The sequence below is a fragment of the Mesoplodon mirus genome, assembly GCF_964341445.2.
Source record: "Mesoplodon mirus genome assembly, chromosome: 14".
NCBI lineage: Eukaryota > Metazoa > Chordata > Mammalia > Artiodactyla > Ziphiidae > Mesoplodon > Mesoplodon mirus.
In genome coordinates this window covers 14391731-14453142 of record NC_138990.1, presented here as the reverse complement: position 1 = coordinate 14453142, position 61412 = coordinate 14391731, and the positions used below count along the sequence as shown (strand labels likewise).

The 61412-nt window shown below is 43.5% G+C and overlaps 2 protein-coding genes across 6 annotated transcripts; both read left to right on the top strand.

The window, feature by feature from the left end:
* Nucleotides 1–4751: 4751 nt before the first annotated feature.
* On the top strand, nucleotides 4752–20688 carry ZNF514 (zinc finger protein 514). Of its 5 annotated transcripts, none has more exons than XM_082642019.1 (6): nucleotides 4752–5410; nucleotides 7173–7261; nucleotides 11903–12029; nucleotides 12339–12434; nucleotides 12656–12710; nucleotides 14801–16174. In XM_082642019.1, the coding sequence occupies exons 1-6, from the start codon at nucleotides 5392–5394 to the stop codon at nucleotides 14895–14897; spliced, it is 483 nt and encodes a 160-aa protein (XP_082498145.1). In that variant the 5' UTR covers nucleotides 4752–5391; the 3' UTR covers nucleotides 14898–16174. The 5 variants fall into 5 exon arrangements, with proteins under 5 accessions (XP_082498145.1, XP_082498147.1, XP_082498146.1 ...); XM_082642021.1 differs by having other exon boundaries at nucleotides 12656–12744; XM_082642020.1 differs by lacking the exons at nucleotides 12656–12710; nucleotides 14801–16174 and adding an exon at nucleotides 19822–20688.
* Nucleotides 20689–27274: 6586 nt separating this feature from the next.
* Nucleotides 27275–58391, top strand: MRPS5 (mitochondrial ribosomal protein S5). Its single transcript, XM_082642871.1, has 12 exons — nucleotides 27275–27488; nucleotides 30785–30865; nucleotides 33030–33167; nucleotides 36100–36225; nucleotides 38023–38256; nucleotides 40425–40459; nucleotides 42085–42175; nucleotides 44443–44489; nucleotides 44961–45018; nucleotides 45326–45388; nucleotides 48676–48812; nucleotides 51680–58391. The coding sequence occupies exons 1-12, from the start codon at nucleotides 27431–27433 to the stop codon at nucleotides 51902–51904; spliced, it is 1293 nt and encodes a 430-aa protein (XP_082498997.1). The 5' UTR covers nucleotides 27275–27430; the 3' UTR covers nucleotides 51905–58391.
* Nucleotides 58392–61412: the final 3021 nt, after the last annotated feature.

Sequence of the window (61412 nt, the reverse complement as noted above, 5' to 3'; positions counted from 1 at the left end):
GACTCAAGTGTCTTCATCACTTGTGTGTCTGGTACATGGACTGGCATCTGTGGCTGGGCTCACCAGGACTGTGGACCAAAGTCCCTACACGTAGCCCCTCTTTGTACTTGGACCTCCTCACAGCGTGGTGGTCTCAGGGTGGTCAGACTTCTTACATGACAACTCAGGGCTCCAAGAGAGAGAGTCCCAGTGAACAAGACAGAAGCTGCATGGCCTTTTATGACCTAGCCTCGAAAATCAATTGTCACTTCTGCTTTACACTGTTGGCTGAAGCAGTCACAAGCTTGCCCAGATTCAGGGGTAGGGCATTACAGCCCACCTCTCAAAGGGAGGCATGTCAAAGAAACAATGGTCGTTTAAAAAAGAATCTGCCACATAGGATTTCAGCCTTCCCCTTTCATGGGTGTTTCTCTATGAGATAGGTGGGGCGGGGGTGGAGTGTGGCCTTGCAGCGTCCCTATTTCAGTGGACAGTTTTGCTGTGTCTCGTTGTTTTGCTCAGCTGTGTTGCTGACTCCTGAACTGCTGCAGTTTGCTTCTAACAGCAGCCCCTGCTCCTCCCAGGACCCCTCTTGCAATTCTAAGACTCCTCTTCTTGGACACCCTTTGACCTTATTTCTCTGAGCGTCTCTTCTCTTTGCTGCTACTACCTGGTACTCTGTATCCAGATCTACATCTCTCCAAACTCTCTGTCAAGAGAAAACATCATTCTTTTATATCATGTGGGCTTTTAAGAGGTGTTATCTTAGCAGAAGAGCATGGGCCCTTAGTGATAAGTTTTCAGTTTTACCACTCAGTCTATGGGGTAGAGGATGGTTTGTCCCCTAGCAAAGGGATTTGGCTACTTAGCAGTAATATTCTTTATTTTCTACTATCACCTGTCTTTTCCTGGGGTGCATGTGTATCATCAGAAGCTGGGTAGGTGAGGTGGAAGAGAAATATTCAGGCACAATTTTACACTATACCTGAAAAGCATTGCTTCTTCTGATGCCCAGGTCTGATTCCAGGTCAGATTGGTAATTTACTTCTATACCTTTAATATATTTTTTTCAAAATAGATAGCATCGGGTTTTTAGTCCACTCTGAATGATTGTGTATGCCTGAACCCTAATTGTGAACAGGTTCCTGCTTTTACCGTGGGACTCCTTACCCAGGTAAGTCAGATGGTGGTGCTCTAACATCCCACATTAGTTAAGGAGGCTCTGTCTGCCAGAGCACACGCTGGACCTGCAGAAATCTCTGTGCTTCAGTTCTGCCTTTCAAAAGCACCAGCCAGTCTTTCACATTTTTGTTTCTTTTAATTAGTTCTTAAAATTCCTTTAGCTCTTTATTTATTTATTATTATTATTATTATTTTTTGCAGTACGCGGGCCCCTCACTGTTGTGGCCTCTCCCGTTGCAGAGCACAGGCTCCGGACGCGCAGGCTCAGCAGCCATGGCTCACGGGCCTAGCCGCTCCGCGGGATGTGGGATCTTCCCAGACCGGGGCACGAACCCATGTCCCCTGCATCGGCAGGCGGACTCTCAACCACTGCGCCACCAGGGAAGCCCCCTTTAGCTCTTTAAACTAGAGTAAGCCATCTCCTTCAGGCTAATGTGAGTTAGAGAGATGCTCTTGCTCTCTGATTTTCCTCTGGATAAACTACAGTTTATCAATATTGTTCTTAAAATCTGATATTTCCCATTATTTTTCTGTGGTAATAGAATTTTAGCCAGGCACAAGAATAAAGACTACATTTCCTGGTAGCTAGGTGTGGTCATGTGTTCTGGTAAATAGGATGTAAGTGGATGTGTTGTACAGCACCTTCTGACAACCTTCCATAAAGGAGAGCTGGACTCAGAATAAAAAGGAATGAACTACTGATACACATGACAACATGGCTGGATCTCAAGGACTTTATTCTGAGTGAAAGAAGCCACTCTCAGAAGGTTACATACTGTATAATCTTGTTTATAAGGTATTCTGGAAAACTACAGCACAGAATAGAGCAGTGATCACAAAGGGTTGGGATGGGGGAAGGGTTTGAGGACAAAGGAGCAGCAAAAGGGAATGTCAGGGGTAATGGGGAAACCTATCAGGCTGCTGGGGACCAGGGCTCCCCTGACTGCACTTGGCGTCAAATGGCACACCAGAGCACTCTGAGTCGGGGAAGAGACATCACTGTTAAGCTACTGATTAACTCTCCAGGGTAACAGATGAGCATTGTAACAAGGGCCTCTAGCTCAAGGTCTGTCCCAAAGGACGGAACTTAAGAGTGGGAAATGTCAGGCACAGTAGCAGGCCAATGCCTAAAGGAAAAGGTATCGGGGCAGGCAGCACCCCTCAAGTTCATCTGAAGCAGTTCCATTTCTAGTTATGTCAGCCACCAATGAGATGACGCTCCTTTCTCATGTGTCCATACCCTCCCCTTTTTGGTTCCAGAGCACAGAAGAGAACAGAAACTCCTGTGCCAGCCATGGTTCCCAGGCAGCCCCTCCTTTCCACACCTCCTTGGCTTGGGAGAAAGAGGGCTTACTTGCCGGGCAGTTGCTGTACCACCCTGTGCCGCGGACCAGCCGGAGAAAGAGGATTTCACGGCACAGGGTCAGAAGGGAAGGGGTAAGGAACTGAAATAGCACCGACGAATGGGGTCAGAAGGACGAAGACAACTGATGGCTGCAAGGCAAATTTTATTATGCTACAGTTGCAGATTATATGGACTAGAAAAAGGGAGGTTGGTTGCCAGATGGTGGTTTACATCATCTACAGACTGTCTCAGCTTCAAGGTTAACTTCCCTGGGAGGAAACCCATAAGCCCAGAATCATCCAAAATAACCTGCACATGCAGGGGGGAGACAGCTTTGCTTGTCTCATTTTACATTCTTTCTGATCTCTGGGCCCTGGTGATTTATCTCCCATGGAATGAAACAAGGAGGGGAACAAGTAGGCACAGTCCCTTCGAGCAGCGGCGGCATGCCTGGCATGTCCGCAGCTTGCTCTCAAGGCCGACCGTTTCCCACAACCCTGGCCATCTGTGCCACCGGAAGTGCTGGCAGAAAAGTGAAACAGATTGGAAGAACAAGAAAGGAGAATGGGGACTTCCCTGGTGGTGCAGTGGTTAAGAATCCACCTGCCAATGCAGGGGACATGGGTTCTAGCCCTGGTCCGGGAAGATCCCACATGCCGCGGAGCAACTAAGCCCATGCACCAAAACTACTGAGCCTGTGCTCTAGAACCCATGAGCCACAACCACTGAGCCCGCGTGCCACAACTACTGAAGCCCGCACACTCTAGGGCCTGGGCTCTGCAACAAAGAGAAGCCACTGCAATGAGAAGCCCACGCACCACAACAAAGAGTAGCCCCCCTTGCTGCAACTAGAGAAAGCCCACGCACACAGCAACGAAGACCCAACACAGCCAAAAATAAATTTATTTAAAAAAAAAGGAGAGTGGACTTTTTGCCCTGATTTAATAGGTTATTCTTCCTTGAACCCCTAATTAGGGTCTATAAATCAACCTCTCAGTCCTCACAAATCCCCTCTCTGATTGAGGAGTGCCCCCAGAGAACCACTGTTTTAATATCCAGACCGTTTCACCATTTCTTTTAGGTCCTAGATGATACACGTTTCCAGAAGAGGAGGGAGTCCAAAGCCCTCCCTTCTTTGAGTTCACCCTTAGCTGAATCCAAAACCAGGGGGCAGCGGGAGAAAGACAGACAGGCATGTTAACAGCCTGTAGAATAGCAGTTAGTAGCCTGCAATTGATCTCAGGTGGCCTCGGCCTGCAGTGGCTTGAAGCAGGATTTCGGTTTGTAGCCAGAGATTGAAGTCAGGCCGTGGCAGTGAGAGTGCTGAATCCTAGCCTCTAGACCACCAGGGACCAGTGGCCAGTAACAAGGCCCTGGCCCATCAGATGTGTAGGAATGAATTTCCACATAGAGTCAGAAAGTAGTGAAACAAAGTATTTATTAGGAGGAAAAAGGGTACGTGTGGATAGGCACACAGGTGAGCTCATAGAGAGGGTCCTGCCCCTGTGGTAGTTTGAATCACTTTTATGGGGCATTTCTTCCACGTTTCCTTTGGCCAATCATCTTGCTTTGCCTGGTTCTGAGTTCGTATTTGGTATATCTCAGGGTCCTCTCATGTGTGTGCATGCACCTCTTAGCCAAGGTGGATTCTAGCGAAGAGGCCTATGGGTAGGTTGACATCCCCTACTATGTGGTGGCGGCCCCCCCCCCTTTTGACCTTCAAGGAGCCTTTCTGCGCATGTGTAGTCAGGAAGGTCTCCTTGACCTCGAGATGAGAAATAAGCGGTCTCTTATCTGGGCAGGGCTTAGCTTCTCCTCCTTCCTGCTGTTTTGGCCCCTTCCAGCCTGGGATCCATCTATCTCCTGCCTCACCATGGGCCATCAGATCTCCTGGGCACTTTATAAGAAGTACACATGTCTGGAGAGCCTCCTAGAAATTCTTATTTGGCAGATTAAGGGTAGGGCCCAGGCTTTTTAACAAATCTCTAGTGACTTCTGTTGAGCAACCCCAAGCCAGGCTCTCCGGCCCAGGTACTAAAGGCACTCCCAATATGGGGATTGCTTCCGGTTCCCTGCCCGTGGCTGGGAGCAGGGTGAAACCTCCATCCACGTAGCTGATGCCCTCTTTCCCCACCCGCAGCTGCGGGAGCACAGCACCCAAGAGTCCCCAGTTGCCAGGGCGCAGGCGCTGCTGGGTCCCGCCCTGCAGCCCCGCCCCCCCGCGTGGCGGACGGTCTGCGCAGGCTCAGGATGGGTCTCGGGAGGTGGGGCTGGGGCTGGAACCCGGGTGTCCCTTGGATCTTTGTGGGTTTAGCGACTCCTGGCGCGCAGGCCTGACCTGGGCACCGCGCCCCGAGCCTGTGACACAGTGGGGAGTGTCCCTTCGTGTGCCCGCCTGCGAGGGGCTGAGGAAGCCTGGAGCTGGGCGCAGAGTTGCGGGGCCGGTCGTTTCCCTGTGAGGCTCTCCCCAGAATCCCTGCTGCCTCCGGGCAGTGGAGGAGCGGGCACCGAGGTCGCAGGTGTGGCTGTGGCCGTTTTTCCTGGTGCTCTGCCTGAGAGCTGGGTTCCAGAGCCTGGTCCCTAGGAGGAGAGCGGCGGAGCGGAGCCCGTGGGCGGAGGCCGGGCGCATGAGGGGTCTGGGAGTGGGAGCGGGAGAAGAGCATCGCCCCCGCAGCCATGCTGCGCGCCGCTGGGAAGTGGACCCGGGTTTGACAGCCCTGCTCTGGGCGCTGCGGGTTGCCTGGGCGTCGCTGCCGGAGTGGGAATGCCTGGTGTCACCCAGCTTGCTCCCCGCTCCCTGAACCCCGGGAGGACCGCAGGGACCCGGCCGGCCGAAGGACAGAGATTTGGACCTAGTGAAAGGACATCGCTCCTTAGCACCAGCTATGGACTCCACAGCATCAGGTTTGGCTCTCGAGGGTGCTGCGGGCCAGGCCCCTCCTGCGGGGTTAGTGCTGGGTCGAGGAGGAGGGCCCTAGGAAAGGGCCTGGGAATCCCACTGGAGAGGCAGAGCCAGCAACCGCCTTCCCTGTGGCGGTGCCTTCCAGGCTAAGCAGCGTGAAGTCCCAGCATCCAGAGACCATGGAGGGCATGGCCATGGGAGACTTATCCTAAAGGACAGAGGGGAGAGCAGGAGGGGATCTCTTCCTGCTGTGGCAGGGAGACGGCAATAAACCTGTGAGGGAGTGGCCCTTGGCCAGGGATCAGAGGACAGTGGGGCCATTTGGAGCCTTGCCACCCACTTCCTTTATTACTTCATTAAGTAGTAATGTTTTTCCGGAGCAGCTGGGTACCAGGTCAGCAGTGTACACGGTGGGCACCTCCTGTGACCACCGTCCGCCCCAGTGTTGGGGAGAGCGCAGTCCAGGTGATCCAGGAGATTTTAAGCCATTCCTTTCTTAGTTTAGAATCTCCTGTCCTTCACCAAGTGGGCATTTTATTTTATTTTTGCTGCGTTGGGTCTTCGTTGCTGCACGCGGGCTTTCTCTAGTTGCAGCGAGCAGGGGCTACTCTTTGTTGTGGTGCACGGGCTTCTCATTGCGGTGGCTTCTCTTGTTGTGGAGCACGGGCTCTAGTCACACGGGCTTCAGTAGTTGTGGCACGTGGGCTCTAGAGAGCAGGCTCAGTAGTTGCGGTGCATGGGCTTAGTTGCTCCGCGGCATGTGGGATCTTCCCAGACCAGGGCTCGAACCCATGTCCCCTGCATTGCCAAGTGGGTTCTTAACCACTGTGCCACCAGGGAAGTCCCGGGTGGGCATTTTAGTTCTTCAGTGCACATGCTCAGGGTCATAAAACTGGCCAATGACAGAACTGGGCTAAATCTCTGGGACTCTCACCCCCTCCTTTTTCCTGTATGCCTTGTGGTCTATAGACCAGCAGCACAGGCTTCCCCTGCAAGCTCTCTAGAAATGCAGACTCTCACGCCCTACCCCACATGCCCTGAACCAGTCTGTTTAGCAAGATTCTCAGGAATCCATATGCACATTAAAGTTTGAAAAGTGCTGACCTGTGCTATGCCATGCTGCCTGCCTACCTACCTGCTTTTGTTGGTGGTGGCCTTAGCCACTTCTCTGGCATGTTTGGGGTTAGTTTTTTGTTTGTTTGAAGACTTTAAAAAGAGTATGATACAAAGGCCTATAATAGAGGGGCTCTCAAAATACACTCTAGAGACCTAACGGTGCTTAGAACATAGAGGACAGCTTCTCAGGAAGAGCTGGCCTCTGCGTTGCTTCCCAGGGATAAGGGGAGAGGTGTAACTTCTTCCCCAAAGTCCTATATCCCTATGTGGCCTCGTCCTAGGCTTTATTTTGTATTGTTAACCTGTCTTATACCCTCAGGTTACATTAAAATTCCTTGAAGTTCTTATTCACGTTTATATTTTCAAAAGGCCTAGTAAATGACCTGCATATTGGAGGCCCAGGAAATAACTCTCCGATACAGTGGCCAGACTGTGGTCACACTTCAGCTACCTACAGCTTGCTGTGGCCTATGGACAGGTGGGGACCTCACGCAGCTGTGTACAAGGGCAGCCTCTAGCCCGTCCGTCAGCTCCCTTTGGCCCAGCCTTGTCCCCAGAACCATGGAAGTGACACACTGACTTGGGGAGTCTGGGAGCTGTAAATCTCATGAGGGTTAGCCTTCCTTATGGCTCCTTTTACCTTCCTAGTTCTCCCTTCTCAGGACCCTGCTCTTCCTCCAGAGAGATGCCCAGGAGAAAAGGGAACAGCCAGCTTATGCCTGAAAACCAGGCCCCAGGTGAGTTGGGGTTCTCTTAATTTTTCCTCAATTGCCTGAACTATGGATAGTTTTGCCTCCTTTTCTCTGGAGCCTCCTCGTTTACCAGAGGGAACTGACCCCAATTCCTGCTCTGCAGGAGGCCAAGCCCATCAAGGCTTTTGCTGGCCTCCTTGCGCCTTGCCCAGGGCCCTCTTCTCTCTGCTCAGGGTGCACTCACTCAGATCCTTTGGTTTATTTCTGTAACGGGCACTGTGGTGAGTACCAAGAAATGTGAGAGCACCCTGGCCCTGAAGGAGATGTCACAGCCACAGAGGGGAGAGGACCGGGATGCAGCCCCAATCACAGTAAGGATGTGCGTGGTTTGATGGCAGATGGAATGGCACAGACAGGCCTTTCCATCAGAGTTTGGGAAAAGGAGAACCAGCCTGTGCTGGAGAGGTTGGGGAAGGTGCCTGGAGAAGTGGGGACAAGGAGTTTCTGAGGGTTCGGACAGGTGAGGAGGTCATTTGAGGCGGGACCCCTGTGCAAATGTTATCTTCCCGGATTAGTGTGGCAACGCGCTTAACTTCACTGCTTCTGGCTGTGTGACCTTGGATGAATCACCTAAACTCTCAGTGCCCTGGTTTTGCCAACAGTAAAATGAGGATGATAATCATGTTGATGATAATGATGAAAATAATAAAAGCTATTATTTGCTGAAAACCAAATAGGCATCAGGAACTAGTCTACACAATTTATTTATACTAATTGATTTCATCTTTAAAACAATCCCATTTTGCAGAATGGCAACTGAGGCACAGAGAGGTAACCTGAGGAAACCAAGGCACAGAGAGATAAAGTAACATGGTCCTGGTTATCTAGCTAATGATGGGGGGAGCCAGTTTCAGATCTGGGTTGTCTGGCTCCAGACTCAACCACTCAGTAATACATCCACCTCATGCAGTTGTTGGAGTCTTCTGGCAAATGGAGTTGCCTAGTCCTTGTCAGCTTCAGTTGCGATGGGGATGAAGGGGTTAATGGTGACTGACTGTAGAGGTGGATTCAGGTTTGGCTGTAGGAGGCTGGATGTGGAGGGAGAACCAAGTGGAGGGCTGTGAACGCCAGCCTGCATCGTTTCCTATCCATTTCCTAGCATCCAAGATGGTGGTTTAGTGGGATTCTGGCTTGATAATAGACATTTATAATTAGTATTCTAGTCAATGGGGGAAACCCTCACCAATAAGGAATTCTCTCAAGTAATTAGTAGAGTAATAAAGAGCTTAAACCTCTTTGGCCTTGAGGTACACCATTCAGAGCTTCGTCTAGTTGTATTGTGGGAGCAACAGCCCCCAGCTCTCACTGGCCCACAGTAATGAAGTGTGTTTCCTCTGTACGTTACCTGTCAGTAGTGGGCTGGCTGTCACTCTGCTCCATACCCTCTTCACTCTGGGATTCAGGCTGAAGGATCAGCCCTCCTCTGGGGTGTGCCGTTCTTGTGGCTGGGGGAAGGTGCAGTGTGAGGCTCAGGAGACGGCTCTCCAGCCTTCTGCTGAGAACTGGCACGTGCTGCTTCTGCTCACAACCCATTGGCCAGAGCAGGTCATGTGGCCATGCCTAGTGTCCGTGAGGTGGGAAGTATAAGCCTCCCATAGTAAGGGGCCCAGAGGGAGGGGCAGTAAACATTCTGAACAAACAATTACACTGTCTGTTCTCTTGCTCACAGATGTTCACTTCCCTCCCTCCTGCACACAAGATTTCTCCCCAGGGGAGATAACCCAAAAGCCCCATCCAGTCAGAGCATCAGGATTCAAGTCCTGGATGGTGTGATATTTTGGACATCAGGTCTGGATATTTCTCCTCTGGATATGGAGATCTATGAAAAAAGACAGGCTGCCTGAATCCATATATCCCACATACAGTGGAACAATGGGGCTGGATAATCACAATAAACACCCCTGTTCAGAAAGGGGAAAATGGGAGGAGCCCAGTAGTCCCTGGTCTGTAACAGTTATGAAATTCCACTGGGCAGAGCATGCATATGGCTGATTCACTTTGTTGTGCAACAGAAACTAACACAGAATTGTGAAGCAGTTATACTCCAATAAATATCTCTTAAAAAAAAAATTCCACTGGGCAGACTTGGTGAAGACCTTGGCCTTGGGAGTGGGGAAGTCTTTCGGTTAGATGCGGTGGTTCTGCTCCCTGGGTACAGCTCCCCAGTCCAGTGTTCTCCTTGGCTCTTAGCTCTGCCCTCCAGAAGTTCCTTCCTTTTGCAGTATCCCCCTCGGTCACATATGAAGATGATGTTGGAGAATAAACTCTTTGAGGGCTAAGCAGCTTTTTCATTCTGCCTGAGTAGGTTGATGGCCCATGGATTGTTTCAAGTCATGAACATTCAGTGTGACTCTCAAAAACTCGACCAGCTTTTTGTGTACCTCCTTCCATTAGCTCCCTGTGTCAATAGCTGTTCCCACAGTTCTTGTTGAAATATGCCCCTCTCTTTAGACTTAATTGTGGAGCTTTTGGGGTTTCCTTGGGAAAACCATACTTTTAGTCACTCTGAACAGATTGGTCCCACTGAAAGGATTTACTGGGAGCCAGCTGAAATTAATAAGAGGTTTAAACAAAAGGTTTGACAACCACACCCATGATTTGGTCCTTGCCATTAGGCTGAATTTTAATCATCCTTTGTCATGCAAAAGCCATATTTATTTTGTCTTTGACCAGCTGGAAATGAGAATTGGTTAAATCTCCAACCCTGCAAGTCCTGGAATTTCTGGACACTTTCTTTGGGCTTCCATTTTTATTTTGCAAATCAGCAAACTCTTGAGCTCATATTTTTTCTTCCTGTAATACTGTCAAATGACAGTGCCAATGACAACCAACTCATACTACTGATATTATGTTTCCCTCCTCTTTTTTTTTTTCTTTTCTTTTCTTTTTTTTTGTGGTACACGGGCCTCTCACTGCTGTGGCCTCTCCCGTTGCGGAGCACAGGCTCCGGACGCGCAGGCTCAGCGGCCATGGCTCATGGGCCCAGCCGCTCCGCGGCATGTGGGATCTTCCCGGACCGGGGCACGGACCCGCGTCCCCTGCACTGGCAGGTGGCCTCTCAACCACTGCGCCACCAGGGAAGCCCTATGTTTCCCTCCTCTTTTCATAGCATCACAAGCTCATGCTTGCATTGCTCGTCTTTCAAGTTACTGCAGCAACAGCTTTACCCCACAGTTCACCACCAAACTACATGGGTTGCCATCTTGCCAATAAGTTTCTTCACTGCCTGGCCCTGAAGACAGTGTCACGTATTTTAGGCTTTTTGTCATGGCAGAACCCTACTTGGAGTACCAGCTTTTTTAATGAGTCAGTTCAGGCTAGTTATGCTGTGATAACAACAGCAAACCCTGAGAGACTTACACCAGCAATGGTTTATTTCTTGTCCACATTACACACAAGCTGTGGTTTTGCCCCACATCTTCACTCTGGGATCATGTGCTGTTCTCAAAGCAGAGGAAAAAGAAGCAATTGCAGAACCTCCACTGACTCTGAAGGCTTTTGCTCATTAAGAAGCTCATGTCACTTCCTTCACATTCCGTCTGTGAAAGCACATTATTTGGCCACACCTGAGTCAGTGGGGTAGGAAGATCTATTTTGTAGGGAGGGCCAATGAATATTTTGAACAAATAGTATAATCTATCACAAGAGGTTACTAAAGTAGTGAGTTTTCCACATTTGATTATTCTGGACTGCCTTTAACTTAATATAAAATTGTTACTTTGGCTTATTCTATGGAAACCTTAGCGTCCAAATGGGATTTGACTTTTAAACGTTTTGGGGGGAAAGTAACAGTACTACCTTCACTTATCTGCTTTACAGTTCATAGTTGATGGATTATTGTACAGTGTAAGTCCAATGAGAGTGTTGCTGTTATAGTGACAGGATAGTTCTGGTTGGGACCCACAGAATGGTTGTACCTTGTGGGGACCTGAGATCCAGGGTCTCACTCTCAACTTTGCACATTCAGGAACTGAAAAATGATTAGGCTTTGGGGGAGAGGATTTATGTTAATCAAACTCACAGAAGTCTTAACTGATTCACTATAAGGCCACTTGATATACTTTCAGTGAACTGTGTGCTGGCAGGCTGTTTTGGGGATAAGTTATTCTAAGCCCCAAATGATTTTATTTGGCCTTAGCAACAGTTGTCATTGAAATCCTAGGTCACAAGTTTCAAAAATACTTAATTAGAAAACTACTGATACCATTGCATTTCAGAATGCAGAGCATGAGTTTATTACTTCTAATTGATTCTATTTAAATGTCACTAAATTGAGAGTGAAACCTTTTGAAAACTGAGGAAATGGATTGTATTTCTCTCTCCCATATAAGCAGAGTGTCTCTGTAGGCCTGATTCTCCTGAGACCCCGATTACATTTCTGAGCAGCTTGATGTTGACATATGTGGGCACTGGGTGGGATGCCAAGTAGTAAGGATGACACAATCCCTGGAGCAGCTTAAAATATTTTTGAGATGATAAAACCCAGAACGGGGGCATTGCGATAGCTAGGAAGTCTCGGAATCCCTTCCTGTACATCCTGAGGTTCTACTCAGACACCAGTCCACTCTCCTCCCCAGGGCCGTGAGTGTGCTCCCCGAGGGTGCAAGAGTGTCTTCTGTGTTTCAGGACCTGATGACATTTGAGGATGTGGCTGTGGAATTCACCCGGTGGGAGTGGGGGCAGCTGGACCCTACTCAGAAGGACGTGTACCGGGAAGTGATGCTGGAGAATTTCAAGAACCTGGCCTCCCTGGGTGAGCTCAGCTCCTCCAAAGCCCAAAGCCTGCCCATCATGCCATCTTGCTGTTTAAAAGCTAGGGGTGTCTGGGCCTGTTGGCTGATTTTTGCCCTGGGATTCTGGAATTAGACATTTACATTCTCTTTGGGGCCCAGAGATACAGTATTTCTACTCCTTGCTCCTAGGAAAAGTCCCACTCCATCTGAACTCAGAGTAAGAAGTTTCATGACTGCTCCTGATACTTCACAGTGCTTATTCTTTGGAGGCTGTCTACAAGCCTTGACCTCTGGCATACACAGTCCTGATCCTTCTCCTTTCCCACCAGGGTTTCCAATGCCCAAACCGTATGTGATCTGCCGCTTGGAGGACGGGGAAGAGCCCTGTCTGTTGGAGAGAGAAATCTCGACAGGTGCCCCCGCAGGTGAGTGAGTTGGACCAAAGCAGATAATAAGGCCCAACTGAGAGTGGGAGTTTCCCCTGAGCCCTTGGTCAGGGGGCTTTTCTTTGAAAAGGTGAGGTCACTCGCCAGGAACCCTCAACACCAGTATTTTGAATACCTGTAGGCTTTTGTAATGTTTTCTGGTGGGAAACGAAGAGATGTTCCTTTTCTTCTCTAGTGTTTATATTTCCCTTGTTACCTAGGTCTGCCCACCCTTCAGGGTTCTTGGGGCTGTGCATCATCGCTAGATGTCACACGGTCAGTATTAGATGGAATCTAAGGATCAACAGATGTAAGTGCCCAGCAATCCTATATCAGCAGGGCTAAGAGAGTTAGCAAGGGACCAGACTGAACAGTTAAGTAGCCCAGAAATTAAAGGGTTACTGGCAAGGACATCCTGATGGATAAAGTCAGGAAGATCAAGGTGAGGACACTTTACGGCTTGGTTAAGCTAAGCTGCAACACAGGTAATTCCAGGAACAAAGATGACTCCTTACTAGCTGTTGATGGAATCTCTTTGAAACTGTTTATTCCTAGGTGATCTGAGAGTACCCTGTAGGCTCCACCCCTTAGGGTAGAATTCTGGACACAAAGCTCTCCTGACTCCCATGTGTAGCCTAAGCATACTGGAGGTGACAGTCTGTGTCAGTGTCCGTCTCTGAGGCAGAATCAGCCTCAGGCCAGAGCTAACGCTCCTGAAAGCAGGGCTCAAATCCTGACAGCACAGGCTGGGCCACGTCATGGGAACCTAAAAGAGAGGAGAGAGAGGGAGGATGCTGATCTCCTCTATTTAGTACTCTCTTGATCTTGTTTCCTTCCAGAATGAGGGCAAGGGTCTGACATCTGGATCTAGTCTCATCATCAATATCTGTCTGTTTACAATGTTCTGCAAACATGGCTGTGTTTCAGACTCTCTCGGGGAGCCTGATAAACATGCATATCCCCAGGAGCCACACAAGACCTACTGGCTCAGAATCTGGCCTCTGGGAGCCCTGGTTAGGCATTGCCAGTCATTTTACTCTTCAGAAGGGTCACTATTATTGTATTAGCTTTCTGTTGTTGCTGAAACAAACTGTCACAAACTTAGCGGCTTTAAGCAACATGTTTATTATCTCACAGTTCATAGGTCAGAATCAAGCATGGGTCTCACAGTGTTACAACCAAGGTATCAGCAGGGCCAAGTTCCTTTCTGGAGTGTCTAGGGAAGAATCTGTTTCCTGTCCCTTTGGGTTGTTGGCAGTACCAATTCCTTGTAGTTGTAAAACTGAGCTCCTCATTGTCTTACTGGCTGTAAGCTGAGGGGCGTTCCTAGCTTCTAGAGACTGCTACATTCCTTGGCCCCTGGGGCCCTTCCTCCACCTTCAAAGCCAGAAATGGTGGACTGAGTCCTTCTCACACCACATCTCTCTGACTCAGCCAGGAAATGTTCTCTGATTTTGAGAACTCTTGTGATTAGATTGGGCCCACCTGAATGATTCAGGATAATCTTCCTATCTCAAGGTCTGTGCCCTTAATCACATCTGCAAAGTCCCTTTTGCCATGTAAAGTAACATATTTATATGTTCCTGGGATTAGAGCATGGAAATCTTTGGTGGGTAATTATTCTGCCCACCACAATTACATACAGTAATATAATACATGGTATATGTATATTATATAATACATAATAATGTGTGGCGTGGACTGAGGTGTTGAGGGAAGATTTTGCGGAGGGCATCTTCCTAACCCTCCTCTCATCTTTACAATCTTTGGACTTATCTTGTGTCCTGCAGTCCAAACACTGTTCTCTCAGGTTTTCCTAATCTCCAGTCACCTGCTTATCTTATTCTTGACACCTCCAAAACTTTCTTCAGACATACACCATTCTTGGAAGAAACTGTACACCTCTTTTAGATATTATTTTATTTATTAAAAATTTTTTTAAAATTTTATTTTCGGCTGCATTGGGTCTTTGTTGCTGTGTGCGGGCTTTCTCTAGTTGTGGCGAGTGGGGGCTACTCTTTGTTGCGGTGTGCAGGCCTCTCTTGTTGCGGAGCATGGGCTCTAGGTGTGTGGGCTTCAGTAGTTGTAGCACGTGGGCTCAGTAGTTGTGGCTCGCGGGCTCTAGAGCGCAGGCTCAGTACTTGTGGCGCATGGGCTTAGTTGCTCCATGGCATGTGGGATCTTCCCGGACCAGGGATCGAACCTGTGTCCCCTGCATTGGCAGGTGGATTCTTAACCACTGTGCCACCAGGGAAGTCCCGAGATATTATTTTAAAGGTTAATTATCTTACGTCTATTATAGGACTTTACTTCCTCTTGGCACATGGAACAGGTAATAATAGACTGTCTTTCTTTTTTTTCCCCAGACTGGGAGAGAAGGCATCAAGCCAAGGAATCAATGCTAAGTCAGGGAATTTCCAAAGAAGAATTATTCCGGATAGCATCAGTGGAAAAACACATTAGAGATGAACTCTGGTCCTCCAAACTGAAAGCAACTTGTGGTTGTGATGACCAGTTAGAGATGCATCCAAAAAAGCAGGAGAGACATCTGAAAGAAATGTCATTCACTCACAAATCTACTACCACCCTTAGGAGAGATCATGAGTGGAGTGAATTTGGGACAAGTTTAGGTTTAAGATCAGTCCCTGTTAACCAACACAGTGTTCTCATGGGAGAAGGATACTATAAATGTGATACAGATTTCAGAGAGACTTCAGGGAGAAATAACTCTCAGAGAACCCATCCAGGGAAGAAATCTTGTAAATGCAATGAATGTGGGAAGTTGTTCCATTTCCAGTCAGAACTTAGGCGCCATCAGAGATGTCACACTGGAGAAAAGCCCTATGAGTACAGTGAATGTGGAAGAGCCTTTGGTCATATTTCATCCCTTATTAAACATCAGAGAACTCATACTGGAGAAAAGCCCTATGAATGCAGCGAATGTGGGAGAGCCTTTAGCCAGAGTTCATCTCTTGTTCTACATTATAGATTTCATACTGGAGAGAAACCCTACAAATGTAATGAATGTGGAAGGGCCTTTGGTCATACTTCATCCCTTATTAAACATCAGAGAACTCACACTGGAGAAAAGCCCTATGAATGCGGAGAATGTGGGAGAACCTTCAGCCAGAGTTCCTCTCTCATTGTACATTACAGATTTCATACAGGAGAGAAACCCTACAAATGTAATAGATGTGGGAGAGCCTTCAGCCAGAGTTCCTCTCTCACTCAGCATTATAGATTTCACACTGGAGAGAAACCCTACAAATGTAATGAATGTGGAAGAGCCTTTGCTCACACTGCATCCCTTATTAAACATCAGAAAAGTCATGCTGGGAAAAAAACCCTATGAATTCAGACAATGTGGGAATGCTTTCATCTGGAGTACACACACCACTAAACCTCAGATAATTATATATATATATATATATATATAATATGAGTGTAATGTATGTGGGAAGGCTTCTGGTCGGAGGACCTGTCTCGTTAAACATCAGACAGGACATACTAAACTGAAGCTCTGTTAATATCAAGAGGGGGAGTGGGCTTTCGTCACAACTCCTCCCTTATCAAACACCAGAGAATTCAAACTAGTAAGAAACTATGTGAACGTAATGGATTTGGAAAGGCTTTAGTTAGTGGACACACATTATTCAACATCAGACAATTTATACTGAGGAGAAGCCTTATCTGTGTAATGAGTATAGCACAGCCTTCAGTCACATATTATTCCATAAAAACCCCAGGTAACCATACTGGAGAGAAACTCCTCAAGTACGGTAAAAGCTGTCAGTAATACTTCTCTTCTTGCCTTACTAAGCATCAGGAATACATACTAAAGAGAATCGCTGAGAAAGCAGTAAATGTGGGAAGGCCTTCAATCACAGCACATCCCTTATTAAGCATCAGAGAATTCGTTCTTGAGAAAAACCCTGTGGACATGGTGAACGTGGGAGAGCCTTCAGCCAAACCTCCTACCCTTATAAACATCAGCAAGCTCACCCCACTGGTTAGAAACCCTGGGGATGTAATGCATGTGGGAAAGGCTTTGGTGGATGTTCTGCCCTTTTTGCACATCAGAGAATTTGTACTAGAGTGACTCTCTGGATTTTGTGAAACTGGGAAAGCCCACTAGCCAGAAGCCAGAACTACACATATTGTATAGTTCCCTTTATATGAACTCCACTAGTAATAATGTGTGTCCTCTAACTAAAGCCTTTCCAAATCCAAAACCCTCAGCATACATTAAGGCTTCACCCAAAAGGGAAACCCTGGGAGCTTAATGAATGTGAGGAAAGTTGATTCATAAAGCTAGAGCTGAAAGGAAGCTAAGAGACCACCTAGTCTGGTGATTTCCTACCTGCTGGGGGTTGTTTTTATAACCACTTGTGTTGTCTCCCCATCCTGTTACTGATGGGAGAGGGGGTGCTGTGTGGGTGAAGAGTGAAGGCTGAGGAAGGTGGAGGCACCAGTGACCTAGCCCAGCCATATTTTACAGCTAAGGAATCTGAGGTTCGGAGAGTGCCACGCCCTGGTCTATACACCTAACTGCTGGACTTCTTTCCTCCTGGTTCACGGCTATAGTTTGGGGATTGAGAGACTGAAGGCCTTCCCTGCACAAAAGCTCCATGCACTTGTTTCTCTGTAATGTGACTTTTATGAGGCAGTAGAGTACTCTTATTAAAGTTTTTGTGAGCAAAAAGCAATTTTAATAGATCTTGACGCTACTCGATTTGGGATTTTTGAAATAAATAAATTTTAAACATCAATTAAAATATGGGTATTATTAAAATCAAAACCTCAAAAACATTATCCTAAGTGAGAGTAGCCAGATGCCAGGGACCACATAGTGTATGGTTCCCTTTATATGAAATGGCCAGAAAAGGCAAATCTTCAGAGACAAAGTAGATCAGTGGTTGCCTGGGGCTGGGAGTGGCAACTGGGAGTGACTGCCGATATTTCAAGGAATCTCACTGGGGTGGTGGGGCTCTCCTAAAACTGGATTATGGTGATGGCTGAACAACTTGGTAAATTACTAAAACTCACTGAAATGTGCAAATAAAATGTAAATTTTATGGTATGTAAATTATACCTCAACTGTTTTTCAAAAATCAAATATACAGACATACCAACTTGCTAAACCAATTTTCCTATCTCGTCTGTTACTTCAAGCCATCTGTGTGTCTTTGCTATCACTTTCTATTTTCTGTAATGGTTATTCCTAGGCTTACTGGGTCTCAAGTTCATGGCATGTTGTCTCTGCAACCTATGTGGAGGAGTGAAGACCAAGAGCTGTCATAGGCCAGAGGAGTCTTGACTAAAGGAATTAGCTTGCACTAAGGACAGTCGTTCAAACATTTAAAGTCCAGATGAGGCAGCTGAGCCCAGAATTCAGGGAACCAGCTCAAAGTGGGGCCATGCAGACAAGCAGGATCTAGGGGTACAAGAGGTTGGCAGAGGGGAGTAGGCAGGTAGAAGGCACAGGAGGCATCTGGACAGCTAAGATCATGATGCCAGCCTAGGAGCCTGAAAGTCATGGGAAATTCTTCCCAGAGATTCAAAGTTCACAGCAGAAATAGCACATATTTTACATTAGTAGCAGCTTAGTTTGCTCTGTCACACATCTTTTCCCTCCAGTGCCCTTCTCTAGCCCCTGCCCAGGTCACTTTATGTACCTGGATACCTGCAACAACTTTGTAGCTGGTCTTTGCCTAACATTTGTCCCTTCCTCTTGTATCTCGGCCACGTTAACCATTCTCACCAGTGTGCACCCATTCGCACCCCTGAAAGCCTTTGTACTGCCTACAGGATAAATGCTCGCCTCTCAGTTGAGCATTTACTGCCCTCTTCAGTCTGCCCTAATCTCCTGCTGCTCCTGACAAGAACCTCTATTTCAGAAAAACTAGCTTGCCTGCCATACTTAAGACATGCCTCTGCACTTCCCAGCCTGGGCCGTTCTGCTCAAGCCGTTCCACCAGCCTGGAATGCCCCCGCCACTGTCTAAAGCCTAATAATCAGTCAGAACCCTGTTCAAAGGTCCACTCCTTGGGGAATAATTCTCTTGAACACTGATGAGAAGTCAGGTCTTATTCATTTGCAATTGTAAAAGCATTTGTTGTATCCGTAAGTATTTAAAAATGAACAATATATAGATGGGGGTAGTTCTTAGCACTATCTTGATCTATTTAAGTCACGGGTTGTTTATCATCTTGCCACTCTCTTGTCTCCTGAAGCAGATTATCAGCTGCTTCAGGTCATTTCTCATACTTCCTCTCAGAAATGAGCACCCAGTAGGTCCTCACTAACCACGTATTAATTTGAAAAACAACTTGTATTGCCCAAGTTTTCTCAGTGCCCTGACTGCACAGTTTCTACTAGATGAAAATCTTTCCTTCTAGAACACTACCAATCAAAGATTTTCTTAGAAAAATACTACATTGCTCCTGTAATTATTTTTCAGTTCCAAATATAGATTAGCATTGTTCCATCTTTTGGGGTTGTTGTATGCGTATATGAAAACTCACTGCTATTTTATTTTGTAGCACTTCTCATTCCAGCTACCCAGAGGTGGGCCAAACTTCACAGGTTAAGGAAACAGTCACCCACAAGACTGCTCTCACTTCACACACCAGCCATGAATTGGGGGTGGGTCCCTAGGTCACCCTTCTGACTATCTGGCTACAAATTTGGGAGTTCCCACTACTCTTTCAGACTTGGTAATTCTATATAACTACTCTCAGAACTCAAAAAAGTGCTGTATTTATTATGATAATTTTATTATAGCAAAAGGATACAAATCAAAACCAGCCTAAGGAAGAGACACAGAGGGTAAGGTTTGGGAACAGCACAAATGTGAGGCTTCCCCAGGAACACATTACCCTTCTGGCATATTGATGTGTAACAACAATACATAGAGTGCTTCCAGGCCAGGAAACTCACCTGAGCTTTGTTGCCCAGAATTTTATTGGGGTTTCATTACGTTGGCGTGATCAATTGACCACACAGTTGAATTCCATCTCCAGTGCCCTCCACCCCGAGGTTGGGCTGATACCATGTGGCTCAAAGCCCCAACCCTCTAATCACTTGGTTGATCTGTCAGGCATGGCCAGTCCCCATCTTGAGTCATCTCATTTGAGTGAACTAGGGGCCAACCACGAGTCACTTCATTAGCATAAACTATCAGATATGGTCCCTGGGGGGTCACTATGAATAACAAAGATATCCTATCACTCAGGAAGTTCCAAGGATTTAGAGGTTACCTCCTAACACACACTCAAATCAATGTAAAAATGCTTCTTCAATTATTTTTCAAATAAGTCATAAACATAAAGACTGTACTTTAAACATTCCTCATCAAATAATTGCAATATACCACTTCTGCTTGCAGACCACTGGCAAGAACTTGAACATAGGACTATGGCTGATGGCAAGGGAGGCTGGAAATGGAAGTGTTTGTCCTGGGCAGCAATGGGGCCAATGAAAATTGGGGGATTCTATTACTAAGGAAGAAGAGGAGGATGGATATTGACAAATGACCAGGAATCTGTGCCTGAAGACCCCAATACTTCAAAGCCATTTGGGAATGAGATCATATCCATGATCCTCTCTGGGTCTCAGTCTTCTCCTCTGTAAGATGAAGGGCTTTGCACTTGTGGAAATAAATGAAGACTACCCAAATGAGAAGAAACAGGCTGTTTATTCAGAGCTTGCCATAGCAAAGGCTCAGCCACTATCACCTGCACCTGGCAGAGACCCAAAGGCGTGAAGGGATTAAGAAAGCTTTACGATGAGAAGAAAAAAAATGAAAGCTTCAGGTATGCCCTGACTGGAAGTTGTCGGCATGGGAAAACTGGAGGGGGGCTAACTCGGAGCAGGATATCTTATGTGATTGGTTTGGGCAGCATATTTGGTTTTCTATGTTTGGTTCTAAGTTGGAAGTGAGGGCAAAGAATAGGGGGGAAGTAGCAGTCATCTGGCTGTTCTGAGCTGATTGCTGCAGAGGCTGTGGTCTGGCATCCAGGCTGGTTGCTGCAAAGGTGTGGGACAGAGTTCTATTGTCAAATAAGGTGTATCCATTGTCCATTGGTATATTTAGTCCCTCAGTTCTCCCTTTTGGTCACTTTCTGGCTTGAGAGAGGCTGACCAATTCAGAGATGCTGGAGAGCCAGACCTTTACGGAGGATTGTTTGGTTGTCTCCATAGTAAACTTATCATGAGATCTTTTTGATCTTTTTGTTGTTGTATCATCATGGCAATCAGATCTGATGAGAGAGAAGCTGTGCAGAAGCATTGAGCCAAGTAGTGTTTTCTTTAAGGTGATGTACTGCCTGTTCTACCATGCCTGTTTCATTGAGCCAAGTATAGCAATGGCATAGATGCCCCCATGATTAGTCAGTAAGAAGTTTAGTGCAAAGCAATCGCCCATAACTACTTGAGCCAGTGAGCTGAGACAAAACTACAGATCTTCAATCTAGGGAAGAGGTGGTGTCATAACTTCTGGCAGAGTTAGTGAGTCATAGGTCTCTTATAGTCTTTTTTGTCTCCCACCATTGGAAATACTGCTCTGATTGCTCACATAAACAATGGGTCAGCAATTCCCCAAGGCAGAGTGCATGAATAATTAAGGGTGGCCACATTTTGGAGCTCTTGCCTGGGTTGGAATTTCCAGCACTGGTGATTTATAAAGTTAGGATTTCTATATACAGTTTTGGGATGCTATTCCTAAAGCGCATGAAGTTTTAGTCTGAGGAAAACGAGACCTGTTGACCTGGTTACAAAGGAAGTAGAATCCAGTAAGGGCACATAGAGATCCAGGAAAAAAGTCGTTCATGACATGAGATTGGAACCAAAGCCTCACATTAGCTCTGCTATATATTTGGATCCCTTTACTGTCTTCCTGCTGATAAGTAACTGGCCTACTATCCTAATGAAGGTTGTTGAATTCAAATTCAGAATTACCTGGATTCTGATAAAAATTGGCTCTTTTTCTGGGAGAGTGGGACACTGGCAAAGTCACAGGTTGATTTGTTTAAGGTCATTTGTCCCTGTAGGTGCTAATGGAAAAACCACTGGCTTTAATTCTCTCTAGTCTCATTTGGTGAGACCAGAACCGTTCATATATATTTATCATGATGGTCTGCCAATGGATGGCATATCCAGCAGTTGGTGAGACTTAGAGTAGTGGCTACTATTTAGGATAATCTAAGAATGGCATTAGAATGAGTACGCTCTGGGGACTTCCCTGGTGGTCCAGTGGTTAAGACTTTGCCTTCCAGTGCAGGGGGTGCGGGTTCAATCCCTGGTTGGGAAGCTAAGATCCCACATGCCAAAAAACCAAAACATAAAACAGAAGCAATATTGTAACAAATTCAATGAAAGACTTAAAAAAAAAGAATGAGTACGCTGTGACCTAACAGTTATAATGAAGAGGGAAGAAAAGAGAAAACGGGTCATTACGGGTGGATGACAACCAGGAATCAACAGAAATGAGAAGAATAACTATAAGCAAGCAGATGAAAAACAAAACAAGACTTTTTTTGAAGTATAGTTGATACAGTATTGCGTTAGACAAAACAGGGCTTTGACACAGGTCTTGGTCTGACATCTTGGGCAGAAGCTATCTGTCATCTGAAGTCATCTGTTTATTCCAAAGGTCTTTGGTCAGCTGTATACTTCTGAAGACCAGCTGCTTGTAGAGCATCTGGGAGAATCCTCAGTTTGAAGTCCTCTACTGGAATAGGCTTCCAGTTGTGTCATTTCGGAAATTCTTCTTTAGTTGTAAAGTATGTATTGAAGAATTGACCCCCTGGAGTTTCACTGCTGTATTTGTTAACAGTACCCAAGAAGGTTCAAGAACAATTTTCCTCTGATGTCTCAGACAAAAATCTCATGGTTGAAGATCACAAAGAGGCTATTTAGGAAGATGCTGTGGGAAGATGTCCTTAACCTGCTGATGATAGGACTGGGTAGAGTACATGAATCCCTTGTAATATTTTGCCATGTCTGCATGCAGCAGGGTAGAGTCTAGTATTGGAAGTGGAATCTCTAAATAAATGGGTTCAGTTCTTAGATAACTGGTGTATCCCCAAGGGAGTGAACCATATGGCCATAAGGGCTTCTGGGAGTACCCTTGGCCAGGGAGCTAAACGGTTTCTGAAATTTTTGCTAATTTTAAGTTAAGGATGTCATTGATTCCTGTAAAGTGTGTGCTTTGACCACCTGATATAAAAAATGGGATGTGATAGGTTGGATACACAAAATCAAGCAGCTTTTAGTAAGGACTATAGCTTTTCATAGCAACTAAATGCTTCAGTCCATCATAAAAATAGACATATTAAAAACTAAAACACATTCCCATTTCATGAAGGGTAGGAGCTGGATAAAATCCATCTGAAGGTGTCCAAGGATCTTGGAGGCTTTGGTTCCAGGCCATGTCCCACCTTTAGTGTTGTCAAGATTATGATTATAGGTGACACGTGACCTAAAAATAACCTGTTAAAAAGTTTTCTTTTTAAAGTTTATTTACCAATGTTAATTTAAGATTGTAACCAATTTGTATCATGATGTGTAGTTTCATGGAAAAATTTAGCTATCATCTGAAATCATCTGGCACACCAAGTGGCCATCTTGGGAGCACCAGTGATGACCTGAGTGAAGGTTACATTTTTAAACATTCTTCTTTTTCAGAATCAGGGGCTAAACATTAATATTCTATAGTGGCCTCTCTGAATTCCTCCAGAGATTTATCCTTTGAGGGTTTAGTTAGGAACCTCACCTTGGTTAAGCTGCTTGTCTGGCCTAATGATCCTGCTAGGGCATTTCCTTTCACTTCCATATTATCTCTTTTGTATAAGCCTCAGCCCTTATAATAGCCACCTCTCTAGGAAACAGGAGTGAATCCATAAGTTCTTGTTGTCCATTGTTGATGGGGATTTTAGGAGAGGTTAGGAAACCTTCTTTGTTTCAAAGTGTCTCAACGTCATGTTCTGATCTCAAGCGTATCTCCTATCTGTGTATATGCTTACCCTCTGGTCTTTGGCCAGTCGACTAACTGTATATAGTAAGTGCAATAAGTTCTGCCATCTGGGCTGATTGTAACTCAGGTAGAGGACTACATTCTAAAGAGAACTTAAATTAGTGACACCATATCCTTCTTGATAACCTTTGGTTTCACATTTGAGATATGCTTCATCAACAAAAAAGATTAGTTCAGAATGCTTAATTGGAGTCTAGTAAATCCGAGCAAGGCACAGAAAGTTTCCTAACTAAGGTAAGACAATCACGAGGTTCTCCTTCTGTTAGGGGCAGGAGTATGGCAGGGTTCAGGATGCTGCAGTCGTGAACAGAAATGTGAGAGGGAGAGAGTAACAGAATATAACATAGGAAGATGTTAATTAGCAGGCTGACAGTGTAAACTCTCTCTTTTCACAGATGACATGATCTGATATGTAGAAAATCCTAAGAAATACACTAAGAACCTATTGGAATAAATGAATTCAGCAAAGTTTCTGGATATAATCAGATCAATATACAAAAATCAAAAATATTTCCATACATGATCCATAAAAGAAAAAAACTGATAAACTGGACTTCATCAAAACTGAAACCTTTTGCTTGGTGAAAGACCCTATTAACAGGATGAAAAGACAGGCTACAGGCTGGGAGAAAATATTTGCAGACAACTTATTTCAAAATGTACTCCCATCTGGAATATACAAAGAACTCTCAAAACTCAATAGTAAAAGAAACCAAACAATCCAACTAGAGAGTGAGCAAACATTTCACCAAAGAGGACATACAGATGGCAAACAAGCACGTGAAAAAACATTCAAACATCATTACCTATTAGGGAAATGTAAATTAAAACCATGATGATTATCACTACACAGCTATTAGAACAGCTTAAAAAAGTGTTTTTTAAGTGACAATTCTAAAAGCTAGTGAGGACCAGAGGAACTAGATCTCTCACACATTGCTGGTGGAAATATAAAATGGTATGGCCACTATGAAAAAGAGTTTGGCCATTCTTAAAAAACAAAACATACCTTTACCATGCAATCTCACTGCTTGGCATTCATTCCAGAGAAATGAAAGCTTATGCCCATACAAAAACATGTACATGATGGTTATATACCTCTAAGTATTGAAAGCAGGGACCTGAAAATCTATTTGCACCCCATGTTCACAGCAGTCTTATTCACAATAGCAAAAAGGTAGAAGCAACCCAACTGTCCATTGGCAGATGGATAGATAAACAAAATACAGTATATACATACAATGGAATATTATTCAGCCTTTAAAAAGGAAGGAAATTCTGACACATGCTACACAAGGATGAACCTTGAGGACATTATGTTAAGTGAAATAAGCCAATCACAAAAGGACAAACACTGTATGATTCTACTTATAGGAGATAGTTAATCAAATTCATAGAGACAGAAAATAGAATGGTGGTTGCCAGGGACTGGAGAGAGAAAGGAATGGGGAGTTTCTGTTTTGCAAGATGAAAAGAGTTCTGGAGATGGATGGTAGTGATGGTTGCACAACAATGTGAATGGACTCAATGCTCTGAACTGCACACTTAAAAATTGTTAAGATGGTAAATTTTATGTTACATGTATTTTAGCACAATTTGAAATTTTTTAAATGTCAAAAAATGCACATGAATATTCACAGCAGCTTTGTTTGGAACAGCCAAAAATTGGAGAAAAACTACATATCCTACAATGATGAATGGTGGAACAAAAGGAAGAAACTATTGATGCATTCAACAACTTGGATGGACATCAACGGTATTATGCTGAGTGAAAAAAGCCACTCTCTCTAATTCCATTTATATAACATTCTCAAAATGACAGCATTTTAGATATGGAGAACATATTAGTGGTTGCCAAGGGTTAGGGATGGTTGGGGAAGACAGAAGAGGGAGAATGTGACTCTAAAGAGAAAGCACAAGGGATCTTTGTGATGATGGTTCTGTATCGTGATTGTGGTGGTTATAGAAATCTACACGTGATAAAAATTGTATAGAACTACACACCACCCCCAAGAATGCATGTAAACTGATAAAATCCAAATGAACTCTGTGCATTGTATCAATGTGTACAATGGTTTTGATACTGTATTATAGTTATACAGTTGACCCTTGAACAGCATGGGTTTGGACTGCATGAGTCCGCTTATATGCAAACTTTTTTTCCATAAATACTGCTGTACTACATGATATGCGATTGGTTAAATCCATGGATGCAACACTACGAATTCAGAGGGCCAACTATGGGACCTGATCACCCGTGGATTTTGGTATCCGTGGAAGGTCCTGGAGCCAATCTTCTGTGGATACTGAGAGATGACTGTATAAGACGTCACAACTGGGAAAAAGTGGGTGAGGGGTGCATGGGACCTATCTGTCCTATTTTTGCAGCTCCTTATAAGTCTGTAATATTAATTTCAAAATGAAAAGTTTGAAAAAACAAGCCAACCAGAACTTGACTGCTTGGCCATGGGCCAGCAAGTTCCCTTGTGACCTGAGCTGTCCATCATGAACTGGGTGCCATCTGACCCACCAAGCCATAAAGCTGGGCACACAGCAGCACGCCATCATCAAATGGAAGTGGTATATATGAAGCTGGGCTCAAGCAGATCCTGAAGGCACAAGAAATTGTACGATTTCCTCATGACCATGGCCTCTACTCTTGCGACATTATCTTCTCTCTCCAAACCCTACCTACAGCTTCACGGTAACCTCCCTCTCACCAGTTGCCTGAAGAGGAAAACTCTTGGGTTCTGCATGGTATGCAAGCATCACCTAAAAGGACACAGATGCACAACATCTCACTTTGGGAAGGCTCTGCGGGACAGCGATGAAGGGAAATCCTCTCAGTGGGCAGAACTTTGAGCAGTGCACCTCACTGTTCATTTTGCCTGATCAGAAGCACAGAGCTATACTTTTTCACGCGCTGTGGCTATGGCTTGGCTGGATGGTCAGGTGCTTGAAAGGAGTATGATTAGAAAATTCAAGGAGGTCTGACAAGGAGTCTGGGGAGAGGTGTGTCGACAGACTTCTCTAATTTGGCACAGAATGTTGAGATAATTATGTTCCATATGAATGCTTACCAAAGGGTGACCTCCACAGAGGAGGATTTTAATGAGGTGGACAGAATCACCAACCTGTGAATGTCAGTCAGCCTCCTTCCACAGAAATGGACTCGAGAACAAAGCACTAGGGATGGAGGTTACGTTTGGGCTCAGCAACATGGACTTCCACTCACCAGGGCCAATCGGGCTCCAGCCACTGCTTAGTGCCCAATATTCCAACAGCAGAGACCAACACTGAGCCCCCAATATGACACTACTTCCCGAGGATTAGCCAGCTATCTGGTTGCAGATTGATTACATCGGGCCCGTTCTATCATGGAAGGAGCAGCACATTGTTCTGACTGGAACAGACACTGGATATGGATTTGTCTTCATTGCCCGCAATGCTTCTCCCAAAACAACTATCCAGAGCTTTGCTGGAGTTGGGTATGAATAGCTTTTTTATTTTCCTATTTATTCCCCCCTCGGAGCTTCACTGAGACCCTCTCCGTGCTCGTCTGTACCTCGCACTTCTGGTTGGGAAGAGTCCGCAGCATGAGCTCCGTTCCGAGGGAGGAGGATGTCACCGGCTCGCGGTCCCGCCGCCCTGTAGATCCCGACGGTGCCGCCGGGTCCCTGGAGAGAACACCATGAGCCAGCCCTGCCCACACCTGCAGCCAGCCCAAGCCCCGCCCCTGGGTCCTAACGCGAGGTCCCCCGCGGGGGCTGTCCGAGGCTGCGCCGGACTCATCCTACTTTGTTTCCCGTCCAGACAACCCTTCACTCAGGCCTGCGCTGCGGCGCGGCCCCCTGGCCTCGGAAATTCAGTCTCGGGCCGAGGTCCGCGGCCGTTGGACGAGGAGCAGCCGCGGCAGGCGGTGGGAAGGCTGCCCGAACGGAGGCCCTCGTGGGTCTCCACCATGGCTGCGACGGTGCGCGCTGCGGGAATTCTTCCTGTGCTGTGTGGCGCGTCGGCGGGTGAGAGCCAGGACGCTGGGAGCAGGGGCTCTGAGCGGGGCGGGAGTAGGGGTTCGCCGGGGCCTGCAGACACCCGGGTGGAAAGAAGCGAGAAGCCGCGGCCCCGACCTCTCACGCCCGGCTCTTGTCCCGCTGGGACCTGCTGTGTGACCTTGCGCGCGTCCGCATCCTCTCTGGGTCCCAGGGCCCGGGTCTGTAAAGTGAGGGTGGACTGGACGCTGTCCAGAGTCTCTTCCAGTTCACCAGGCCGCTCGTGCATGCTCGGTTAAAAGGGACAGGGTAGTGGCAGGCAAGCATCGCCTTCCCCGCGGGCGTGATTCACAGGTTCATTTGGGGTTCGAGGTGGGGTTCGAGGTGGATGGCGGCCAGCGAAGCTCGAAAGGGAAATAGGCTGTCCTCCAGCTTGAGTCGGATAGGATTAGTGTCAGTTATTTTAGATTCCGGGCTGATCAGTGCCCTTTATTAAAAAGAAGGATGTTTGGAATGTCAGTAGTTTTTGCTTTTATTGTCCTCCCCCACCCCTAGTTGGTTGTTTGCAGCCCGAGGAAAGGCAATCTGCTATTCTCCAGCCTGATGTTTATCTCTAGGAACCACTTCGTAATTAATTTGACCTCTATTCTCTCTATTTTATTGTAAACCCACAATCCAGCACTCGTAATTCCGAAATCCAAAGATCTGTAAAAATCGAAAAGTTCTTTTTATGAACTCATTTTGTTGGGAAATTTGACCTGCAATCGTTTGTAAGAAAATCTGACCTGAGCATTTTTTACTTTGTTTATGTTGTCACTACCTCCTCCTTTTCCAAAGCCCCGATCAAATAGCACTTAGCACGTGTAGCTTTCTTTCATGAGCTCTTATGTGTAGCAGGGACTGTCTTAAACTCTTTATGCTTTTTTCCTTGCTTCATCTTCACAATGCCTTTGTGAGATAGATGCCTTTATTCCTATTTTACAGATGAGGGAATTAAGGCACACAGAGGTTGAGAAACTTGTTCAAGATTAGACTGGGAGGATGTCAGGGTTTTGCACCCACACCACCTGGCTCCAGAGCCTCTTTCTTTCTTTCCTTTTTTTTTTTCTTTTTTCTTTTTCTAGTGTATAAACTTTTTTTTGGTAGTGGCTTTATTGGGATGTAATTTACATACCACAGGATTCATCTTAAAAGTATACAGTTCAGTGGTTTTTAGTGTATTCACAGAGCTGTGCAACCATCACAACAGTCAATTTTAGAACATTTTCATCACCCCAAAAAGAAACCCTGTACTCTTTTAGCTAGCATCCCCCCAGACCCCCATTGCCCCCATCCCTGGGCAACCACTAATCTACTTTTTTTCTCTATAGTTTGCATGTTCTGGATATTTCATATAAATGGAATCAAGTAATCTGTGATCTTTTGTGACTGGCTTCTTTCACTTAGCATAATGTTTTCCAGATTTGTCCATGTTGTAGCATAAATCAGTACTTAATTCCTTTTTATGGCTGAATAATATTCTGTTGTGTGTATATGCCACATTTTGTTTATCTATTGAGCATTTGGGTTGTTTGTACCTTTTGGCTATTATGCCTAATGTGGCTGTAAATATTTGTGTGCAATGTTTTTGTATGTCCATATATTTTCATTTCTCATGTGTATACACCTTAGAGTGGAATTGCTAGATCAAATAGCGACTCCATGTTTCACTTTTTGAGGAACTACTAGACTGTTGTCTAAAGTAGCTACACCTTTTTACATTCCGACCAGCATGAGGATTTTTATTTCTCCACATCCTTGTCAACACTTGTCATTTTCTGTCTTTTTGACTGTAGTCATCCTAGTGGGTGTGAAGTGGTATCAATTTGTGGTTTTGATTTGCATTTCCCTGATGGCTAATGAAAGTCTTTTTTTGTGCTTCTTGTCCATTTCTATATGTTCTTTGGAGAAATGTCTATTCTAATCTATATCTATTTTTAAACTGGGCTGTCTTTTTATTAGTGAATTGTAAGAGTTCTTTATATTTTCTAGATACAAGTCCCTTTTCAGATAAATGATTTGTAAAATTGTCTCCCCCTCTGTGTGTTGTCTTTTCATTTTCTTGATAGTGTCCTTTGAAACACAAAAGTTTTAAATCTGGATAATCTCTGATTTACCTATTTTTGGTTTTTGTTGCTTGTGCTTCTAGTGTCATATCTAAGAAACCATTGCAAAATCCAAGGTCATAATTATTTACCCTTATGTTTTACTCTAAAGGTTTTATAGTGTTTGCTCCTACCTTTAGGTCTTTGATCCATTTTGAGTTAAGTTTTATGTATGGTATAAGTAGGGCTCCAACTTCATTCTTTTTGCATGTGGATGCTCAGTTGTCCCCGCATCGTTTGTTGGAAAGATTATTCTTTCTCCACTGGTTTTTCTTGGCGCCCTTTTCAAAAATTAGTGTCCAGTGAATGCTGTCAGAGCCTGTTCTGAACTTACTGTACTGTGTGAAGTGGTACACTGTACGGTTACAGCCTGGCGCTGCAGGGGCTCCTGATGAAAGAGGGGAGCAGAGTGCTGTGGGGACTGGGGAGCCTTCACCGGGGGGTGGTGTTTCAGGCAAACCAGGAGAACCTGTCAGAGACACGCTAAAGGATTCGAGAGCTGAGTGTGTTCCAGACTGACTGCGAGCCTGGTGTGGCCAGAGGGGGATGGAGAGGAGAGTGGTGGAGATGAGGCTGATGTGGAAGGTTGGGGCCAAGTCGCAGCCCTGTAGGTGATGCTGAGAGTTTTGAATTTGTTCTGCAGATAGTAGGGAGCCAAAGAATGATATATCAGGGCTGTGCGGTGACTAGACTTGTAGTTTTAGAAAGGCCTGCCTGTTACCAAAGGGAAAAGGGGAGGGGGGTAAATTAGGAGTTTGAAATAAGCAAAAAAAAAAAAAGAGAGAGAGAGAAGGGCCTGCTTGACAGCAGATGGTGGATTAGAGGGAGACTGGAGGCAGACTGGAGACCTGTTAGGAGACTGTCAACAGGAGACTGTCCTTACCATGTGGCTGAGGGATGGAGCTTGAACACAGAGGGGCAGTGAGACTGTAGGAGGGTGTGCAGCTGAGAGGGGGATTGATTTTTGAGGAGAATCTATAGGGCTTGGTAACAGGTCAGATGTGAGAGTGAAGGAGCCAATGTGATGTGATTTCATTTACTTGGGCAAGTGGTCATGGAGCCCAGAAATTACTCATTTACTTGTCTTGGTTCTTTTGTTCTATAGATAATACTATTCTTTAGGTGTTAAAAAATTCCTTTTCATGCAGAAATGGATCTTAATTTTTTTTTTTTAATTTATAGGTCATTTATGGTCCAGGCAGCTTTACCTAAACAGCTTTCCAACAGCTTCCATTTTGGCATTGAAGACTGTTCCCAGCAATGGTGAGATTTATTTATCTAACTCCCTTTTCTTATAAGAGCTAGTGTTAAGAGTAGTTTATGTAGTTTTTTTAAAATGTAAAGGAATGAAGTACATTCTTTGTAATAGAAATGGATAAGTTCTAAAGAGTACTTTTAAAATTTTTAATGATTACAGCTGTTATAATTCAAGGCTTTAAAAAATAATAGCCATGATTTATTGAGTAATGACTGTGTCAGGTTTATAGTATGTTATCTTGGTTAATCCTCACCCCAGTTTTTGTGGGGAGTTGTTATTCCCATTTTACAGATGCTGAAGTGAGTCTCTGAGAGGCTAAGTGACTTGCTTAAGGTCACACAGCCAGTAATGGCAGGACTGGGTCCTGAGCTGTCTCGGATACTGTGATGTGTTCTGGAAACACAGTGTTTGTAGAAGGGGTGGGAAGAGTGCTGACTGGTGGAATGACCGCACGGTTCTCGGCTCCTCCACTTTCTGCCTGTGCAACCATGAACTAATGACACCGCTTGGACCCTCAGTTTCCTCTTCTATAAAATGAGGATGGTAGTTCCTACTTTAAGATTGTTATCTTAAAACATTGTACTTCCGAAGAGTACTAAAAGGTGTATATCTTAAAACCACTTCCCTTTTCTAGGCCTTCTCATCTTCCAGTGACACTTTAACTTCCATCTGGTTATATTTCTAAACGGATAGTGTATATACTTGTTCTTTTCTCTGTTAACATCGTTATGCTAATTGAAGATTTAATTAGGCACCATCCCTGCTTTTTCTGAGCATAGTTGTAAGCACAATTTTGGTCGAATCTATAGGCAGTTATGTCTATGTTCTTCACAGCTGAGCTAGGTAGTACAGTTGACCCTGTACGACCAGAACGGGTTTGAACTGCACGGGTCCAATTATATGTGGATTTTTTTCAAGAAATAAGTACTACAGTACCATGCAATTCGAGGTTGGTTGAATCCAAGGATGTGGAATCGCAGATAGCGAAGGCCAACTATATGTTATACGTGGATTTTTAACTAGCGGGGGGGTCAGTGCCCATCACCCTCACGCTGTTTAAGGGTCAACTGTATTTTCTTATTACGTTTCCTTTCTCCTACAACATTTTCTTTTTCCTAGAGTTAGTAATTGCCTTGTTTTGCTTTGTATTCTTTGTACCTGTTGCAGTATTTTCCTAAAGGCTGCAACAGATGGGTCAGAAATAGTAATAATTTTTCTAAAATCCCTGAAACACATCACTAATTAACCAATTTGGTTTAATAGAAGAGATTTAAATGAGAAGGAAGAAATTCTTCATGGTGAAAACTGTTAAAACACTGAAGTGAAACCTTCAAGGGCAGACTCTGTCTTTGAAGAAGTCCACCCAGAGGAGCTTCCTGGGCTTGCCCCTCTGTGGACTCCATGCTATTCCTGAGATGGAGACTTCATGGTCCGAAATTAATAAGCATTCAAAGGATCAGAGCAAAATTGTTAATGGATCGTTGGTGGATGGTGATCTGTAATTGAACTTCAAATGTGATTTAGCATGAGCTCCTGCCACCTGCTGGTTTAAAAAGCACAATGCAATTTGAGCAAACTCAGTTGTAGCCACAGTACATTAAAAGAGATTATTTCTGAATTCTGAAGTTGATTTCTTTCTACTTTTGACAGTTGGACCTTTGTAGGCTAACTACATGATTATTTGTGAATAGTATTTTGGTCTTTTGAAAAAGATTAAAGAATTCTAAATTTGATGGTAGTGATTTTTACACTCTTAAAGTATGTCAAGGATTGTCGTTCTAAACTACAAGAATAAATTCACGTGCACTTGATATTTTGTTGAAGGTTAAGAAGGCTACAAGAAAAACTAAAATGTGTCCAACATAATGGGATTTAGAATGATTATTGAAGATCTGAATTTATTTAAAATGAAAAGCCAGTGTTTTCTATTTACTTTGAATTGAGTAATTTACAAAGTAAGCTAATAGGTCCAGAGAGACCTCACTATGTCATCTGAGCCAGCCTCCAGAAGTTTTATTTTTTAAAGAAAGACTGTCCTCAAAATATGATGCTTAAAAGTTCAGGACTTTAGTGACTTATTTTTATTAGTAACAGTTACTTTTTTGGTGCTGGCGGTATTTCTCCATAGGTGTGGAGCATCTAACAAAGTTTTATTCCATCTACCTGCAGGCTCTTTGTCATCTCCAGGAACCAGAGACAACGGTCATTTTATCAGCTTGACCCGTGCGCTACAGACACAGTGCTGTATTTCTTCTCCCAGTAACCTGATGGGCCAACGGTATAGATTCTATAGTTTCTTCACTAAATGTACGTAGACTGGCCACAAACTTCCCATTTCATGAAACAGGAAAATGAAAGGTGCTTTTGTATCTTAATTTTTCTTCTTTTTCTTTTTCCTCCTTAAATGAATTAACACTTCAGAGATTAATATATGAGGTACAGGCATACCTCATTTTACTGCACTTCACTTTATTGTGCTTTGTGGATATTGCGTTTTTTACATATTTGAGGTTTGTGGCAACCCTGTGTTGAACAAATCTATCTGCACCATTTTTTCCAACAGCATTTGTGTGTTGTCTCTGTGTCATATTTTGGTAATTCTTGCAATATCTCAAACTTTTTAGTTACTATATTTGATATGGTGGTATGTGATCCTTGGTCTTTGATGTTGCTACTATGACTGGCTGAAGATTAGCAGTTTTTAGCAGTAGAGTATTTTTTATTTATTTATTTTTGAATATTTTTAAAATTAAAGTATATATATTGTTGTTTTAGACATAATTGCATGCTTTTGCATGCTTAAGACTGCAGTATAGTATAAACATAACTTTTATAGGCACTGGGAAACGAAAAAATTTGTGTGACTCACTTTATTGTGATATTTGCTTCGTCGCAGTGGTCTGGAACCAAACCCACAGTATCTCCAAGGTACGCCTGTGCTATTAAAATAAAAATGTTCCTCCGTGTACCTCCTAGAATTATCTCACATGCTACCAGTTGTATTGTACTATACACACTTTTGGGAGTACTAGTTTACTTTAATCCCCTCACTTGGGGCACCTGAGGTCTAAAGGACCTGTGGAATCCCTGGAATTCCAGGATGGAATTGTGGCCCAAATCCCTGCTGATTTAGATTCACACAAAGAATATACTCAAAATCTGTTTTCAGTTGCACTTTAGTTGAGGAGATAGGACTAATCAGGAAAAGTTAATTTTATTTATTTATTTTGCGGTACGCGGGCCTCTCACTGTTGTGGCCTCTCCCGTTGCGGAGCACAGGCTCTGGACGCGCAGGCTCAGCGGCCATGGCTCATGGGTCCAGCCACTCCGCGGCATGTGGGATCTTCCCGGACCAGGGCACGAACCCAAGTCCCCTGCATCGGCAGGCGGACTCTCAACCATTGCGCCACCAGGGAAGCCCCCTTTTAGTATTAATGAGTGATTTGCTTATTCTGATTCTAAGAGAAACTGTAATTGATTGACCTCCTTATGCCTCCATTAAAAGTGTTCTCACTGTGAACTTTCAAGTTTTTGATGGCATTTATGGATACCATCATTTTTAAGCAATTAGGAAAGAAAATCAGTCTTTAGTGAGAGTTTAGTTTGAGGTTGGTAATTTTATTTCAAACCTGTGGTTCTTTTAAAAGAATCAGTGTCAGTCTAAAGTTTGAAGTTAACCCTTTGCTTTGATCAGGGATACACAAAGCAGCATGTGATGTAGAAGCTTACTTTTGTGAGCTTCAGTTGTGCACATCATCTGTAATAAATGTTTGTATTTTTAAAAACAGGGTACTATATAGCTATAAAGCATTAAAAAATATTATAAATCCAAAGCATTTTTCCCTTTTCATGTTATCTACCCAAAGGATCAAGGTATAAGGCCTTTCAGGAAGCTAGCAGGTAGAACTTTCATTTTTATTTTTATTATTTTTTGAAATTTTTATTGGAATATAGTTGCTTTAACACAATTAACAATGTTGTGTTAGTTTCTACTGTACAGCAAAATTAACCAGCTATATGTATAATATATATCCCCTCTTTTTGGGATTTCCTTCCTATATAGGTCCCCATAGAGCATTCAGTAGAATTCCCTGAGCTATACAGTAGGTTCTTATTAGTTATCTGTTTTATGCATAGTATCAGTAGTGTATATATAGTGTATATATGTCAATCCCAATCTCCCAATTCATCCCACCCACCCACCCCTTTCCCCCTGGTATGGTAGAATTTTTAAAGCCTAAGGGCTCAGAAGAGGAGAATGAAGATACTCATTTGAGTTCTAGAATATGTTTAATATTTCAGGCATATAGATATATGTATCTTAGATTTTTGGCTAGTACAACAGTTGTATGGCTCTGACTCTTTATTAAGTTAGTAATGGAACAATCTGTGGTCATAAAATCAATTGGTGATACTGTGAAAGGTAGAAGTCCTTGTGAAGACAATTTAAATCTAATAAACGACATAGCTATACCAATAAAATTCAGAAGTGGTCAAAAGTAAAGAATCTGAATATTCCACAAGTACAAAGGGGAAAATACTGCTTGCAATGTATGATAGAAAAAGATCTGGGACCCTAGAAATTCACAAATGGAAATAACTCAGCAGTGTCAGGGTCTATATATAAAGAAAAAGGCAACAACGATGATTTAAGAAATACACACATACACATGCAGGTATTAACTATCAGACCGCTGCATACTCATTCTTTCGCAAGTATTGGTTAGGCTATAATTAGAATTGAAGGTGAATTTGGGCATCTCATTTTGAAGGATATACAGAGATGTTTAGGGCATTTACAGAATAGAGCAAACAATCCAAATTATTAAGATTTTTGGGTTCAAATTGCAGTGTTGGTACTTTGGGCTAAGAGATCTGTATTTTGGAAGTCTAGTTACTGATTATCTCAATAGTTATAATGGAGGCAAGAGGGCAGGGAAGAGACCGGTCACACAGTTGTTAAAATGTCTGGGAAACAAATCTACTGGAAAGTAACAGGGATTGAAATATGGTTGTCTGTTGTGGGGGAAGGCCATATTCTGTAAAAGGAGTAGAATCGCTTCCTCTTGGGCTTTCCACATGTAACCATGTGATGTGCGCAAAGAATGTTTTAATTTTGCTTTCATTGCCGTAATGATATGTGACCCGACTTCTTCCAGCCTTTCGTATTCGACAGGAATAAATCAATAGACCGTAGATCATTGCTTGAAGAAATTTTTTAAAACCTATTTCTTTACAGTGACAGCAGATGAGCTGTGGAAAGGTGCCTTAGCAGAGAGCGGTGCCGGAACAAGAAAAGGAAGAGGCAAAAGAACCAAGAAAAAGAAAAGAAAGGATTTGAACAGGGGTCAGATCATCGGTGAAGGTAAACTTATTTATAAAAGCAGCTCATGTGCTTTCTAAGATTTTTTCTCCAAAATTTTACAGATATTTTACAAACTAGAAGCATAAAACATTTCTCAAGAAGGGTATTAGGTTCTGTGATTTTAGGGTCCAGCCAGATGGCTTAATGCCCCATGATTCAGGGAAAGGAAAATCCCATAGAAAGGGATTCATTCATTTAGTTATTCATTCAACAAGCCTTAAGTGCCCTTGTGTGGCATCTGCTGCAAAAGTCCCTATCCTCAAAGAACTTATGATTCAGAGGTAGAAGGTGGAATAACTGGAGAACTGGCTTAACTTTCTCTCTGAAGGGCCAGGTAGTAAATACTTGTTTAGCCTTATGGGCCACATGGTCTCTGTTCCAACTATTCAACTCTGCCGTTGTAGCACAAGAACAGTCATAGACAATACGTAACCAAATGGGCATACCTGTGTTCCAATAAAACTTTATTTACAAAAATAAGTGGTGGGCTAGGGCTTCCCTGGCGGGGCAGTGCTTAAGAATCCGCCTGCCAATGCAGGGAACACGGGTTTGAGCCCCGGTCCGGGAAGATCCCACATGCTGCGGAGCAGCTAAGCCTGTGCGCCACAACTACGGAGCCTGTGCCCTAGAGCCCACGAGCCATAACTACTGAAGCCTGCGCACCTAGAGCCCATGCTCCACAACAAGAGAAGCCACCGGAATAAGAAGCCCACGCACCACAACGAAGAGTAGCCCCTGCTCGCCACAACTAGAGGAAGCCCACGCGCAGCAACGAAGACCCAACGCAGCCAAAACTAACTAACTAACTAACTAAATAAATTTATTAAAAAAAAAAAGTGGTGGGGTAGATTTGGATTGTGGGCCTTACTTTGCCAACTTCTGGAACACATGGTTGTTTATACTTGTGTTTTTTAAAGAATAAAAATAGTGTACTTGAATCAACATTCTTTACTGTGGTTGCTGACAAATTATCTTTGACAGTAATAGCCTTTTGGATGTAAAGAAAACACCTTTCACTGCACTTGTAACTGTTGTGTGTCTACTTGGATGTTTTCCTCCGTGACTTACCTTATATCTTATTGATTTATTGATTTAACATTTTAAACAATCATATCTGTATACTTTCTCAACTAAAAAAAATAGAGAAACCTAAAGTCCCCCTTGATGCCTTTTTTATCTCCCCCAATCCCAGTTGCCTCCCCTAAGGAAACCACTGATTTCATTTTGATGTGGTTCCTTCTGACATTTTCTAATGCTTTTATATATATAAATACCCTCAAAGGAGAATATATTTTCTTTTAAAAATAATTAGATTATGTCATATGGTACCTATTGTCTTATAATTTGCTTTTTTTCACTCAATAATAGGTCTTGGAAATTGTTCTATATCAGAACCTATAGCGCTACCTTATTCTTTGAATTTAGTACAGAGTATTTCATAGGTTGGATATGCCGTAGTTCATTTTACTGTTCCAATATTGCTGGACATTTAGATTGTTTTTGTTTTTTGCCTTTACAAATAACACTTTGGTGGACATCCTTGTCCAAGCACACATATGCCTCATACCTGCATGGGAGTGTTTTTCTAGGCAATACCAGTAAGTGGAATTACTAGCTGTTACGGTAGGTATGTTTAAAATTTTAATGAACAGTGCCAAGTGGCCTGTAGAGTGATTATGTTAGCTTAAGCTCCCACCAGCAGTATCATTATCTATATACACATTGCCTGGCATTTTAATACTCAAGAAATGAATGCTTTTAAAAAATCCTGATTTATGTATGTTTTTAAACCTTCAGGGCGTTGTGGCTTCCTATGGCCTGGTCTGAATGTCCCTCTTATGAGAAATGGAGCTGTGCAGACCATCGCCCAAAGAAGCAAGGAAGAGCAGGAGAAGGTAGAGGCGGATATGGTCCGGCAGAGAGAAGAGTGGGACTGGAAGAGGAAGATGAAAGTCAAACGGGAGCGAGGATGGAGTGGAAACACATGGGGAGGCGTCAGTCTTGGCCCCCCTGACCCTGGTCCCAGTGGAGGTAGCAGGGTCCTGGTTTTGCTTACATTGTGACAGAGAGAGCACTCCTATTTCTGGAATTCTTTGATATGATTTTATTTACTCGTCTGTTTAGATTGCCTTCTTCCTAAAAAGGATTTGAGCATCATTGAAATAACTTCACATTATTACCCAAATGTATTTTATGGAGCACTAGAGGCCTGTAAGCCAAGAAGTATTCCACAAATAGGGGGCAAAGCACTGGGTTCTGGTGTCTTTATTGTGTGGCTTCTCAGAGCATTTGAACATGGTGGTGTGCATTATGGCTCTATATAAGTCATCTGTGGGATGCAGTTTCCCAAATGCTATTGGTCATGGGGTATGGAGCAGCATGGCTTGGGAGTGCTATTTTGATAACAGAAGAAACCAAATAGTTGTCATTAAGCCTCATCACAGTACACACGAAATAAAAGTTGATAATATTTATCAGACTAAATTAGAAAACAAAGTCATCTCCCCACTGCTTCCTGAGTACGTAAAGAAGTAAAAATCACCTGAAATAGTCATTCTTTTTTTTTTTTTTTTTTTTTTTTGCGGTACGCGGGCCTCTCACCGTTGTGGCCTCTCCCGTTGCGGAGCACAGGCTCCGGACGCGCAGGCTCAGCGGCCATGGCTCACGGGCCCAGCCGCTCCGCAGCATGTGGGATCTTCCCGGACCGGGGCACGAACCCGTGTCCCCTGCATCGGCAGGCGGACTCTCAACCACTGCGCCACCAGGGAAGCCCTGAAATAGTCATTCTTGTCAATGAATAGGAGATGAAGAAATAGACAAGGGTTCCGCTGCTTTCTTTAATTTGACTCAGAGAGGAGACGAGAGGTTGAGGTGGAGAGACTCAGGCCAGCATGCTTAGGACTGAGCAGAATGCTTGCATTGGGAGAATGAAGATACGGGAGGGAGAGAAAAAAACCCATAAACTTAAGTCCCTAGGGAGGGCCCAGATTTAGAGTGTAGATAAATGGAGGAACTTGTGATGGAAGAAAGGGCAGGGGACAGAGTCAGGTAAGCTGCGTTGGTAGTGGAAGGAGGGGGTGGGGCCTGTGTGAGCCTTCAGTTAGTCTGTGAGGAGGAGATGGGCATGGATGAGCATGGCCACCAGAATATTTTGATGAAAACGTAGGGTATCTGGGACGGGCCTCAAAATTATCCAGTGGAGTGGGACTTGGACAGAGTTTAGAGGAAAGAAGATTGGCTGTGAGTTGATAATCGTTGAAGCTAGCTAATGGTACATAAGCTCATGTTTTGCTGTTTTTTGGGGGGGGGGTTTGCCTATGAATGTAAATTTTCTATAGTAAGAAGTCATTAAAAATAAAAAAACACAGAGAGTGTTTGAAATGGCTGCTGTGGTGAGAGGAGAGAGACCTAACTAAAAGGATGTAAAAGGCCAGCAGGCAGCAGGGAGGACTTGACTGAGTTGGAGACCATGAGTTTTTAGTGGCCCAAGTGTGTCCCATGCTTTGACTTCTCTACAGCAGCACCTGGCAGGTCAGGTGTGCCCAGACAGCTGCATTGATTCCATCCTGGATAGTGTGGTGGAGAGGGGAAGAGGCGAGGGAGTTGAGGATATTCACAAGACCTGGTGGAAGTGTTGGACTGTGGTGTCTTGACTGAGTGGGAGAGACTGGAAGACCAGAGGGGTGATGGAGAAGGGGAACAGTCAAGAGTCTGGAGGTGCTGGGGAGCCCCAAGGATCATCACCTTTCAGTCACTGAGTGAGAACTGGAGAGGTGGGAGGATGCAGTCAGGGTGGTCTGAGTGGTTGAGTTTATGAATTTAGTGGTAGAACAGTTTCTGGTGATGATGGAGGATCAGGGTGTTGCTTTGATAGTGGCACCAAAATATCTGAGATTCTTTCTTAGTTAAAAGTCAGTGATGGGGCTTCCCCGGTGGCGCAGTGGTTGAGAGTCCGCCTGCCGATGCAGGGGACATGGGTTCGTGCCCCGGTCCGGGAGGATCCCACATGCCGCAGAGCGGCTGTGCCCGTGAGCCATGGCCGCTGAGCCTGCGCGTCCGGAGCCTGTGCTCCACAATGGGAGAGGCCACAACAGTGAGAGGCCCGTGTACCGCAAAAAACAAACAAACAAACAAAAAACGTTCATACACTAATTATATAGACACATTTATCTGTATACCTGTTTCTTTTCTCCCTACAGAAACATATGATGATTTCGATACCAGGATACTTGAGGTGGGCATGCTGAATTAAATACCCAGTTAAGCCTTGGGAGAAGTTGGGATGGATGGAGTGGGGTGGGTGGAGAGGGTAAGGGGAACAGTGGGGAAAAGCCTTTGATGAGTGACTTTTTCTGAGCCACAGAGCTGCTTCGGGTAAGGAAATGATGGAACTTTAATTTCAGTTACTTGATCATATTGGCTTTTCTGACTGCTGCCCTTTTGGGGGGCCACCCATTAAGGTCTCAAAACAAAGCAACTTCAGTGGTATTGTTGATAACAGAATTTGGAGACTGCATGTACGTTTCCTCCTTAAAGCAAAGGTTGCAGTAGCAATTTCGCCTTGAATTCGGTGTATCTGGCACTCAGTTCAGTGGGCAGAGATTGAGGGGAGCCATGGGGAAGGGTAGAAAGCTTGGAGTTACTGTGTATGTCCAGCTCTTGGTGGGGAAATGATCTGCTGGGCTGCTTGTAGGCCCTTGAAACTGAAGCCTGTATCAGGTAACTTGCAGTCACTCTTTCCAGGGTGTTTCCTAAAGTAGTCAACTTCCCTTTGAGCTAGTGCTGTACACTTAGTGTTAAATGCCATATGGAGTAATCATGTGTTGAGTTTGTGATTGGATGTGTACATTGTTTCTTCAGTACCAATTGCATTACAGAGTTTAAGATATATTTACCATGTGTTGAGTTTGTGATTGGATGTGTACATTGTTTCTTCAGTACCAATTGCATTACAGAGTTTAAGATATATTTACAAGTATTTTAAGTCTTTGGGTCCTAGCTTACACCCTTTTGAAATTAATTCCTTTGAAGAACTCTTGTCTATGTGGGTGATTTCCTGTAAGATTATCCACAGGAGTGGGCTTGAGCTCCCTTTTCTTACCTTATGGGAAAGGGGCTGCCATGTAAGCAGTTCAGTTAACGTTTCATAGTTCTTGGTAAATTTATAAATATGCCCCAAAATGCAGACTTTCTTGTAGTTCATAATCAGCAGGTATTTCCAAATTTTCTATTTTCAGTTGAGCCTAACCCATAGAGATCCGGTCCTGTGCTAATTATTTCTATACACTGCATTTTATCATTTCTAAGATGCACATTTTTTCATATTTTAACATCTCTGATATTGGGATGTGATTGATTGGCTGATGGATTGACTTTTGGCTGCTCCACGCAGCTTGTTATATCTTAGTTCCCCGACCAGGGATGGAACCCAGGCCCCAGCAGTGAGAGCGCCAAGTCCTAACCACTGGACCTCCAGGGAATTCGAAGGATGTGTTTTTATAATCAGTTAGTTATAAACTATGTCAGAGTTTAATCGGCACCTTTTGATCTTTCTTGTGGTGCGTTCATTAAAATAGGGTGTATCGAGTTTTACAGTTCCACATCCTTTAAAAGTTGTCTCGGTCAAACTTTCTAACAAGCCTGTGAAATAAGAAGAGAAAGCCTTACTTCCATTGTGCTCCTGAAGAAACAGTCCAGGTGGAGGTTTCCCATTGGAGAAAGTGTGGTGTTGGTGCTCGTGGGATTGAGGGATGATGTGTGTATTCACCACGTGTGCCTGTGTGTGTGTGAGGAGGTCACTCCAGTTCCCTACTTCAGAATTTTCTTAAGGTGTAATATTTATGAAACATTTTCTTTTAGGTGAGGAATGTTTTCAATATGACAGCAAAAGAGGGAAGAAAGAGATCATGCCGTGTCCTGGTCGCTGTGGGGAATGGCAAAGGAGCTGCAGGTAAATGGGGGTGTGATCACATACGAAGAGCTGGTGGTGGAGGGACAGCTGTGGCCTGGGCTCAGCCGTGGAGTCAGTGGGTTCAGGCTTTTTTGACTAATTAAATCTTTCAGCGGCTCACAAACCATGTGGTAAACCCATATAATCCCTTATAGTCAAAAGAAGGATCTTCCTACATCTGCCTTTTTCCATGAAGACAATGAATATTTTAAAAGGCTTAAGACACTATTGTTTATGTATAATAGTGAAAAACAAGGTGGGGGGGAAACACTAAATGTTCCACAGTAGGGACACAGTTACAAGAAGAGTATAGCTATACATTATAATAGTCTATAGCCTTAAAGAATTATGGAAAATTACTTACAAAATAATGGTAAGTCAAACGAACAGACAAAAACCCACTTCATATAGAACTGTGTAATATAATCCCAGTTTTTTAAAAGTATGTTTATATGCAAAGAAAAGACTGGAAGGATTGGAAGGATATACACTGAAAAGATTAAAAATGTTTAATTAGTATGTTTGCCAATCATTTAAATTTCTTCTTGATACTTTTCTCAAAAGTTTCCATAGTGAACATCTGTTTTTGAAATGTATACATGAATACATTTCAAAAGGGAAAGAAAAGTGGAAAGAAAAATGGAAAACTGCCTATTTAAATCCATACTGACACTTTCAAAACAAGTAATACCTATAGATAGTATGTTGCCAAAGGAAACCACTCTTAACAATTACTTTTATATCTTTTCAGAAATTCTTTGTTCCAATATCACCATATATCTTTTTAAAAAAATATATACAAAGGGTCATATTACATCCATAATTTTATAGCTTGTTTTTCTTGCTTAGTATTATACCCAGAGATTTATATATTAGCATAAATGGATTCCCCCTCATTTTTTTGTATTGATTGCATAGTGTTCCAGTGTATGGATAGCATAATTTTTGTAACCTTTTACCTATTGCTGAATATTTATGTTGTTTATACTTTTTTTTTTTTTTACTATTTATAAAAACAGTGAGCTTCTTGTACATGTCATATGTTGTACTTTTGCAAGCATATCGATAGGGGAAATTTCTTGCAGTGAAATTGCCACCTCTAAGTTACATACATTTGAAACGTTAATGAGTATTGCCAGATTGCACTCCCAAAAGGCTGCATCCATTTGTTTATCTGCACCATCACACCCTTGCCAGTCCTGGATAGAGTCACACTTTACTGATTGTAAGTAAGTGACGATATGAAACTTAACTCTTAGTTTTGATCTGTATTTCTTTAGTTATGAGAGTTAGGACACCATTTTACATGTCTGTTGGCCATTATAATTTCCTTTTTGAGATCTGTTAGTTCATGTGTTTCACCCACTTTCTGTTGGGTGATTGTTCTCCTCATTGATTTTTCTCTTTGTATGTTAAGGACATTAGTCCTTTATCTATCATATATTTTGACTTAGTTTTAAATTTTTTCCACACGAAAGTTTTTAAATCACAGAAGCTTTACACCTTTAAATAGCAAGTAAGTTCACCCATATATTCCTCAAGGACTTACATGGTTTAATCTGTTTTTTTAAACTAGTAATTGTAATCCACAGCCCCTTTTGCCCCAGCTTCTCAGATGTCTTGCATATCTCATGGAACAGTATTATGTTACTTTTCTGTGTATAATTTAAAAACAAAATACATTCTTCAAAATAAATAATGGTGATAGCAAATAATGCAAACATTTTCTTAACTTGTGGTAAACCTCATTTCACAGGAGTAAGCATTTACAAACTCAGGAATCGTTGATTTTTATTTCCGGGTTAACTGAAATCTGAATTGCGTTTGAAAGTTCCAGTGAAATCGTGGTTTTACTCTATAGCAGCGTATGTTTTTTTCCCAACTGTTCTGGTTATTTTAATCTGTTTTCAGAATTTGTGAAAATCATTTACCTTATTAATTTAGCATGGTTAGGGTTTTTTTGGGTTTTTCGTTTGTTTTTTTATTCAGTGTAGTTTTATCTAGAAATTTATAAAAGGTAATGTTATGCATCTAACCTTGAATTTCTTAGGTGCGTTCAAATGTAATGTTTCCAAAATGCCCCAAAACAAAGAAGCAAATCTCTGTAGCCTCATGCTTTGTCATTTGTTTTGGATAGCGGGTTTTCTGTGGGCAGAAGAAAAATGAACTACTGTGAAATGTTGTAGGAACTGAAACTTGAAATGTGGTAAAAGACATTATGTGCCAAATTTATGCCCTGTTTCATATTTTTGCTTTTTCTTTTAAAGGTTTTGCCATTGGGAAAGCCACTGAACGGGCAGATGCTTTCAGAAAAGTATGTACATTTTCCCTTTGTTAACAGTAAAAGACCAATAAGCTATGTGCTAGACATTGTGGGAACCACAAAAAAATACTTACTGTCAAAGGTTACTTACTTACTGTCATATACTTACTGGCAAAGGTTACTTATCTCAGAAAAAGCAAATTTAGAAGTGCCTGTATTCTTCCATCATCTCTATCAGACTTGTAATTGCTTACCAAAATTACGAGACAACAGGGAATGTTTGAACACTGTCAAAGATATTAAGGAATTGTTTTGGGTTTTTTTTCTGGTGTGATAGTGATGTTATACTTACGTTTTTTTTTAAATTAAATCCTTAGCTTTTAGAAGTATATACTGAAATTTTTGTGTAAATTTGAAATTTTCCGTAATAAAATATTTTATAAAAGGTATTTTTTTAAATCCCTGAAGAAATGTAAATTCTAACAATAGATTTAAGAAAAATATTTTCCTTCTTTCTTTCAGGCAAAGAACAAGGCAGTTCACTATTTGCATTACATAGAACGATATGAAGACCATACAAGTGAGTTTTAATCTTTTCTTTTAAAATTTGCAGGATTATATTTGTTTCATTTATGTGTGGCAGTATATCTCTGTGGGTGTTTCTGTGTTTCCCTGCTTGTTACTGCATTCTTACATATAAATATATAAAATGTAGAAACAAACTTTCTCTCCTGAGAAGGTTAGTAATGAGTGAAATCGGAGTTTGTTGCTCCTCCTTGGCCAACGCGGGGTGGCTGCTTAGGGTAGTATTGGTTGCTTTGTGATATTTGCAAGGGCATTAAAGCTATACCCCTAACCCTTCTTATGTTTATGTTTTTACCCTCCAGTATACCATGATATTTCTTTAACATTTAAAAGGACGCATATCAAGATGAAGAAACAACCCAGAGGTAACTAAAAAAACTCATAATTTGTTGAAGATAAAGCAGAGAAACTGTACCAATTTCATCCTGCCCTCTATTTTTGCTCACCTTTACCTGAACTCATTTTGAAAACACCAAAATATAAAGGCCTAAGTTAGATTTAAGAAGATTGAGGCTTTTGGGGAAATAAAAAGCAGTCATCCTACCCAGGCTCTCATGATTACAAACACTTCCAGGGGTGATTGTAGGTGGGAAGAGCACTGAATGAATAAGGAACAATAACTGAGTGAGTGAATAGTTGGGTTTGTAGTGGGAACATTGGTTACTCCTAGACAATTCATTGATGCTACTAGATGGTTGTTTTTTTTTTTTTTTTTTTAATTTATTTTTGGCTGTGTTGGGTCTTTGTTGCTGTGCGTGGGCTTTCTCTAGTTGCAGTGAGGAGGGGCTACTCTTTGTTGTGGTGGCTTCTCTTGTTGCGGAGCATGGGCTCTAGGCACGCGGGCTTCAGTAGTTGTGGCGCACAGCCTTAGTTGCTCTGCGGCATGTGGGATCTTCCCAGACCGGGGATCGAACCCGTTTCCCCTGCATTGGCAGGTGGATTCCTTTTTTTTAAAAATAAATTTGTTTATTTATTTTGGCTGCCTTTGGTCTTAGTTGCTGCACGCAGGCTTTCTTTAGTTGCGGCGAGCAGGGGCTACTCTTCGTTGCGGTGTGCGGGCTTCTCGTTGCAGTGGCTTCTGCTGTTGCGGAGCACGGGCTCTAGGTGCACGAGCTTCAGTAGTTGTGGCACGCGGGCTCGGTAGTTGTGGCACGCGGGCTCAGTAGTTGTGGCTCACGGGCTTAGTTGCTCCACAGCATGTGGGATCTTCCCGGACCAGGGATCGAACCCGCGTCCCCTGCATTGGCAGGCGGATTCTCAACCACTGTGCCACCAGGGAAGTCCCTGGCAGGCGTATTCTTAACCACTGTGCCACCGGGGAAGTCCCCGATGGTTCTTTTCTTACAGCTTGTTCAGTTCCACTCAGTTATTCTCATCATCAAGTATTGATTGAACATCTTCTGTGAACGAGGTGCTACACTGAGCTCTGAGGTTCCAGAGATGGACCTTCTTCCTGTCTTGGAAAGAGCAAGCAGGCAGAGTTCAGGGTCATGGAGCTATGCCAGTCATGCCCAATGGTCTCGAGGTGTAGAATTCTTGAACATTCTGATTTGTGTTTCACCTGTGGTTCTACAGTAAAAATGATCTCATATAACTCTAGGTATACTTACAAGGTCTGGATCAGAAGATAAAATATTAAACAGTATTTAAATTTTTCATGTCAAAGCTTCTCATACAACTTTGCTAGAGCTATGGCATGGAAATAAACCAAGAGAAAAAAAAATCAAATACAGTACCAATTGTATTAGTGCGCCAGAACTTGCCTTCTGCTTTAAAGTCATAATTAATCATTCATATGCCAGACAAAAACCATTTATCTTATTATTAGAAAAAGTATTGAGTTGAACACTTAGACATTAAGGTTTAGACCTGTGCTAAGGTGTGTCCCATGTGGTAGTTGCAGCCCGTGTGGCTATGGAGCACTTGAAATGTGGCTTCTGAGAGACCCTGTAAGTGTCAAATACCACCAGATTTCAAAGACTTAGTATAAAAAAAAGAATAAGACATATCTCAAAAATATTACTGTATTGATTACATGTTCAAATGATAATGTTTTAGACATACTGGGTTAATTAAATATATTACTAAAATCAATTTTACCTGTTTTTAAAAACACTTTAAAAAACATATCTGCGAGAGAATTTAAAATCATATATATGGCTTACATTTGTGGCTTGTGTCATGTTTTTGTTAGACATGTTACTTTGGATACATCTTTATCTGAATGATTTTCAAAAGACTGCTACAATTTTAATTGCAGAAGTTACCTTTTTTATCTTCCCTGTCTTCTAATCAAAGCTGTATTTTTCAGTCCTGCCTTTAAGGCATGTGCTGAGGTCCATGCCTGGTTAATCAGAATGTTAAGAGTCTAAATTTGGGCCTTTTCTCTACATCATTCCCACCTGCATTTGCCAGGTGCTGATCTAGGCTCTGGAGATACAGCAGTAAGCAAACAATATCCTGGCTCTCGTGGAACTCGCATTCTGCTGAGGGGAAACATCGGATAACAAGTTCGGCTGAGTGCTTGAAAGCAGCCATCAGGGTCTGGTTTGCAGGGGAGGGCATGGGGAGGGAGGGAGGAGGCCACCTTCACTAGTGGTCAGGGAAGGTCTCTTTGAGGAGGACGTATCTGAGTGAGACACTGAAGGTAAGAAGGGGTCATGCAGGGAGAGCAGGCTGAGGGAAACACTGAGTGCAAAGTCCTTGCGGCAGGAAAGCCAGCACATGGAGGGTGGTGTCTCTGGATGAAGTTGGTGAGATGTCGGTCACAGAAGGCTTTGAAGGCCGTGGAGTTCTTTGTTACAGTCGACCCTTGAACAGCATGGGTTTGAACTGCTCGGGTCCACTTATACTCGGCTTTTTTTCTAAATACTGCAGTGCTTCACGGTCCGTGGCTGGTTGAATCCATGGATGTGGAACCTTGGATATGGAGAAACTGAGGACATGGAGGGCCGACTATAAGTTAGACTCAGATTTTCCACTGTGTGGAGGGTCGGCTCCCCTAACCTCCACACTGTTCAAGGGTCAACTGTACTTATTTTAATTCAAGGGACAGTGCGAAGTGAAGGGCTTTAAATGGGGAGTGATGTGTTTTCTTTGTGTTTTTAAAGCTCTCCCTAGGGAAGGGGTTACAGGTAGACAAGAGTAGGGCGAATGGCTGGAGGGGAAACCACCCAAGATTTAGAGGCCAGCAAGGAGGTGAGAAGGATGGGCCAGTAGCTAGGAGGAAATCTGGGAGAGGGTATGTTACCGAAGCTAAAAGAATTTTTCCAGGAGGAAGTGGATGTCTCTGCTCAGTGCAACTGAGCATTCAAGGAGGGTGAGAACAGATGTGTCCATCGAGTCTTAGTTAACATGGACATGGGGCGCCAAGAACCTTCAGGCATCTCTGTTAATCTTAATAGCCCTGTTTTTTTTGCCCATATGTTAAACTTATATATTATTTCTTTAATCCTTATAACATCTCATTTAAATAAATGTCAGTGTGGAAGTTAAGTAAGTTGTGAAGTGTCACCCAGCTGGGAAGTGGTGAAGCCGGAATGTGAACCAGCGTCCCCTAAACCCAGAGCTGGAAGCTGTGCGAAGCCAGCAGGTGATGCCGCCTGCACTGTGGGCAGTGGGCAGGTGTTTGACTTGTTCTTCCTCTTTGTAGGCTATGGCCTCCGCTGCCACCGGGCCATCATCACCATCTGCCGGCTCATTGGCATCAAAGACATGTATGCCAAGGTCTCTGGCTCCATCAACATGCTCAACCTGACCCGGGGCCTCTTCCACGGGCTCTCCCGCCAGGTAACTTCCCTGGGCTCTGAAACAGAAGGGCTAGTTTGTATTTCATTTGTGTGCTCTGAGACCACCGTCTCCTGGGCTGTCCTGGAGTTGCTCTCAGGCCACCTGAGGACTGGGCATTCTTTGTTGTCTGTTACTGCATCAGGTTAGTTAATCCAGCTGACAAGTTAGTTCATGAGAATTATCCTGTAAAAAACTCCATGGGTGTTTTGAAGTTTTAAAATTAAGTATTTTTAAAAGCCAGTAATTATAATCTGTTTTATTATGGAAAGAATACCTGCTTGTTCTAAAGCTCCAGCAACATAAAGATGTAAAGTAAAAAGAGAGTCTCTTTCCTAATTTCTTCCGTTCCTTTGGAACTGGGGTGAAGCCCCTCAGACACCTCTACTCGAGAGCGGTCTTCAACTGAAGCACAGTCAGTTTTCAGGTCACCTGTATAGGTAGTTCAGAGGGACATCTGAGTCAGTAGGAACATGAACATTAGTAGTTCAGGTTATTTCTCCACATAGATGGGAGCTCTGGGCTCCTGCCCAGCTCACCCCCTCAGCCTCGGCTAGGCTCACAATCACTCCAGCAGTAGGGAGGAAGGGCTGTCGCTGCACGGGGTCCCCCTTCTGGGCTGCCTCTCTGCCAGCTCGGCGGGGCTGGCTTGTGCCTTGAAAGGATGGGTGGACCTTAGCAGAGCTGGGTGAGCAGAAAGACAGCCAGCTTCAAGAGACATTTGCTGACCTCCATTTGCTGAGGACTTTGACAGGCTTCCTGACAGAGTGTGATGGCTGTTTCTGAATAAAGGGATCCATGGAATAATTGTAGCCGTCTCTGTTTAAAACAGGAAAATTAATTGAAAGAAAAAGCTTTGCTTAAAAAACCTTTTTTGAACGCTGTGTTCATGTGTGTGTGTGTGTTTGTGTGTTACTACTGTCTAAAACGTGTGTGTGTGTTACTACTATCTAAAACGTCCTTCAAAAGCACTTCTAAATTTACACTTACTGTTAAGAGGTTTAATTGTTTGATGTAGCTAAGATATTTGTTTTAGATAGGTCATATTTATGGTCAAATAGACCTGTTCTAAAATGCCATCAGCTATAAAAAGTTGCATTGTGCTACTCAAAGAGAAAAAATGACACCAGTGTAAGCAACATGCCACTGGTTATAAGACACTCCAATTTAAATTATTTTATGGCTTTTTTTTTTTATGAATCAGCTCTTCTCTTTCCTAATTTCAAACGTATATAGAATTAGAATAGTACAAGGTGTGCATAAAGTCTGGAAACATGAGACTGTACATTTCTCATGGTATTTTAGGTATTTTAATTACTATCAATAAACCATCCATTGAGTTTATTCGCCTTTTTCTGACTTTTATGGCTACCTTCTGTTACGAATCCCCATGGCTCTCTTATACAGCATCAACAGTTAGCAGCTCGTGGCCAGTTTTGTTTCTCTAAACCACCCCCAACCAGCCCTAGTCATTTTGACCCAAATCTCAGATATCAATATATTTCACTCATAAATATTTTATCATGTATCTCTAAAAGATAAGGATTAAAAAGGACCCGACAATACTACTATCATATGTAAAAAATTAACAGTAACAAGATAACATCTAGTCAGTGTTCATAGAAATGTATCCATTTGTCAGATTAAAAAAAATTTTTTTAATTAATTTATTTTTGGCTGCTTTGGGTCTTCGTTGCTGTGCACGGGTTTTCTCTAGTTGTGGCGAGCGGGTTGACTCTTTAACTGCGGTGCACAGGCTTCTCATTGCGGTGGCTTCTCTTGTTGCGGAGCACGGGCTCTAGGCGCGCGGCTTTCAGTAGTTGTGGCATGTGGGCAGGCTCAGTAGTTGTGGCGCACGGGCTTAGTTGCTCCGCGGCATGTGGGATCTTTTGGGACCAGGGCTCAAACCCGTGACCCGTGCATTGGCAGGCGATTCTTTTTTTTTTTTTTTTTGCGGTAAGCGGGCCTCTCACTGTTGTGGCCTCTCCCATTGCGGAGCACAGGCTCCTGACACTCAGGCTCAGCAGCCATGGCTCATGGGCCCAGCCGCTCCGTGGCATCTTCCCAGACTGGGGCATGAACCCGTGTCCCCTGCATCGGCAGGTGGACTCTCAACCACTGTGCCACCAGGGAAACCCGGCAGGCGGATTCTTAACCACTGCACCACCAGGGAAGCCCTAAAAAACTTTTTTTAATACAATTTGTTTGAATTGGGTTGCAGAAAAGGTCCATACATTTTAAATCTTTGCTGTCTTTTAAGTCACTTTTAATCTGTAAGTTCCCTTCTTTTTTTTCCTTGCATTTTTTTATTGTTGAAGAAATCAGGTTGTTTGTCCCAGTCTGGTGCTAAATATCTGAGGATCCTTAACATCTTCTCTCCCTGCATGTCCTATAAATTGGTAGCTAGAGCTGGGACACGATGAGGTTCAGGTTCAGTTTTGGGCACAGTATCGCACATGATCAGGAGGGTTAGGAAGGCAAGAGACCAGAGGGCAAGGCCCTTCCTTTATCCCATGGGGGTGGGGAGATGAGGCTGAGATGATTCTGCCCACAGCAGGTCACCATAGTTTAGCCACAGCAAGTTCCTCCTCTTTAAGTTACAGACATAAGTTTATTGTGTTTTTTTTTTTTTAAAGTACAATCTTGTTTTTAATCACTCTTAAATAATTCAGTAAGCAAATAAACTTGATATTATATTACCTGGGCCATGTTTCCTGCTGTAGTAATCACCCTCCGTTAATGAATTTTCAAGAGTTGCTACATTTTAATCAACCAAACAGTTTTGGCCATGTAAGATAAGTATCAGGGGTGGACCATGTTAGACCAACCTCATAGACCTAACCTCGTGTTCTCAATTTGGTCGTGCCCAGGAAACCCATCAACAGCTGGCTGATAAGAAGAGTCTCCATGTTGTGGAATTCCGGGAGGAATGTGGCCCTCTGCCCATCGTGGTTGCCTCCCCCAAGGGGGCCTTGAGAAAGGATCCGGAGCCGGAAGATGAGGTTCCAGACATCAAACTGGACTGGGAAGAAGTGAAGGCCGCACAGGGTATGAAGCGCTCTGTGTGGTCAAATTTAAAGAGAGCCGCCACCTAGGCCTCCCTCTGGCCTAGCTCAGCCTGGCATCTCTTGCTTCGGGCACCTGGGAAAGACTCAACCCCTCACACTTCGGATTGTCACTTTTTGTTTTTTTAAAGGAAAGGCCAACCTTACATTTCTTTATTTACAAATAACAAATAATTATAGATTTAATTTATTGAGCACGTCCTATATACCAATTACTGTGATAGGAACTTTACATACATATCTTAGTTAAAAACTACTTTAAATATTCATTTAAACTAGCAAATTAGGGAGGCAGGGTTTCTAGTCTGACCTAATAAGAAATAATATGCAGTCAAGCTCTAGTTACTTGACTGTAGTCACACAGCTAGAAAGTAGAGGAAAATGGGCAAACTTTGTTCTTTTTGACTCTAGAAATTCTCCTTTTTAGTAAACCTCTTTGTATCGATGTTTTAGTGGTTGCTCTAGGTATTATGTTATACCTATATCACTTATCACCAGTCTGCTGGTGTTGACTTTTTACCAGTTTGAGTGAAGTATAGGAATCTTACTTCCCTTTAAACCCCTTTACCCTCACCTGTTTCTATAATTGTTTTAAAATTTCCTCTGCCTATACTGAGAACCACATTAGACAACGTTATAGTTTTGCTTCAACCATGAAACTTAATATAAAAAACTAAAGAAGAAAAAAAACAGCCTATTGTATTTACCCATGTTTTTGCTCTTTCAGTCGTTCGTTCTTCTTTCCTGATATTCCGAGAGTCCTTTTGTCATTTTGAGTGGGGAAAAGCCAAGATCCCCTCCTGTGTGTCTCCTTAACTCTCACAGTACTACCACACTCCCGGCACTTCTGACAGCAGATGTGGGGGGTTTCCCCTCACCAAGCAGTCCTCTGCAATACCAGCTGCATGTCCTACAGTTTAACTCAGTTCTGACACTGTCTACCTGGAGGTAACATCAAATTCCACTGGTTAAAGGCTCAGTCCCACAAGACTGCCCCCACCCCACTTCACACCAATTGCAGGTCTGGTTGTCACCTGTGCTTCTGACTCATCAGCTGTAAATCAGAGGTTCCCATGACTCCCTCGTTGTGTTTGATTAATTTGCTAGAGTGGCTCACAGAACTTAGGAGTACAGTTTATTTATTGCCTACCAGTTTATTATAAAAGGATATGATAAAGGATACAGATGAACTTCCAGATGGAAGAGAGACAGAATTTTAAAATTTTCATGAAGTCTAATTTGTCTGTTTTTCTTTTGTTGCCTGTATCTTTGGCGTTCTATACAAGTAATTATTGCTAAATCCAGTGTCGTGAAGCTTTTGTCCTATGTTTTCTTCTAAGAGTTTTATAGTTTTGGGTCTTACATTTAGGCCTTTGATTTCTTTTGAGTTTGTTTTTGTGTATGGTGTTAGAGATCAACTTCATTCTTTTGCATGTGGATATCCAGTTTTCCCAGCAACATTTGTTGAAAACACTGTCCTTTCCCCATTGAATGGTCTTGGCACCTTTGTCAAAAATCATTCAACCATATATACAAAGGTTTATTTCTGGGCTCTCTATTCTATTCCATTGGTTTACATGTCTGTTTTGGTGACTATACCTTTGTTGGATATTTTGAAATCAGGAAGTATGAGTCTTTCCGTTTTGTTCTTCTTTTTCAAGGTTGTTTTGGCTAGTCAGGTGTCCCTTGAAATTCCATATGAATTTTAGGATGGGTATTTCTGTTTCTGCAAAAAATATCTGTGGGATATTGATAGGGATTGCACTGAATCTGTAGGTCACTTTGGGTAGTATTGACATCTTAACAATATTAAGTCTTCCATTACATGAACGTGGGTATGTGTTCACTTACTTACATCTTCTTTAATTTCTTTTAGCAATGTTTTATAGTTTTCATTGTACTTTCACTTCCTTGGTTAAATTAATTCCTAAGTATTTTATTCTTTTTGATGCCATTTTAAATGAAATTGCTTTTGTAATTTCCATTTGATAAGGGATATTGGTCTATAGTTTTCTTGTAGTGTCTTTGGCTTTTCTATCAGGGTAATGTTAGTCTCATAGAATGAGTTAGGAAGTATTCCCCCCTCTTCAATTTTCTGGGGAAAGTTTGAGAAAGATTAATATTAATTCATCTTTATATGTTTGATAGAATTCAACAGTGAAGCCACCAGATCTAGGGGTTTTCTTTGTCAGGAGATTTTTGATTACCTACTTAATCTCCTCAGTAGTTAATAGGTCTATTCATATTTTCTATTTCTTCATGATTTAGTTTTGGTAGGTTTTGTGTTTTTATGAATTTGTTAATTTCATCTAGCTTACCCAATTTATTGGTGTACAGTTGTCCAGTATACTCTCTTATAATCCTTTTTATTTCTATAGAATCAGTATTAACAACCTTACTTTTATTTCTAATTTTTTAGTAATTTGAGTCTTCTCTCTTTTTATTCTTAGTCCATCGAGCTAAAGGTTTGTCAATTCTGTTGATCTTTTCAAAGAACCAACTCTTGCTTTCATTGATGTTATTCAATTATTTTTCTATTCTCTATTTTGTTTATCTCTGCTCTAATCTTTATTATTTCCTTCTTCAAGTTTTGGGTTTAGTTTATTCTAGTTCCTTAATTTATAAATTACGTTGTCAATTTGAAATCTTTCTTGGTCTTCAGTGTAAGCATTTATAGCTGTGAAATTCACCCTTTGCACTGCTTTGTTGTGTCCCATAAATTTTGGTATGTTGTATTTTCTTTTTTATCTATCTCTAAGTATTTCTAATTCCCTTTGTGATTACTTTTTTGATTTATTGATTGTTTAAAGTGTGTTGTTTGATATCTACAAATTTCCAAGTTTTCCTTTTGTTATTGACTTCTGACTTCTTGTTGTGGTTGGATAAGTTACTTTTTATAATAGTTATCTTTTAAAACCTGTATGACAGTTTCTGGCCTAACATATGATGTAGCCAAATTTTCTGATGAGATCTGCTGGTAGTTTTAATGAGGATCCCTTGTATGTGATGATTTACTTCTTGCCTCTGAAGATTGTCTCTTGGTGCTTGTCCTTTGAAAATTTGATTATAATGTGTCTTGGTGTGGATCCCTTTGAGTTTATCTTACTTGGAGTTTATATTTTAGATGTTTATATTCATGTCTTTCATCAAATTTGGGAAGTTTTCAGCCATTACTTCTTCAAGTGTTTTATTCTCCCCTTTTATCTTTTTCCTGGGAGTCCCACAATTTGCGCGTTGATCTGTTTGATGCGGTCCCACAGGTCCCTTAGCGCTGTTCATTTTTCTTCAATCTTTTTCTTTCTGTTCCTCAGATTGATAATTTCTGTTGTCCTGTCTTTAAGTTAATTGACTCTTTTGCCTGCTCAAACCTGCCTTTTAATCCCTTTAATAAAAATTTCCATTTCAGTTATTAAAATATAGCTACAGAATTTTTTTGTTTGCTTCGTTTTAGGTGTTCGATATCTTTATTGGTGTTTCCATTTTGTTCGTACATTGTTTTTTTTGGTTTTGTCCCCATCTTCCTTTAGTTCTTTGAGTGTCTTTAAGACAGTTGTTTTAATGTCTTTGTCTATTAGATCTGCCATTAGGTCTTTCTCAGGGACAGATTCAAAAGTAGACATTTTAATCTAATAATGTGGTAACTCCAGAAATCAGATTCTCCTCCTTCCCCAGGGTTTGATGTTTTTAAATGTTTTAAATTTATGTATGTATGTATTTATATTGTTGTAGGTTGCCTCTATGTCAAGAATATGGCAAGATGTAAACTTAAGGTCTTCTCAGGTCTTTTCTGAGTCTGTGCCTTTCCCTGGGTATGAATGGTCACTTTATAATGTTCCTTGTATATGCAGCTCCTTTTGAACCTCCTACTCTTTAATGTGTGACCCCCAAAAGGTGAAAAAGAGAAAAATGAAGAGAAGGGGAAAAGGGCATTATCCCTTTAAATCCCCTTAGAGTCACTTCAGCTGGAGGTGGAGGGACTTCGAGCAGTTGTGGGAGGTGCAGCAAAATTAGCCACCAGCCTTTTTGTCTACACCTCTGTGATCAGAGGCAGCAATCAGTGATCAGAGCAGAGATCCCTGGTATTTGGGGGACAGGGTCCTTTTTGCTCACCCTGGCTTCAGCAGGCTGTGTGCAGGCTGCTCCAAGGACACTTGCACAGCTGCCTGCCACGTGGCTTAAAGCAGGGGTGGGTAGCTGCTACTGTGCTGAGTGATGAAACTGACCAAAATTAGCCACAATTTACCACTCATGCATTTCCCTGAAAGTCAGAAACCTTCAATAGACTCCACCATTCCAAAACAGTTACATCAGATTCTGCCAGCACAGTTGTTATTTAGATGGGGAGACAGATTACAAGTGCCTCCTGCAACCAGAGGGTTCTGAGAACCCTTTCTTGTTGCCCTTGTTCTCTGTTTCTATTGTTGTCTTCCACCCCTGTCTGCTTTGTGTTGTTGTAATTGAGCATTTTATATGATTTCATTTTCTCTCTCAGCATGTCATTATACTTTTGTTTTTTAGTGGCTGCCCTAGAGTTTCCAGTATAAACTTACAACTAATCCAAGTCCACTTTCGAATAACACTGTACCACTTCGTGGGTAGTGCAAGTACCTTATAATAATAAAGTATTTCTAATTCCTCCCTCTCGTCCCTTAATGTCATTCTTTTCACTTATACATAATTTATAACCAATGATACACTGTGACTATTTTTATTTTGAACTAACCGTTAATGTTAGATACCTAAGAAAACATTTTTATTTTTCCTTCACTTATTCCTTCTTTAATGCTTTTCCTTTCTTTAGGCAGACCTGAGTTTCTGGCCTAGATCATTTTCCATTTTTCTGAACAGCTTCTTTTAACATTTCTTGAGAGGCAAGTCTACTTGACAAATTGCCTAATTGTTATTTGTCTGAGAAAGTCTTTATTTCTCCCTTGCTTTTGAAAGATAATTTTACAGGATACAAAATTCAAGGTTGGTGAGATTTTTTTCCCCTCAACACTTTAAACATTTCACTCCACTCGCTTCTTACTTGCATGATTTCTGAGGAGAAGATGGATGTAATTCTTATCTTTGCTTCTCTATGGGTGAGATATTTTTTCCTTTGGCTTCTCTCAAGACTTTTCTTTACCTTTGATTTTCTGCAATTTCAGAGGGTACTTTTTTTTTTGGCCATGTGGCTTGTGGGATGTCAGTTCTGTAACCAGGGGTTGAACCCGGGCCACAGCAGTGAAAGCCCGGAATCCTAATCACTAGGCCATCAAGGAACTCTCTGATTTTTTGCAATTTCAGACTTCCACATATATGGTCAAATGATTTTTGACAGACTCCAAGGTAATTCAAGGAGGAAAAGAATAGTCTTTTCAACATTTAGTGCCTGGAACCCTTGGATATTCATATGGAAAAGAAAAAGCTTGACCTTACTTTAGGCTACACACAAAAGTTAACTCAAAATGGATCATAGACCTAAATATAAAAGTTAAGTCAATAAAATTTCTAGAAGATAATCTTGAAGACCTCAGGGTAGGCAATAACTGATGTCTTAGGAACACAAAAATATAAATCATAAAAAAGATACATTGGTAGACCAGTTTTCATAAAAAATAAATGTTCTGCTTCTCAAAAGACAGAAAAAGAAAACAAAAAGAGAAGCCACAGATTGGGAGCAAATATTCACAACACATACAACTGACAAAGGACTTGTATCCAACTTGGGTCATGCATCCCTCTGACAATATGTACACTTGCTTCTCATTATTTGTTCTGTACTGTGAATTTGCCAACTTGCTAATACTCATTTGTACCCCTGAAGTGGATCCTTATGGTACTTCTGGGTCATTTGTGGACATGTGCAGAGTACTTGGGAGTTTGAGTTGCCAGATGTGCACATTCTGGCTGAGGTTGAACAAGGTGATGCTCTGCTTTCGTGTTTCAGCCCTCGTCCTGTAGCCGAGTATCCTTTTCACGGTCTGTTTAGCGCCATGTGTTTTGCATTTTTGTGCTTTTTGTTGGTGATTTTACTTTTTAAAATGGTGCTCAAGCACAGTTCGTGCTGACTAGTGTCCCTAAGCGCAAAAAGGCTGTAATGTGCCTTATGGGGAAAACACCTGTGTTAGATAAGCATTCAGGGATGAATTATAGTGCTGTTAGTCATGAATTCAGTGTTAAGGAATCAACCAAATACATCAAATAAGGTGTCTTTAAACAGAAACAGATAAAACAAGGTGATGTATTTGCCAACTGGTGAAAATGTAGTGACCATAGGCTTATAGAACCTAATGCTGTATTTATCCTAGGAGGAGTACTTCAGTATTTACTAAGCCAGTGTTTGTGGTGACTTTATAGAAGCTAGTTATTGTGAATAATGATAATCAAATGTGTATCTGCTATGTATATGTGAAGCATTGCTCTGTTGCATTCAAGATTTCAAAGCTGTTATTTATTTGATGATTGGAGGGAAATTATTTTTAACCCCAAATTGTATACGCTGCTGAACTATTAATCAAGTGCAAAGGTAGAATAAAATATTTTCAAACACAAGCAGTCTAAAAGCAATCACCTCAGTCCCCATTGAACTATTTCCTAGGAAGTAACTAAAGCATGTGCTCCCCCAAACGAAGGAGTGAGCCAAACAAGGGGCAAGGGTTGTATGGACCACAGGAAACCAGAGAGCAACGTGGCAGGGAGATGAGGGAACATGCAGGGTGATGATGAGGGGACAGCTGGGCACAAGGTCCCAGCAGGACAACCAGTTCAGATTGCAAAGGTCTGGGAGAGACTTACTAACGTCAAAAAAACTGAGGGAATATCCGACACATCTCACAACTTGAGAGATTTAGAAAACTGCTACAGTATTTTGGTTGAATTAATGATAATAGAAAAAATAAACCCCTCCCCTTTAAAAACAAACACAAAACAAAAAAACCACAGATATTAACCCTATGGGAAATAAAAAAATTATTTTAAGGAAAAGAAAAGTAGCCATGTTACCGACACTTTGGATTCAGGACCCAACAGAGGTCCTTCTGTCCGGCATCACTTGTGCCAGTAGAACGAGAGGGAGTTCCATTCGGAAGCGAAGGGAAGTTTTGTTCTCTGGTAAAAGAATGGAGAGGTGTGAGCGGCCTCGAAAGGCTATGGGCCGGGCTGGTCAATCAGGTTCTCTTCCATGGAGGGCGGGGTGGGCTCCTGCAGGTCCAGCGCAGGCGCATTGCTCACGGCACTTAACACTGAAGGGCGGGGCAACGTCTCTGCACGCCGCCCGCCACCGCCATGTTGGATTGAGTGTCTTGTGCGCCGTCTGCACACGGCCTGCCGAGCTGAGGTGTCAGGCGCAGCCCCTGGCTGTTGGAACTCTGTCTGAAGTGCCGGGTGCGAGGCCTCTGCACGAGGCACCCTTTGACCAAGTAACACCAGACTAAGCACAAAGGAAAAGAGAAGAGGAAAAGAGATTAGGCTTTATTATTCAGATTCTGTTTTTATATACTAGGAATTGTTAATGAGCTTTGCCAGTGACGCTAGTGCCCACCCTCTGGGCAAGTGACAGGAGAGCCGTCTTGCATGTCGCTTTGGTGCCCTTGTCCCGGGCACCTCTCCCTGCCTCCTGCCAACTCCGGACCCCGGCGGCTTCTGCAGCCGCGTCTGTTCCTGTTCACAGCTGTTCTGGGAAATGACTTCTCTGGGCCCAGGAGACCGGAGCTCGCGGAGTCCAGCTGGGGCTCCTTACTGCTCCTCAGGGTTGGGGGTGTGAGGGGGGCGTCCATTCCCTGTGGGTCTGTTCTCTCACCCCAGCGGGAAGAAGAGTCTCCTTGAGAGAGAGGTTTCGGGGCCGGGAAGGATGGGATCCTGGTGGCCAAACACCCTTAAATCCTTCCTTGCAGATTTTCAGGGTCTCCTGCTAAAATGCAACATCCTCGGGGCCGTAGTCCCTTTAAGCCCCGAAGGTGAACGGGGGCAGCTGAGAACCTGTATGGAGCTGGGGGAGCCGGGGAGGCAGGTGCTCGAGGGGACGGGGGAAGGTGGGGAATGCGATGCTTCTTTGGGGATGGCTCCTTCCCTGCCTGGGCGCCCGCTCAGCCTGCCTGCTTCAGGGCTGGGCTCAGCCTCTCAGCAGCGGCCTCCGCGGGGCGTGATCCAGAGGCTGCGGCGTGGAAGCGGTGATCACACCTGCCTGGTAGGATCGCCGCGAGGTGACGGCAGAGAACACGTGGGGAGCTGTTAGCTTCCGTCCCACTGGGGATGCACGCCAGCCACTGGGGGCCCTCGTGTGGATCCCAGGAGGGAGCAGAGACGAGCGGGTGGTGAGGGGGCAGGATGGGGCCCAATGGTGACCACGTGGCAGCTTCCTCTCCCCCTAACCCTCCCCCACCTCCCTGCCTGGTGAGGCCAGAGTCCCCTGCGTCTTCCATTACCGCTGAGGGCTGTGCCGGGCCACGGAGGACACCCTGTCGCGAGACCCGCGAAAGGGTCCAGGATCCTTCCCCTGTTAGAGTCAGAGGCCAGAAATCCACCTGACTTAGGAGAGTGGGGCGAAGGGCGGGCAGCCCTATCAGAGCATCTGGTGGAAGAGGCCCGCTCCCCAGGCACGCTGTCTCGGGGTGCATTCCAGGCGTTGTTTGCCCAAGGCAGGGCACAGGCCGAGACTGGAGGCCCCTGCCCCACTTTCAGAAGTGAGGGCTTGGCAGAAATATGCTGTCTGTCCACCTGCACTTGCCCTGCCTGCCATCCCTTCCCGACCTGGGCGATAGGAATGAGTTCCACGGGGGGCCCTTGGGACCAATTCACTTCTTCCTCCTGGGAGCTGCTGAGAGCTCCTCGGTCCTTCTAGCCTCCCTGTATCCTGCTGGGGGGTGGGTAGGGCGAGCATCTGCAGAGAAGCAACCAGTCAGGGCATCTGCCTGTGAAGTGGGGGTGGGCGAGGTGCGTGTAGGTTTAAGTAGCACAGGCCGGCAGTGTGGAGAGCAGGACACGGGGAGCAGGCTGGGTGTGGGGACGCGTCGGCAGCGTCACAGACGTTCGTGGTACAGTGTTCGAAGAGTGGGCTGGGTGATCTGTGCATGGCTCTCAGGGACGGCCGTGCCCCTCCCGAGCCGCTGGTGGATGCTGTCCTGTGATCCGCAAGGTTGTCAGCCGTTCTTACCCCAGAAACTGAAGCCCGCAGGGCAGCTGGTGGGCCCCAGAGCCCGGGCACGGAACCTCCACGCTCACAGGGATGGCTCTTTTTGACCTCCTGCCCTGTCGTCAGTGCAGGTTGCTAATTTAGCCCCTCTCTCTGTTCTGCCTCAGTGCAAGTGGCAGAAAGTGGTGGGATATCTTCAAAGAGGAAGACGTAACGCTCTCAAGTTCCTGTCAGTGGACACTTAGATTGTTTCTGTGTCTTGGCGACTGTAAACAATGCTGCAGTGAACATGAGGGTACAGGTGTCTCTCTAGGATAGTGAGTACCTTATGCTAAGTGAAGTCAGTCAGAGAAAGTGCATGATCTCACATATGGAATCTAAAACAAACAAACAAACCAAAACTAGCTCATAGAAACACATCAG

Bases quoted from the DNA above. Each gene is read 5' to 3' on its own strand.
- ZNF514 (XM_082642017.1), top strand. The intron at 7,262-11,902 runs GTGAGTTGGGGT...TCTGTGTTTCAG, and splicing joins GCCTGAAAACCAGGCCCCAG to GACCTGATGACATTTGAGGA. The intron at 12,435-14,800 runs GTGAGTGAGTTG...TTTTTTCCCCAG, and splicing joins CTCGACAGGTGCCCCCGCAG to ACTGGGAGAGAAGGCATCAA.
- MRPS5 (XM_082642871.1), top strand. From the start codon at position 27,431: ATGGCTGCGACGGTGCGCGCTGCGGGAATTCTTCCTGTGCTGTGTGGC. The intron at 45,019-45,325 runs GTGAGTTTTAAT...TTTACCCTCCAG, and splicing joins ACGATATGAAGACCATACAA to TATACCATGATATTTCTTTA. The intron at 48,813-51,679 runs GTAACTTCCCTG...GGTCGTGCCCAG, and splicing joins TCCACGGGCTCTCCCGCCAG to GAAACCCATCAACAGCTGGC.